General features: G+C 36.5%; 2 protein-coding genes across 2 annotated transcripts; both read left to right on the forward strand.

The window, feature by feature from the left end:
• Positions 1–13,428: 13,428 nt before the first annotated feature.
• On the forward strand, positions 13,429–33,936 carry DUSP19 (dual specificity phosphatase 19). Its single transcript, XM_047722376.1, has 4 exons — positions 13,429–13,853; positions 19,686–19,732; positions 25,853–26,005; positions 33,540–33,936. The coding sequence occupies exons 1-4, from the start codon at positions 13,628–13,630 to the stop codon at positions 33,777–33,779; spliced, it is 666 nt and encodes a 221-aa protein (XP_047578332.1). The 5' UTR covers positions 13,429–13,627; the 3' UTR covers positions 33,780–33,936.
• A 152-nt stretch (positions 33,937–34,088) lies between these two features.
• TIGD1 (tigger transposable element derived 1) lies at positions 34,089–38,320 on the forward strand. Its single transcript, XM_047722375.1, has 2 exons — positions 34,089–36,455; positions 38,252–38,320. Exons 1-2 carry the CDS (start codon positions 34,679–34,681, stop codon positions 38,263–38,265), a joined length of 1,791 nt encoding a protein of 596 aa, XP_047578331.1. The 5' UTR covers positions 34,089–34,678; the 3' UTR covers positions 38,266–38,320.
• Positions 38,321–51,543: the final 13,223 nt, after the last annotated feature.

Genomic DNA, 51,543 nt, shown 5'->3' on the forward strand with positions numbered 1-51,543 from the left:
GTTGGCACCTCCAACAGCAGGTGGGAAGGAGAACTGAAACCAGGAGACTCAAGTTATTTTGTTTTTCTTTCAGTTGAATACCTTGACTAAACAGTTTAGTGCAAGAAAAAGATGGAAACTGGTGTTTAGCAGTAAGTCTTTGAATTGTATGCAAGTTATCATTTGCCCTTTGTCCCTTTCTCCTATTGTTATATGTAGTACAGGGTTGGCTGCCTCCTTAATGAAATGTGCAGTGCTTTAAAGAGATCCCGTGGCTTCTGCACATTACATAAACCATAGTTAGTCGGCCTCAGAATGATTGCAGAAAAATTGTAAATTTAGTCTCAGAAACCTGCTGCTTAAAGCAGACTCAGCCAGCTTTTCAGTTTTCAAAACTGCTCTGTATAAAGTGGCACATTTGGAAATCTGTTGCTGATACACCCTATTCATACTCTATTCATAAGAATAAGACTTCACAAATCTCACTTGAGAAAGAAAAGGACATAGGATACATGAAAGGTTCACAAAAATGGAAGAAACAATGAATTCCAAGAAAATCCAGTATTGGTTGATTTTCAAATACTTGGACGTTAACATGACTTTGCATGAAATAATTCCTCTCTTGAATTCTATGCCAGGTGGCAAATTCCCAATCTACCAGCTTATAATTGGCCCTATGTTTCATGCTGCTAATGCTTTTCCAAGTAAGCAAAACGTAAATATAAGTAAATGCAACCACCACCACTACCAGCATCATTTAACATTAAATAACAGTTTGACACAAAGCAATGGACTTGACCACAATTATTGGAGTTAGGTAAGGTACCTCAAATTCTTTTATGTCATGTAAATATATAACCAAATATTAGGATTAAGGGATTTTTTTCCCTTTCCCTCCATGAAGAACAGATTAATTTAATTCATGTGAAAGATTTATTTTTCTTTTATGCCTCTTTTATTTCAGGAGATATTTCAAGAGGTACTTATTCAAAGGGAAGTTTTTTAAAATTTTAACTTATTACAAATGGTTGCAAACATAAAAAGAGTAGAGAAGGTATAATAACCTCCCATGTATCCATTACCCAGGTTTGACACAACATTTTCCAAAACTTAAATGTAAAGAGTTTTGTCTATAATCTAAACCAGAATTTTTTGATTTATGATAAATAATAAGTGATTATAATATAAATAATAAGTAACTAGGAACTCTTGAAGAGATCACTTTGAATTATTTCTTTTCTTTTTTTAAAAATTTCAATTCAATTTAATTAACATATAGTGCATTTTTAGTTTCAGAGGTAGAATTTAATGATTCATAAGTTGCATACAACACCCAGCGCTCGTTCCATCAAATGCCCTCTTTAATGCCCATCACCCAGTGACCCGATCCCCCCACTTTTTTTATTTTTTATTTTTTATAGATATAGATACAGATATAGATATAGAATAATTATAATTATTTTTAAAAAATAACTATTTAGGGGCATCTGGCTGGCTCAGGTGGTGGAGTATATGATTCTGATCTTGGGATTGTGAGTTCAAGGCCAGGTTGGGTGTAAAGATTACTTAATAATAAAATCTTCAAGCAGAGTAGCGTAGCGGAAGCATGCTGGGCCCATAAAATCTTAAAAAAAAAAAAAGACAAATAATTATTGTTTCTCAGGAAGTACCTGAATATAAACAGTATTCTCAAAATTCATGTTTTTTAGTGGTAATGTTTAGACAGATTTTTTTAAAAGATTTTATTTATTTATTTGACAGACAGAGATCATAAGTAGGCAGAGAGGCAGGCAAAAAGAGGAGGAAGCAGGCTCCCTGCTGAGCAGAGAGCCTGATGCGGGGCTCCATCCCAGGACCCTGGGATCATGACCTGAGCCAAAGGCAGAGTCTTTAACCCACTGAGCCACCCAGGCTCCCTGTTTAGACAGATTTTTAAAAGAGAAGACTGTGAAGATGAGTATCAAAGTGGCTTGCCTAGCAATAACCGAACCAAGGGGTAAAACTTGGCTAAGATCAGTTAAATTCGTATCTCTTTATCAAACTGAAGCTAAGCTAACAGCATGTGATATCACAGCTATTTGAGTAGTGCTCCCTACCTAAATCTTGGTTTAATCAGAAAAGCAAATAACAAATGCACCAAGTACATTCGTTGCGCTGAGTCACTGGGTTGGAAGAAAGATAAACCACCTACTGAACAATGACATATTTTCCTTCTAAGTGATTTACAAGTCTTTGAGGACCAGCAGGTCTAAAGCCTCCAGGTCTTGTGTTAATCTGTCCTGTCTACAATACTCACCCAGTGCTTGTTCTCAAATTTTGATCTCAGGCAACTTTGATTATGAGAATTTGCTTATGTAAAAAGCTCTCTGGCTGGTACGGAGGTGTAAGTAAAAAAAAAATTTTTTTTAAATCAGATAATATTCAGAATCATAGCAAAGTTTTTTGTTAATCAAAACCTTTTCAGGTTAATATTAAACATTTGCTGGTATTTACACTAATTGACAGGAAAATTACAAAATCATTTTGACTGATTCAGTCTAAGAACAGTTTCTCCTTTTTTCATCTCCAAAAAAATGATGGAATACCAATTTTGCTGGCAATATTGGCTGTAGCTTTAGGAAGTTTAACTTATTATATTGACAAGCTTGATAAAAATACTCCTCATTTATTTTTTGTCCAGTAAATTTTAAGTTAAGCCTAAGATTCATTGTAAGAAAAAGACCTATAACAAAATAGAGAAATATTAATCTTTATAATTTCATGTTATTGATGATATCAAATGCCTTTTCCTCTCTATAACACAAAAAAATCCAAACTGCATTTTCTTTATGAATTTACAATATGGGAAAAAAGGAAATCTCCAAAATTTAGAGCAGCAAGACTTCATACTTTGGAAAACAAGAAAAATTAAGTTTAAAAGTAAGTTGATTTTGCAGTAAAAAGGCCACTTTTATACAGTGCTATAACCCTTTTGGAGATCAGTTTGGACATATGTGTGAGAATCGTTTAAAATATCCAAGACTTTTAAATACAGATATATATAGATATATCTATATCTATATGTATCTATGTCTATATATAGAGACATATATATTCACAAATTGAATATTTGACTCTTGGAAATATTCCCTAAGAAAAAAAATCCAAAATAAAAAAAATTTTGTGTGTGAGGATACTATTTATAACTATATAGATTAGATACAACCTAAATTCTTACAGTTACAGGAATTATAGCATATTCATACCAAGAAATTTTTTTTTAAGATTTTATTTATTTATTTGTCAGAGAGGAAGAGAGAGAACAAGCAGGGAGAGTGGGAGGCAGAGGGAGAAACAGGCTCCCCACGGAGCAAGGAGTGTGCCCTGGTAAGAGAAGGGGGAAGTTTTCTCTCACTGAAGTATGGTGTTACAATTCTGCCCCAGGGTGCTCTGAGAGAAAGTTTAGGGAAACTCCCTCTTCCATATCCATACAAATCTTGGAAGACAGAGAATGTATGGGCTCTGGGGGTTGTTGGGGTTAGGGAGGAGGAGTGGTAGAGAAACTAAAACCCGAGGAATTAGCTCTTTATTTCCCAAGAACTGAAAGTGGGTTGGAATCAGCCCCGCTTTTCACCATTCTCTCCATTGACTTATATTCTGACCCAGCCCATCTGAGGGTCACAGAGACTTTCCCAGTCCCTCGGAGAATTCAGATATTGAAATGCCAACAGAGAAAATGGGAAGGAGTATGTGTGAAATAAGCATCTTTAAAACTATAGAAAGGATTTTCCCCAATGTAAGAACTTCATCAGCTTGACTACATTTTATTTAGAAAATTAAGATATTCTAATAACGGTTAAGAAAATGTAGACAACTTACATAGAAAAAAAAGACTAAAAATTTAGAATTTATAGGAGCAGCAATCCAGTCATTATGGTAACTAGTTTTTTTCTTTTAAAGATTTTATTTATTTGACAGAGAGAGAGAGATCTCAAGTAGGCAGAAAGGCAGGCAGAGAGAGAGGGGGAAGCTGGCTCCCCACTGAGCAGAGAGACCAATGCAGGGATCAATCCTAGGACCCTGAGATCATGACCTGAGCTGAAGGCAGAGGCTTAATCCACTGAGCCACCCAGGCACCCTTATGGTAAATAGTTTTAAAACTCTCTTTTAGAGGGGTTCCTGGCTGGCTCAGTCACTAGAACAGACAGCTCTTGATCTCAGGGTCATGAGTTCAAGCCCCATGTTGGGCATGGAACCTACTAAAAAAAAAAAAAAAGTATGAAAAGGTGCATTGCTAATAAAGAACACTCTTAAAAAATAAAACAAAACAAAAAACCCTCTTCTTTATCTAACCTAGGAAGGAGAAAAAATTGCCTGACTTGGATTTCAATTGTTTTTATTTTCCAAGCTGATGTTCTCATAATGTTTCAAGTTGAGTAGAGAAATCATAAAATCATAAAATCTTAGAGACCTGCAAGATTGATCATTTCTTCCTCTTCATTTTATAGCCAAGACAGTATATCCATATACCCAAAAAGGATATCCATATATCCAAAAAGAATATATGGCTAAAATGTAAGAAGCCAAAAAGTTGCAGGAGAAGCAATAAGTATAGATAATTCATAAAATGAAAATGAGACTGAACAAAATCTTGAATTTATTATAGAAATTGTTATTGCACTTAACCATAGTTTCTCCAAAGATTTGGATATATGTATGTTTTCTCTATTTTTGTTGGTTAAATGTTTTCTCTATTTTTGTTGGTTAAGGAATGGATCAAAATTTTTCAAAATTATTTTTTTGCTGTTACAATGGAAATCTACAAAAATGGGTAATAGACTATTTTGGGATCATTGTTCAGAAGTGCATTTATCTTAGAAATGGTTACCATGGAGATGAGCACATGTTGTATGACTCTACAGCTTGTGAGTTACAAGTCATCTATGCTACTAAGACATAAATAGCCATACACACACATACATGCACACCAGCCCATGCACACATGCACCATGAAGTCATACTGTTCCTCTCTTTTTGTAAAATAATAATAAAACTCCATGCAGTGCTGATCTCTGATGGTCAAAGGACCTGCAAACACTAGACATTTTAAAATGTTGTGTTGTATAAAGACATAAAATCACTTTTTAAAAACATTGTAAAAACCTGAATCAAGCATAAAGATTAATAACATACTTAACATATGAAACAAATAGTGAGGTCATACGTCCTAGATACCACTCCTCTTTAAAATAGAAATGCAAAAATAAGGAAGTACAATGTGGTGCCTGGCTGCCTCAATAATAGAATAGAATAGAATAGAAATAATAGAATAGAATAGAATATTCTAATATTCTATATAATAGAATAATATTCTATCTAATAGAAATAGAATAGAATCTGCCTCTAGTCAGATCCTAGATACATATGAGAAACAAGCCAAGGGGTTTTATTAGCAGGTTAATGTGGATGAGCTTAGGATAATTACAATTATTAGATATTCTATCTAATTACAAATATTAGATATTCTATCTAATAGATATATAGAATAGATATATAATATTACAAGGATTTTTGGCCTGAACAACTAATGAGAAGATTTGCCATTTACCACATATGGGGTGATGTGGAGATGAAAAGTTCAGTTTGGGACATGTTAATATGCCTATTAATCAACTAAATAGATATGTCAAGTGCACAGCTGCACATATGAACCTGGACTTCATAGAAAGAATCTCTGCCAGAGGTGTCAATTTTGGAGTAATCAGTCTAACGATGCCGTTTAAGCTATGAGACTAAATGTGATGATCTAGTAGTGAAAACTGATAAAGAAGCCCGATGTATGCCCTCATTCAGGGGTGAGGAAGATGAGGAAGATCCAGCAAAGGAGACCAAGAAGGAGCGGTCCAGAAGATAGGAGGGAAAAAGGAGGGAAAAGTCGGAGAGTACAAATGAAAAATGTGTTTCAAGGAGGACAGTGTGATAACTGTCACATGCTGCTGGTAGTGTGGATTAAGATGAAGACTGAGCACTGTTACTGGATTTAAAGGCCTCCTTAGCAGGAACAGATGCTATGTCCCAGCACTGTATGAATAATACCTGATTCAATCCTCATGACAACCCAATGAGGCAGATAATATCTAGCACATTTTTAAAGAAAGTTACAATTAATTTGGAACTTCAGGACCTAGCCTTGGGTCACAGAGTTAGGGTTTGTTTGTAAGATTCTAATAACAAGGATGAATACAATTCCACCTTTACACTAAAGCCCATGCTCTTGCACCACACCATTCTACAGAGGACGGGCAGAATTCTTGGTTACTCATTGATAGCTCCAGTCCCTGCTGATTATACTGTAATACTAACATGCCCGCAGTAGCATTGGACACTTAAGAACTGATTCTATTCACTGACTCTACCGAACTCAGCCCTTCTTTCTACAGAACAACAACCAAGGTCCAGAGAAGTAAACTGGTCTTTCTAATGGCACAGTGCTTGTGATCCCAGGTCTCTTGACTTAATAGTTAATGCTTGTTCCACTTCACTACGTGGTTTTTCAAAAAGTCCTTTAAAGGCAAATCTCATACTTAATGGCTCACATAGTTAGCCTGGATGCAGAGGAATTGAGAGAAACACCAATTTTTCAGGACTAGAGTATTGGCAGAAGACACAGAAGAGGCAAAAAGTTATGAGATCGAGTCCAGAGGGAGAACTCAGCAGCATTTCATCCATGGAGGAAGCATTGTCTTTACTGGGACATGACTGATAAAGAATTATCCTGAAAGAGGGGGCACATCCTTACAGGGGCTAAGGGGCCCTGGGCTGGGCAAAAAGGGAAGATGTGATGTGAATACACCCTGGAATGTTCCTGTGCCCCCTGTATAACTTCTTCTTCTAACAGATTTAGAGTATTTATACCAAGCGCTGTACTAGGCATTTTCCAAGTATTATCTCCAGTCTTCACAAAAATTCCATTTTTAGATAAAGTAATTGAAATGCAAAGAACTGGTAAGCAATGGATCTAGTATTCAATCTCAGATCTGTTGGATCCCAATGCCCACGTTCATCCCACTACATAACACATTCAGGCATTTTATATAATAAAATCATCATGGGAATATGCAATCTTAAGTAATTCAGATATGACTTACATGGGCAAAAACATCGGTAAATAATAAAAAAGCTACTTTGCATTACAGTGTGGGGCTTGAGTTAATTGTCTCAATTCTGCACTTTGCTGAGAATGTGCAGACATAAGCTGAAATAAATACAGAGAAAATCCAAACTTCTCTCGTGATTATGGCACTGTTCCCTGTGCAAGCTTTTTAAAGATATTTTTAAAAAAATCAGTTCAACTGAAACGAGTTTGAATGCAAATTTTCTTTACAGATACAATGCCTATTATATGAATTTGTTACTGGAGCATTTTGATTACATAAGATTTTTTGTTTATATATGCATGGCTATAGAGCTAATATAATAGTTAAGGATTTCACGTGGTCCAAAACAAGTGAGATCTTTTCAAAGCCTGGATAAAGAGAGTTTAGGATATAATTTAGAAATTTAGAGTTCAATTCTTTGTAATATACATTTTTTCTATCATCTTAAATTTATTTTTGCACATTTGTCATTGGTAATGACACAGATAGAAAGAATATCACATTTACACTTTTATAAATGTCTTTTCAGTACTTGAACTCTTCCTACATTATGCGGAAATAATCTGTCACTAATTTAATAACTTCTTTTTTAACTTAAATTCAATTAATTAACATATAGTGTATTATTTGTTTCAGTGGTACAGGTCTGTGATTCATCAATTTCTTTTTTCCCCTCAAAAAACATGGTTTTGTTTTAATTTTTGAAATCAGTAACATGGCAGGAATGTGGATTCTCATTATTGCACCACTTTTGTGGTTCAAAACCATATTACTAGGAAACAAATCAACCAACAAGTATTTATGGCATATCTGCAATGAGTCTAATATTACTGTATTAGGGCTGTAAAAGTAAAAAAATATAAGTAAATAAAAATAATAAAATAAGAATAAGAAAGGGAATAAAGGTTATATTAGATCTTTTGTTGATCTCAGTTTTGGATTTTGTTAATTTTTCAAATGAAGAATATACCCCAGCTCTAAGACTACATGATGCCTCAGTTTGAAAAGAGCAGCAATTGTGAGAAACTTTACATGACCATTTTTTATGGAAAGACTGTAAAAGATGATGTGCTTTTCCATAGTTGTACTATAGAACTTTTGCGTACTCTTTTAGCAAGTATAGAATATTTGTCTACTAATCGAATATGTTAAAATTGCTGTCTTGGGAAAAAAAGCAAAAATACATTTTGTTTTGTTTATTTAATGTATATTTCCTATGTTTCTATGAAACAAATCAAGGTTCATTTCTTCCTTTAAATACATATACACTAATTAGACTAAGAAATTTAACTATGCTGCATAAGAAAATATTCTTTTTACCCAAGAAAGCATCCAGGAGTGCCTAGGTGACTCATTTGGTTAGGCGTCTCTCTGCCTTCATCTCAGGTTGTGATCTCAGGGTCCTGGCATAAAGCCCCACATTGGGCTCCCTGTTCAGTGGGGATCCTGCTTCTCCCTCTCCTCTGCCCCCCTTCCTTGCTTGTGCTCTCTCCCATGCTCTCTCTCTTTTCCTGTTCAACAAATAAATAAAATCTTTACAAAAAAAAAAAAAAAAGAAAAGAATCCAGCAGTGCTTCAAAGCTAAATGTGGCTAAATCATCAGTGTATTCAATGTTTGAATGTTCAAGGAAGACTTATTATTCTAGTTCTAATCATTCTTACTTACACTACCAAATTTAGGATCTCATATTGTACCCTATTCATAAAGAGACCTTTGAAGTTTCCAAGAAAAGTGTAGAAAAATCAAATTATGGAGGATAATGTTTTCTTGTTGGCTAATGGAACTGATTTAAAATGATGGAGGAAGGAGGGTTATAAATAAAACAGAATTATCAGTGGTCAGTAAGTACTGAAGCTGGGTTTTGGTTATGTGCGAGAGAGGATAATTTCACTATCCTTTCTCCTGTTATTTGAAAATTGGAAAATATCCATTATTGAAAAGTAAACAAATAAATAAAATAAATAAAAACAAGTTAACTTCAACCAAAATATATACCTTTGTGGGGAGCTTGTGGCTTGTGGCTTAATTAGGTAAGCTTGTGGCTTAATCAGTTAAGTTTCTGAGTCTTGATTTTGACTGAGGTCATGATCTTGGGGTTGTGAGATTGAGCCCCATGTCAGGCTCCACAGTGGGCATGGAGCCTGCTTTAGATTTTGTCTCTCCCTCTCCCTTTGCCCCTACCCCACTTTCTCCTTTAAAAATAAGTAAATATTGGGACGCCTGGGTGGCTCAGTTGGTTAAGCAGCTGCCTTAGGCTCAGGTCATGATCCCAGCATCCTGGGATTGAGTCCCGCATCGGGCTCCTTGCTCAGCAGGAGCCTGCTTCTCCCTCTGCCTCTGCCTGCCATTCTGTCTGCCTGTGCTCGCTCTTTCTCCCTCTCTCTCTGACCAAAAAAAAAAAAAAAAAAACTTAAAAATAAGTAAATATATATAATATATATAACATATATAATATATAAGTATAATATATGATACATACTTTATATTTTATATAATGTATTATAATAAAAATTATATAATCATACACTATCATAATTATATATAATATATAATATATTTATCATATAAAATGTATTTATATATTATATATAATACATAATATCTTTATTATATATAAAATATACTATACATATAATATAAACTATTATATAATCTATATATGATCATATAATCATATAATTATATATGAATAGATATATGATTATATAATTATTATATACTATATGATCATATAATTATTTATTATTTAGACATTATATCTAATTATATCTATATATATCTAATAATTATATCAAATATCTAAATAATAAATAATAAATTTATTACTTAATATTTATTGTTATAATATAATGTTATATTGTTATATACAATACAGTATTATATATTATTATATTATATATTATAATATTATAACATTATATTAAAGTATAATAATTCATATTTAATATTTATTATTTAATATAAATAAATGTTATTTAATAAATAAATAAATATTTATAATTACATATTTATATATATATATATATATACCTTTGTGATCTCCAAAATTGGCCTGTTTCTTGGGAATTTAAGCATCTTAAAAATTGTATTTATTGAAGGAAAAGCAAAACCAAAAAAAGAGATGGAAACAAATGAAAAAAAAGAAAGAGAGGCAGAGAAAGACTAGCCAGAAAACTCTGCCCTAATATTATCACTATTATCAATAATTGTTATTACTATTAACAATATATTAATAAATTATTAATATCAAATGCTTTGGGACAATAGCTTTAATAAATTTTTAATAATATACTCTGGGGTTTTTTTACTTTCTTATTTAAAAAAAAAATATATATATATATATTTTTTTAAGTAAGCTCTACATCCAACATGGGGCTTGAATTCATGACCCCAAGAGTCATGTGCTCTACTTATTGAGGCAGCCAGGCACCACATTGTACTTCCTTATTTTTGCATTTCTATTCTATTCTATTCTATTATTCTATTCTATTCTATTATTTCTATTCTATTCTATATATCTATAATATATATTACAATATATATAATATACAATTACAATAGAATATTATTCTATTATATAGAATAATCTATAGATTCTATTCTAAACCCCTTGGCTTGTTTCTCATATGTATCTAGGATCTGACTACTGATACTTCTCCTTCTGCTGCCTCTCTAGCTCAAGCAACTGTTTTCTCCCACGTAGCCCCCTAACAAATCTCCCTGCCTCCCTTTTATCCCCTCTCCTCACAGCAGCCAGAAAGATCCTTCTGCAGCCTAAGAATAATTTCATGTCATTTGTCACCTATTGGGTTTCCCTGGAAGCGGATGGAGGTAGGGTTCTGGCATGCAGGACTTATTTAAGGATTGTCTTCGGTATTGACGTTTGTGGAAATGAAGGGAAGGATCAGGATTGGGCAGACAGAGAAGTCAAGAGGTTATGCATGACCAGTGACAGGCTTGGCCAACTGCATGTTGGACTTTAGAGCTACAGTGCCCTTCAGAGTTGTTTCAAATTGGGCGAGGATGGCCAGACCTTGATGCTTCCTCATCCATCAGTCACAGATATGGTCTATCCTGCAAAAGGCACAACCGAAGGTAAGGCAGCCCTCTGCGGTGGATGCAGACTAGAAAGGGACTGCGCTCCCAGACAACAGGCATTCACTAAAGGGGCATCCGGGCAGCACAACACAGGATCCACCTCTTCTCCACCCGTTTCCCCCAGGGACTTCCCATGTTACTTGGAATAAAACCAAAGTCTTTTATCATTTTTCTCTTGACCTCATCTTTTCCCTCTCTTCCCTTTACTCACCCCTAGAAGCCACATTAGCCACCTGTTAAGTTTCTTATGTATCTTCATCTCTTTCCTCCCACCAGTACAATTCAGTTTCAGCACTTGCCATTTCTTCCGTCTGCAAGGTTCTTCTCCCAGATGGCTGAGAGGGTCTGGCGCTTGAACTTTATTCAAATCTCTGCTCAAATTTCACTTTATCAGAGGGGCCTTCTCTCACTGGCCCATAACAAATAGCATATTGCCCTTTCACTTTGTTCCCTTATTTCACTCAGTTTTTCTTTTTAGCACTTAAATCATGACCTAACATGGTTATATTTTTATTTATTGTCTGTCCATCTGCTCCCTCCACTTGGATACAAGCTCTATAAAAGAGGAGACTTTTATTTTTTACTCAGTGCTATATCCCCAGTGACTATGACAGTGACTGGTACAAAGCAGATACTCAATATTCATTAGCTATAAATTTTGGGGAGTTGGGGCACTATTTCAAAGAAAATAAGAGCTAAGGCATTGGACTAAAACAAATCTAGGTTTTATTTGTAGTTACAAACTTAGGAGCTGTGAAGTATCAGATATATTATTTGCTCTCTCTGCGTCTGAATTTGCTGTTATAAAATGTAGATGATTATAATAGTATATTTGTAATAGACTTGTTGTGAGATCAAATGGGATAATGTGTAAAGCATCAATTAAGCACCTGATGGATAGCACTGAGAATCTGAAAACTGCCTGTAAGCACAGTTCCTGGCAAGTAGGAAGTGCTCAATAGTTGATAGTTTTTATTGTTGTATGATAAACATGTGGAATACTGTGTGGTTAGAATTGATTTTGATGAACCTGTGATTGTTTAAATGGTGCAAATCATTCTTCAGTTCTTCTTTTTTACCTTGTAGATAGCCTGGGCTTATATTTCACTGTCCACCAGGGAGAAATATGGTTTATTATTTTTTTTAAAAGATTTTATTTATTTGAGAAAGAGAGAGCGAGAGAGCGAGCTGGAGAGAGGATAGGTAAGAGGGAGAAGCAGATTCCCTGCTGTGCAGCCACGAGGATGTGGGACTTGAACCTGAAACTCCAGGATCATGACCTGAGTCAGAGGCAGTTCTGACCAACTGAGTCACCCAGGCACCTGAAATTTGGTTTAATCCTACATCAGAAAACTTCAGAACAACAAAAATTTTGAAATGTAGTGCAACTTCTTCACTTTATACATGTGTAAACATACATTATGTGTAAGACCATTTAAATTGCATTTCAAGTGGGGTAAGGAAAATTCCCATTTAATCTTGTGATTTCTTTTGCAAAACAAACCATTCTTTTGTAAACAGAATTATCATTCCGTAACTGATCTGTTTTATAAATGTTTATGTCTGCGTACCCGTTTCTCTGAAACTATGTGTGGAAGACTTGAAGAAACGCCTTACAATGGTCGTATGTTCACTGCACAAAGGACTCCACTGGTTGCGAAAACAGGCCAAAAGAAAAAATTAAACAGTTCCAAGCTTTCCTCAAACCGTATGTAAGAACTCAAAAAAATTAAGACGCGTTTTCGTGGATTTAACTCACAAACTCATACAACAAGCATTTACACAACAAACGCTCTTGCTAGAAATGGTAGCAAGAAAACGCATAAGGCTACTTTCGAAATCTACAGAACCCCCACAGGAATTCTATAAGCAACAAACCAAAAAAGCCCTGCGACACAATACGGCTCACGCTAACACTCGTCCTTATACTAAAAGCAGCAGCTGTACTTCCTTCAACCCGTTTGGTTATGGTCACAAGGTGACGCCAATCCAACATAGCCAGAAAATGACTGCATTTGAGAGCGAGGAAATACCAGTCGTCTCTCCAATTACGTCTTCTATTTTCCCTTGCATGAATAATAAAGCTAGATTTAGGCATCAACAATAACAAACTCTTTGCAGGTTGTTGGAGTCGGTGGAAATAATGCAGATTTTTGGCTGACCGGAAGAAGAAACGGCAGCCAATCGGGGCTCGTTTCTCAATGGCCAATTAAACTTCGCCTTACTTGATCGTGCTGAAGGGAAACGGACCTGGAAGTCTTTGTCTCCGGTGTGTGGCCGCGATCCCTTGGAGGGGATTGAACACCTGAGGCTCTATTTTTTTTAAATCTGAGGGTTAAGGGACAAGCAGTTCCGGCCTTTTCCAGTCTTGGCTGGATTTGCTTGTATTTTGTTCTTAGCCACTGCTCATGTAATGCACTCCCTTAACCAGGAAATTAAGGCGTTCTCCCGGAATAATCTCAGGAAGCAATGTACCCGGGTGACAACGCTAACTGGAAAGAAAATTATAGAAACATGGAAAGATGCCAGAATTCATGTTGTGGAAGAAGTAGAGCCGAGCAGTGGGGGTAGTTGTGGTTTTGTGCAGGATCTTAGCTTGGACCTGCATATTGGTGTTATTAAGCCATGGTTGCTCCTGGGTGAGTATATCGATTTGGCATTAACTCATTGATTCCTTTTAGCCACGTTACTTTCTCGTTTTTTTGTCGTCCCGCCCCCCAAATGTGTAATATTCTGTTCTATCAGCTATTCTGCTGAAAAGCTGAAATGTTTCCTTTTTTAGATTTGGAACTTCCATTAGCTGGCTAGTGATGTTTCTGCCTCACAATATATCCATAAGAAGCATGGATTCTAGTACCACATGGCTCCTGGCGTATGGATTTTAGAACTTCTTATCCTTTTTTTTTTTTTTTTAAACTTTTCTGGAGGATAGCTTGTTAATGTTGTATTTTCTTGGATTATAAATGGATATAGCCTTTAAAATCATCAAATTAGAAAGAATGCTTTTATTAGGCAAAACTGTAAATAGCAAGGGTTAAGGGTATAGAAAAGTTAGTACTTGAAATTGCCAAATGTTTGTTTGCTGCCTCTGCTGTTACAAATCATGGAATGCATGCCTCCTATAGCCACCTCTATCGAAGTATCTGTTTTTGTAGTGTTAAGGAGAAATTGTATTTTCATTTCATAGCTATGAATTTGATAGTTTTATGATTTCTTGTATTAGGAAGAATATTGTTTCCCTACATAAAGCACGGTTGGCAAATAGTAAATGAAGCAGTTATGAAAAGCTCAAACTTGTTAGCTTGGCAAGAATGTGGCATTGCATTCTTTAAAAAAAAATTAGTGTGTTCAAGAGGATTTGAATTATTTTTCATTTGTGAATAGAGAAATTAAGACTTGGAAAGATTAATGATTTGCCAGTATTTATGCAGTCAAGCCATTCTTGAGTAGAAAGAACACTGAACTGGGAGTCAGAAATATCCAGGTCCTGCTGTGAAGTGCACAGTAGCATCTCCTTTTAAAAAACTCTCCGAAGTAGAGATTATCAGCTCCATTTCACAGATGGGAGCTGAATTTAACAATAGTCAAATAATTTGCACAAGGTAACACACCTAGTAAATAACAGAGCTGGACGTCAAGCTCAAGTCTGATCCACTCCTGCTCTGCATTGTCATTTAGACTTCCTCAGGGAAGTGAATCCTCAGGGATTTTCAGTCCTGCTCTACCTCTTGGTAGATAAACTAGCACAAGTCATTTGTTCACTCTGGTCCTCCAAGAAACCACCTGTAAAACTAAAGTAAAGGTATCTGTTTCTCTCTTAGGTTTATCCTGAGGTTGTGAAAAGTTTTTGAAACAAATTAATTGCAAGTATGCATATGAGGTTTTTATTGTATTATGTTTTACAGGAATCACTACATGAGCTATCTTTCACTTCAAATAAATATTTCCAACAAGTTTCTGAAGCCCCATGAAAATCAAGGGATCATTTAATTCGTCTAAAGGTTCACCCAGGACTTGCACACCATTTCTAGGAAAGAAAATACGCCCAGGCACATTTTCAGTTATATGGCTTCCATTGTAGTAATAATGATTTAAAAAATTCTATTTTAGAATTTTAAAATATCATTTCACTCTCGTGAACTTTGTTTATGATTTTTTTTTATCTAGACTTAATCCAAAGTGAGCTGATCAAGGTAGTATTCTCATATTGGCATTGGAACCCTTTCCAGAATCCTGGGAGAGTTCTAGGAGAGATTTCTGAAACTAGACCTTATATGGCCTCCTTTCTGGACCAGGAAATGGGATTTTTATTAGGTACACCCTCCTTTCCTGTGAGAGGTAGATGGACCCTTTTCTGCCTAGTTACAAGTGCCTTATTCCTGAGGGACGCATGAATGATTACATCTTAAGTTCTTCCACATGAATGATGCAGGGGTTTTTTCTGACCAGACTGAGTTTCTCTCTGGAGATGGGGGGATTGTTCTAGGTTACTTCAAAGAGCTTCCTTTGTCTCTTCAAAGCAGCACAACTTCCACTTAGGACTATATAAAATTAATTTTTGTTTTCTGTAGGGAATAAAGAAAATGAAGCTGTAAAACTGTAACCTTTTTCAGTTAGCTCATAAATTCAGACCAGCTTCTGCATTTCAAAAATCTTATGTAGGCCCTTGAACTATCTAACAGGTTGACAAAAAGATCTTAGCATTTTTGTCCTAGGCTTTGAAGATTATATTTCTACAACAAAATAACTAGGACTTTTCTTAAAACCAACTCACTTTGTAAAAGTAGAAAATTTCATTTCTCTTGGGTAGTTCAAAGGTACATGTATTATTTGTCATATATATATATATATATATATATTCTGTTAGGAAGTCCCAACTGGTGATATTTGAGGTCCTCTCTTCAATTCTAAGTGAAAATCTTAGAATCTTTTATAAGGTTATGGAGAATTTTTGATGTCTAGGAAGCCCCATATTCTTGGGAGGTGATAATACATTAAATTTGTTTAGCTCTTTTATTTTGTGCAATTCTTCCGCAAATATTCTTTTACTTTATCCTTATAGTAATTTATGCTCCTGTTTTTATTCATTTATGAGTGTTCACTCCTACAAATTTTCTCAAATAAAACATTTCTCTTTTGAATATCATTTCTTTTCCATTGCAATAATGGTTTGTTTTTGTGATGATGGCAATAGTGATATATTAAAAAAAAAAAGAAAGAAAATAGTGATTTATAAATTAAGACATACTACATCAGAATTTATACAATAAATAGTACTTTCATAAAAAGAATCTCTTTTTTTAAAAAAATATTTTATTTATTTATTTGACAGAGAGATAGCACAAGTAGGCAGAGCTGGCAGGCAGAGGGAGAAGGAGAAGCAGGCTCTCCACTGAGCAGGGAGTCTGATGTGGGGCTCGATCCCAGGACTCTGGGATCATGACCTGAGCTGAAGGCAGAGGCTTAACTGACTGAGCCACCCAGGTGCCCCCATAAAAAGAATATCTTAAACAGAAACAGATGATACGTATATTATGATGGCAAAATACTATAAATACCTCTTTATATTTCCATAATAATCCTTGGCCAAATAATGAATATTAGTGGCATGTAAGTATAAATGTAAAAAACAAAACAAAACTGTAAATTGTTATTATTAGCCCTCTTTGTTTAATTATTTCCCTATTCATCAACTTTTTAATTATTTTCAAAACTATTCGTACAGTAAAGTACTTGGTATTTAGTTTTATGAGTTTTAACACAATTATTAATGTAGCACTGTTAAAACAGTAAAATTCTTAAAACTGATACTTGTTTTTCAATCTCAAGATAGTTTATAAAAGGATAACATTCTACTTTTTCAGGAAAAAAAAGGAACACACACAAAAATAACACATTGTCAGGACAGCTGGGTGGCTTAGTTGTTTAAGCATCTGCCTTTGGCACAGGTCATGATCCCAGGGTCCTGGGATTGAGCCCCACATCAGGCTTCCTGCTGTGTGGGGAGCCTGCTTCTCCCTCTCCCTCTGCTGCTTTCCCGCTTGTGCTTGTGTTCTCTCTGTCAAATAAATAAATAAAATCTTTTAAAGAACAAAAAAGAAATAACAAAAAATAATTGTCATGATATATGATTTATAGTATTTATTTTTTAATGTGTCTTTCCAATAAAAGTTTAACACAGGACTGTAACACAAAGCAGTCACTTAAAATTGGAGAAAAGCTGATGTTTATATCTAGAATTTAGAGAGAATTAACTTGAACTGTAATACTATCAAGCAATAAATGAAATGTACAAACCAATGACCTGAAATCCATTTATGCTGACTAAAATTGTTTCCCCACCTATTAACATTCATAATTTTCTTATTGTTTGAAAAGGCAGAGCATACAAGTTGCATTTATTTGACCTCAAGGATACTAATTCTCTTTCAATAGAGTTCATATTCTGGAAGTGAGTTTCAAAATGTAGCAGCCAATTCTGAAATGTAATCAACCTGTTGTGTTTGAGGTGTGCGTTTAATGGAAATGATCGAAGTATCCAGCTTTGATAAGTGTAATAATGGCAATCTAGTGTTAAAGAATTTCATTCATGCATGCTTCCTTTTTTTTTTCTCTTTTAAGAAACAGGCTGAGTAGAATTAATTATTATTTAAGAGATTATTTACATTTAATTTATTGGAAGCCATTTTCCCCCTGGAGATGGTTAGAACTTCCTGCATAAAATTGAAAAATTATTATTATTTTTTTTAAAGATTTTTATTTATTTATTCGACAGACAGAGATCACAAGTAGGCAGAGAGGCAGAAAGAGAGGGGGAAGCAGGCTCCCCGCTGTGCAGAGAGCCCGACAGATGGCTCGATGCCAGGACCCTGAGATCATGACCTGAGCCAAAGGCAGAGGCTTAACCCACTGAGCCACCCAGGCGCCCCCCAAAATTATTTTTTAATTATGAGGTATTTCAAAGGTATAGACAATTAAAGACAATAATATGACAACTACATATTCAGCATCCAGCTTTTAACAGATGTTAATATTTTCATAGACTAACATTTAGGAATAAAGTTAAATGTAGGCTCAGTAAGGAAACTGTGAGTTTCAGATTATGAGGAGACTATTGGCCAACCAGTGTACTTGCTGGCTTTTCAGCTACCTAAAATCACATAATAGAAGCTGGCAGATTCCTTAGGTAAGGTAAGAAAAACATTGTGTATGGAAATGGATCCTAACTTAGGAAAGAAATTCTTAAAATCTTTAAATAGTAAATGTCTTATTTTTTCAGTTTGTTTCAAATTGCTTAACTCACTTTAACTGGCTATCTCCTATTTGGACTTGCTTATTAGCTAGAGTCCTTTTCCGGTTTGGTAGATCTGGAGAGCCAACTTTGATAGGAAGAAATGGTAAAAGGGGGTAGCCCCATTGGTACACGGAATGTGGCTAGAATTCATAGACCAACAGTGTTTGCTCTAAGCTATTGGGTATTCCCAAACCAAATGGCATTAAGTTATTTTGTGGGTGGTTTTTTAAATATCCTTAAGTTACAAAAGAAATAGATATTTATTGTAAAAAATATAAATTAACATACAGAAAAAAAATCACCTGTAATCCCACTGTAAACATATGTTCTATGTTGTTCTATACTTCCTGTCCATTTTTTTTTTTTAAAGATTTTATTTATTTATTTGACAGACAGAGACCACAAGTAGGCAGAGAGGCAGGCAGAGAGAGAGAGAGGGAAGCAGGCTCCCTGCTGAGCAGAGAGCCCGATGCGGGACTCGATCCCAGGACCCTGAGATCATGACCTGAGCCGAAGGCAGCGGCTTAACCCACTGAGCCACCCAGGCGCCCCTTCCTGTCCATTTTAAGGCATATACGTATTGTTTATTTTTATGAAAATAGATTTTGTAACCTAATGGTATCACCACCTAATATATTGAGAATGTATTTCCATGCCATAGATACTCTTCTGCATTGTTTGTTTGTTTGTTTTAAGTAAACTCTACCACCAATGTGGGTCTTAAACCCATGACTCAGATCAAGAGTAACATGCCTTACCCACTGAGTCAGCCAGGTGCCTGTGCATTCTCATTTTTTATTTCTTCATTTTTTTTTTTAAAGATTTTATTTATTTGACACAGAGAGAGAGATCAGTCACAAGCAGGAGGAGTAGCAGAGGGAGAGGGAGAAGCAGGCTCCCCGCTGAACAAGAAGCTAGATGATGTGGGGCTCTATCCCAGAACCCCAGGGTCATGACCTGAGATGAAGGCAGACACTTAACTGACTGAGCCATCCAGGCGCCCCACAAGATGAACATTTTTTAGTGAATATTTCTAAATTGCCTTTTAGAAGGTTGGATTGAGGTCCTTTCAAGTTGCATTTTTTAAGTAAATAACTAATAGAATTGCTGCAAAAATTAGTTAAAAAAGTTAGAATGATTGTTTTTATGTTCAAGATGATATGTTTATTTCTTATAGGGTCACAAGATGCTGCTCATGATCTGGATACCCTGAAAAAGTACAAGGTAAAAAAAAATGCTTCAGATCTGGCACGATGTATAGGAAGTATTTTAATTGTTACACTTATTTAGGAAACTGTTAGTCAATATCAGACTTGGGTTTTTTTTAGATTTATTTATTTATTTTTAGAGAGGGAGAGCACAGGGAGGGGCAGAGGGACAGGGAGAGAAACTTAAGCAGACTCCTCACTGAGCTTGGATGTGGGGCTTGATCTCAAGACTCTGAGATTGTGACCTGAGCTAAAACCCGGGAGTTGGATGCTTCATTGACTGCACCACCCGGGGCCCCCATTTAAGAGTTTAATTGATAACATTTTTGGCTGTCATTTTAATAAAGTTGCAACAATTATTGTACCTAATTAAAATAAGTGGATTTATAATGTCTTTCCAATTTTATATTCTCTCTGTCTCCCTTCATGTATTCTTATGAACCTGATTTTGAAGCATGTTTTCTTACCTCTGTTTGTGTAGTTCCTTTATGTAGGATAGACTTTCGTCTTCTTTTCTTGTCCAAGACCTACCCATGCCCGAGTCCCAACTCACATATCACTTCTTCCCCAATGCCATCTTCTCCCACTCTCAACTATGTAATTTATTACTTATTTTGGAATTTACTAAAACAATTTCAGCCATCTATTTTGTCAAACAGTATTTCAGCATCATGGAATTGCTATGGTTTGTAGAATGCAAGAGGTTTTTAGTTACATGAAGCTTATGATTTGAGGGGCATAGAGGGGAGAAAGACAAATAAGCAGCTTTAGTCCAGTGTATTTTGTGCTTTAATGGGGAAATGCAAATGCTGTTGCAGAGCATATGAGATGATGCCCTTTGCCCATGTTTGTTTGGTTTGGGTTGAGGATTGTAAGATCAGGGAAATCTTCCTGGAGGGAATGATACTGAAGTTTGCTCAGAACGGGATGGGGAGGGAGCAGACAGAAAAGTGTTCAGTTAGGAGAAATGCTTTGTGTGAAGGTCCAGAAGAGAAAGGTCAGTGCTTTCAGAGACAGGGAAAAAAAAAGAAGTTCAGGGGCACCTGGGTGACTCAGTTGTTAAGCGGCTGCCTTTGGCTCAGGTCTTGATCTTAGGGTCTTGGGATCAAGCCCCATGTCAGGCTCCCTGCTCAGCAGGAAGCCTTCCTCTCTCTCTCACCCCCCTGCTTGTATTGCCTCTCTCCCTATCTCGCTCTCTTTCTGTCAAATAAATAAAATCTTTTAAAAAAATTAAAAAAAAAAAAAAAAAAAGTTCAGTAACCCAGGAATTAGAGAGTGAGAAAGAAGGATACCAAGAAACAAGGCCAGACACGTAAGCAAGAGTAAGACCATTAAAGTCCACGTAAACCAGAGTAAATGCTTTGGACTTTTCCAGAAGTCTTTGAAATTCCTTACCCAGGGGAGTAATAGGATCAAATTTGCAGTTTGAAAGATTCTTGTCAGAGGCATTGTGGAAAATAAATTGGAGTGTTGCAGAAATTAGTGTGGGGAAACTAAGTTAGGGGGCAGTTGTAGTAACTGTTATGACTGCCTGACATTAGAGATAATGGCCTGGAATTGCATATGGTTATGAGAATTACTGTATCTCCTAATAGAATCCATCTTAGATTAATATTTTAACATAAGTAGAATAAGTTTCAAAGTCTTGCTTACACTAATAAGTTAATATTTCTCAAGGAAAAAAAAATAGAAAAACTAATAAATTCATTCATTGGCAAGTGTTTTGTGATCTATCCCCTCTTAGGGTACACCAATTCAAATTTGCTTTCACCCTGGTGATGTGAATCAAGCAGCTGTTTAAAAGATCCCTCTGGGGGCACCTGTTGGTTGATTGCTCTGTTGGCTCACTTGGTTAAGCAGCTGCCTTTGGTTCAGGCTGTGATCCCAAAGTCCTGAGATTGAGCCCCATGTTGGGCTCCCTGCTCAGCAGAGAGCCTGGTTCTTCATTTCCTTCTGTTTGCTGCTCTGCCTGCTTGTGCTATCTATCTCTCTGTCAAACAAATAAATAAATAACAATTTTAAAAATTAAATAAAAGATCCCTCTGTCTCTGTACACGTGACCCTGTTAGAGGCCTAAAAGAAGCAGAGGTAAACTGAGCACCTAAGTAGAGGGTTTATTGAAAAATTTAGTGATTTGGCAAAACTAGATTATTCATTTAAATGCATGGCACATTTCAAAGGGATATTCTAGGACTTAAGTAAAGTGCTATAATTAATAGAAATTCTCTTGTGGAGGATCATTTCAGAAATTTCATTTTAATGTTTGGGTATAGTAATAGTAGTTGTTTTATTGGTAAGGTATCCAAGTGCCTGGTGTGTGCCCTATAAAGTACTGTGAAAGATGGAAAGCTGAGTATAACATAAAATGTTCCAAGTTACTTATGGCTGCATCGTTCATAATAGCAAATCATTGGAAACAACCTACGTGTTCATTCATAGTGAACTGTTTAAATAAACAATAGTGTACTCACACCCTAGAATACAGTATAGCTATATAAAAGAACATCAGGAGAAGGCTCTGTGAATACTGATATGAAAAAATCTCCAGGATAAATTTAAGTGAGAGGGGAACCCAAGGTGTTGCCTTTGTGTAAGAAAGGGAATAAATTCTTTGCCTAAAGATGCTCTAAAAGATATACAGAAAACCAACAAAGGTGGTTACCATTAAGGTGGGAGATAATGGAGTAGATTGGGACGTGGTGAGAGCAAGATTTCTTTATGTTTCTTTTTTATAATGTTCTGATTTTTTAATCATTTTCAATATATGAGATTTATTAAAATTGGAAGTAAGAATACCTAAATGTGAGGATTAAGTGAGATAACTTACATGCCTGGCACATATTAGGTTCTCGATAAGGGGCTATAACTATCCCTATTGCAGAAGGCTTCCCAAGAGCAATCATTGTTAGGACCTCTGTAACTACATTTTGGAAGTGTGCTTAGAAGGGGTTTTAGACTGGGGCACCTGGGTGGCTCAGTGGGTTAAGCCTCTGCCTTCAGCTCGGGTCGTGATCTCAGGGTCCTGGGATCGAGTCCCATATCAGGCTGTCTGCTTGGTGGGGAGCCTGCTTCCCCTCTCTCTCTGCCTGTCTCTCTGCCTACTTGTGATCTCTCTCTGTCAAAAAAAAAAAAAAAAAAAAAAAATCTTAAAAAAAAAGAAAGAAAGGGTTTTAGACTGGATGCCTATCACCACCACCACCTGTGACTCAGTACAATTCTTTTTAATCAGAACTAATCAATACACATGTAAACTGCATTTCCCAGCAGCTAAACTCCCCAGGTATTGGTAATCCACAATATTTGTAAAGCACTTTTACTTTTCAGCAGGTTTTCCCAAGATTGTCATTTTGTTTTCTCCATAATCCTGTGAAGATCTATAGATAGTGAGAGATGTATGTGTTTGCGCTTGTGCATATATATATATATAATATATATATATATATGTATGCATATGAATACATCCACATATAAAATTCCTCATTCCTGGTTTTTTGGGAATGTACAATACAGTTGTAAAGACAAGGCCAACACATCAATAATGTAAAACATTGGAAGCTGTTATATAATTAAGGGCAGAATCATAATATGCTGGTGGTCAGAAGTATACTGGCTGTGAGTGACTTGACATAGATAGGACTTCACTGTGGAAAACAGAAAGACATTTCAGACTTTATCTTCTAAAAATATTTTTACCTTTCTTTCTAGTTTCTCCTTCTTATTTAAGAGTCTTTCTTGGGGCGCCTGGGTGGCTCAGTGGGTTAAGCCTCTGCCTTCGGCTCAGGTCATGGTCTCAGGGTCCTGGGATCGAGTCCCACATCGGGCTCTCTGCTAGGCAGGGAGCCTGCTTCCTCTTCTCTCTCTCTCTCTCTCTCTCTGCCTGCCTCTCTGCCTACTTGTGATCTCTCTCTGTCAAATAAATAAAATCTTTAAAAAAAAAAAAAAAGAGTCTTTCTTGAATAGACAAATGAGATGTCTTCTGTTTTTCTTCCACAAGGCAGTTAGGTCAGTAAATGGCCTATGGCCTGTTTTCATAAGCCTAAATCCTGGGTTGGGAAGCACAGAAACCTGAGTAAGGAAAGAGAATGTGTATAATGATTTAGGGGGATCTCTGGAATCTGAGGGCAGAAAGTAGCTGTACTGGAGAATAGAATGCCATGCAAGATGGTGCTTCTCTCCCACAGGCATCATGGCCCCTCTCTGCAAATCTACTCTATTATTATTTGGGAGCAAAAAATTTTCAGCTTCTTTGAGCACTTAAAAGAAAGTGGCTGTCTTACAGCTATCAAATTTGGGGATCATACTAGCAGTCTTGTACACCTATTTTGAAAACTTCTAAAGATAATTTGATTAGTCTTGTTTAAGTTGGGTGTCTGCCTGAATGCAGTCAGCTGTATAGGGGGAGGAGTAGGGCACTGTCAGAGCCATATCTATGAGGGTAGTAGGGGCAAAAGAGGCAGAGCTGGACACATAGTCTAAAATATGTGTGAAGTACATGAAAACACGAAGATCAGGCAAAACCTAACACCCACGTTAAGAGAGAGAATAAGAACAGTGAGGCATGTCATAACAAGAAACAGTGCCTTATTTTCCTGATCCATTTTACTTTTGGAATCTTTTAACTGACTTTCCACATGGCTCCTTCCATATGCTTGGTAGGCTGTAGGAAAGGAACTCAAATGCACAGATGGAGTAGAAGTTTGCTTTTGTGTACCATTGGAAAGAAAATCTTTCATGACCATCCTTTCAACCAGACTCATTCACTGGAAGCTCTGGGTTTGAGGCCCTATGGCATTGACATCTTTTAAAAGCACACTGAGTGATTCAAATGTGTAGCCACTCTTTTTTTTTTTTTTTAATTAACATATAATGTATTATTTGTCTCAGGGGTGCAGGTATGTGAATCATCAGGCTTCACAGCACTCACCATAGCACAGATCCTCTCCAATGTCCATAACCCAGTCACCCTATCCCTACCTTCCCACCCCTCAGCAACCCTCAGTTTGTTTCTTGAGATTAAGAGTCTCTTACGGTTTGTCTCCCTCCCGATCCCATCTTGTTTCATTTTTTCCTTCCCTACCCCCACTACTCCCCACCCTGCCTCTCAAATTCCTCATATCAGAGAGATCACATGATAATTGTCTTTCTCTGATTAACTTATTTCGCTTAGCATAATACCCTCTAGTTCCATCCACATCATTGCAAATGGCAAGATTTCATTTCTTTTGATGGCTGCATAGTCTGTATATACCATATCTTCTTTATCCAGTTCATCTGTTGATGGACATCTAGGTTCTTTCCATGGTTTGGCTATTGTGGACATTGTTACTATAAACATTCAGGTGCACGTGCCCCTTCAGATAAATACCCAGTAGTGCAATTGCTGGGTCTTAGGGTAGCTCTATTTTCAACTTTTTGAGGAACCTCCATACTGTTTTCCGGTGCCGCCACTCTTGAGAACCATCGTATTTATAATGAATGTGAAGGGAAATTGGGAAATAGTTACTGAAAGGGAAGTTTGTGTTATTGATATACTTCCCTTATTCAAGATTTTTATATGGATAGTCATTGATTTTTCCAACAAATATTTTAGGTGCTTTCTGTGCTCAGGTCACTGCTCACTCACAGTGCTTACTTTTTTTTTTTTTTTTTTTTGACTCAGAGACAGAGAGATCACAAGTAGGCAGAGAGGCAGGCAGAGAGAGAGGGGCAAGCAGGCTCCCCACCGAGCAGGGAGCCTGATGCGGGGCTTGATCCCAGGACTCTGGGATCATGACCTGAGCCAAAGGCAGAGGCTCAACCCACTGAGCCACCCAGGTGCCCCTCACAGTGCTTACCTCTATAACAGTGAATAAACCAAACATGGTCCCTACCCTCTTGGAGTTTCTAGTACCATCAGGGAGACAGATAATCTCAAAGTGGGGAGAGCTATAATTAGGGCAGGTAGAGGGTGCTATGGGAATACAGAGAATTAGCACTTTTGGTGAGGGAGGTATCAGAGGCGGCTTCCTGCACATATTATTCAAGTGACTTATGCTTAAGTTGTTTATTCTTGTTACAAATCTCAACATCCCATTCTCTTGCCAAATATTAATTCATAGCTAAGTTTTAAAAATAATCTTTTTTTTTTCTCTTGAAGGTGACTCATATTCTCAATGTTGCATATGGAGTTGAAAATGCTTTCCTCGGTGACTTTATATATAAGAGCATTTCTATATTGGATCTGCCTGAAACCAATATCCTGTCTTATTTTCCAGAATGTTTTGAATTTATTGAACAAGTGAAAATGAAGGTAAGTTTTGTTTTGATCCACAGTTCTTCAAAGGCAGAAATTTTAAAATACAAGTCCATTATTCAATCTTTATTCTCTTTGTAATGAATACATAGAGAATCACTATGAAATTTCCCCCCAACAGTCTTTCATGAACTTCTACAACTATTTAGTTGTCCAGTTTTTTTCCTCTCAATGAGATATGTACTTTTTTTTTTTTTTTAATAATTTCTGTGCCCTATGTGGGGCTCAAACTCACAACCCTGAGATCAAAATTTGCACGCTCTATTGACTAAGCCAGCCAGGTGCCTCTTTATGAGATACTTTTATTTATTTATTTATTTATTTATTTTTAAAAAGATTTTATTTATTTATTTGACAGACAGAGATCACAAGTAGGCAGAGAGGCAGGCAGAGAGAGAGGAAGGGAAGCAAGCTCCCTGCCAAGCAGAGAGCCCGATGCGGGGCTCCATCCCAGGACCCCTGGGATCATGACCTGAGCCGAAGGCAGAGGCTTTAACCCACTGAGCCACCCAGGCACCCCGAGATACTTACTTTTAACATTAATTTCTCATCTTCCTATAGCTTCCTCAGAAATGGTAGGAGATAAAATTCTCCACTTACTGAATTTTTCTGTGTTTATATGTACTTAGATTTCCTTCGATGGTTTATAACCACCTGCCCTCTGACCACTTTGCAAGATAATCAGATGGAGTATGGGATGGATGCTGCTGTAGTCCTTTCAATGTATTTATGAAGATTAATTTGCATTTTTATGGCTGTGGTAGGGATAGTGAATTTACGCATTTTTAATAATAGAAAATTATAGGGTGCTCTAAAGACTAAATGTGTATTGCTTTATTGAGATTGTATGAAAATGCTGATCAGAAGCTGTGCATTGGTTCTCTGATTTTAAAAGACCAACAGATAATGTCCTACTTCAACTTTGGTAATAGATCCAAGTTAACACTGGGGTTCTAGGTTGGCTGTTACCAGTAATTATACCTTGAAATGATGTCACTTTTAGTTAGTATATAATTCTTGCAAAGTTTATGTGACATAAGTAGATGGGAATGTAGAAGCATTTACAGAGAAAAGTTAACTGTCCTGGGGCACCTAACAATTAATGACACTTAACATCAGAATCCAGCTTAGTTGAATCTGGGTAATGATTTCTCTTTTACCTTTTCTCCTTTCCTTTTTTTCTTCCCTCGCCCCTCCTTCTTTATATTTAGTAAAATTTACTGGATGCTTTACATGTCCAGCACTGTTCTAGGTGCTTTCCTTTAGATTATCTGGAAAATATAAATCTATTCAACTCTGCCATTCAGCTTTATTTAATAGCGGATATTTAGATAAAAGAAGAGGAGGAGGGTTTCTAATTCAAGGCCTAATATTGGCCAGTGTTTTCTCTTATGAAAACCTTTATAAGGTCTAGATTATAACATTCCAGTGTGTCAGGTGTGATAGTGTTAAAAATAAACATGATCGGGCGCCTGGGTGGCTCAGTGGGTTAAGCCGCTGCCTTCGGCTCAGGTCATGATCTCAGGGTCCTGGGATCGAGGCCCGCATCGGGCTCTCTGCTCAGCAGGGAGCCTGCTTCCCTCTCTCTCTCTCTCTCTCTCTCTCTCTCTCTCTCTGCCTGCCTCTCTGTCTACTTGTGATCTCTCTCTGTCAAATAAATAAATAAAATCTTTAAAAAAAAAAAAAAAACATGATCATGTTTCTCTATTAGCTGCTTCTCTAAGGAGATGTGGAATATGCCTTAAATGGTAAAAGAAAAACGTAGGCATCATCCATATGCATATTCCTATTTGAAGACATGTACATGTTGCAAGTAAAATGTGGAAAGAGTAATAATTAATTAAAAGTTTCCTTTTCTTGGGTTTCCTAAAAAACAGAACCCGAGACAAAGATTAAGAGCTGGTGCTTCATTTGAAAGATGGAATCCATGGGCAATGAGAGTGGGAAGAAAGGGAGGTGACTCAGGAAAGGATGGGAAGCTGCGAAAGGATGATGCATTTCCCTTGCTCAGCACAACTGCACAGGGAGCTGCCGGTGAAATAGTTGGGTACTCAGCAGGTGTACCTCCTTTGCTACTGAAGTCATTCCGGCAGGGAGGACAAAGAAACTGCGCCACTGTACAGACTTTGGGAGGGAGAGAAGAGAGAATTCATCTGGCTCTCTGTCAGCTCCTGTTCTACACGATCAAACTTTGCCCACAGGGAGGTAACTAATACCACAATTCCAAGTTACAACAATCCACTCCTTTAGCAGCTGCCTTGAAGCCAAACTCAGTAGTCTGTGGTCTGACTTTTCATTCACATCAGAAGCAGCAGGAGAGTCCAGAATTCAGGGCCTACTTGTTTATGCAGTGACCACCACGGGGGAAGAGCCAGGCCTTCTTAGGCAAGCAAAACTCATCAGGCCTAAGGGGAGCAGTTGGCCAAGAAGTGGAGGCAGAGGTGGAGAAGCTTAGGGCCCATGACGTGATGGCACCAAGAGAATCTGAGGAGGTACCTAAAACGTTTCTGCTATAAGATGTATTAGAATTCCATAATCTGTTCTAATTTTCTCAAGCATTATGTTTTATACTGCAATCCTAATCTCAGCCAATATTTCCTTGCCCTGAAAACTCTTTGCTGTTCAGAGTAATACATACTTAGTTTTAGCAATAGAATTCTTGAATTTTTTCCACTTTTTTCTAGAAGAAATCCTTTCATAACTTTCTCTGTTGTATGTACAGGTTTTATTAAATGTGATTACTCAGTGAATTGAGTGTCTTAAAACTACCTTTCTAGCCCTATACTTACTTGTTTTATCTTTTCATGTTCAGCTGCCAAAAGGATTCTCTTCTCTTTTCCCATGTCTTTTCTCATTGTTTTCTGTACTTGTAAAACCCTATTGTTTGGTTTCTCTGCCTTTCCTCTATCTCTGCCTCACGCATTATTTGTTAGGTTTTTGCATTAAGAGACAGAAATACACATGAGAGGAAAGTAGTAGGGTAACCTCTATAGCCTTAACAGTTCTTTTATGAAAATTTACTTGACTCCCTATTTTTATGTGCAGAAGGTTTTGTTAATATGAAAAGGTGTATTTGATATTCCATGTTTACTCTATTACTCATTTTATGTGATGTGATTTTAAAAACATGATGTAAGTAAACAATGTCATTGTAGAAAAATTAAAAAACACAGATAAGTAAAAATTTACTGTCCTTACACTGTTTAGACATAACTACTGGTAACATTTTGATATATATATATATATATATTTTAACATTTGATATCAAAAGACTCATTTAAAAAAGACCTAAACTTGGCTCAGTTTATCTGTCAACAAATATTAATTACTTATTCTGAGAAGATATGAGGGAAACATACATACTACTGCCCTCACAGAGCTTGCAATCTAGTTGAAAAGTTATTCACAACAGCATGAGAACAAAGAATGCTTGATAAACTAGAAATACTTTAACATGATTTCTATCTGCCCAGAGCAAAATGATGATTCAAATTTTTTTTTAATTTTTTATTTTTTCAGCATAACAGTATTCATTATTTTTGCACCACACCCAGTGCTCCATGCAATCTGTGCCCTCTACAATACCCACCACCTGGTGACCCCAACCTCCCACCCCCCACCCCTTCAAAATTCTCAGATCGTTTTTTCCGAGTCCATAGTCTCTCATGGTTCACCTCCCCTTCCAATTTCCCTCAACTCCCTTCTCCTCTCCATCTCCCCTTGTCCTCCATGCTATTTGTTATGCTCCACAAATAAGTGAAACCATATGATAATTGACTCTCTCTGCTTGCCTTATTTCACTCAGCATAATCTCTTCCAATCCCATCCATGTTGCTACAAAACTTGGGTATTCATCCTTTCTTTCTTTCTTTTTTTTTTTTTTTTTTTACAGCTTTATAAACATATATTTTTATCCCCAGGGGTACAGGTCTGCGAATCGCCAGGTTTACACACTTCACAACACTCACCATAGCACATACCCTCCCCAATATCCATAACCCCAGCCCCTCTCCCAACCCCCTCCCCCCATCAACCCTCAGTTTGTTTTGTGAGATTAAGAGTCACTTATGGTTTGTCTCCCTCCCAATCCCATCTTGTTTCATTTACTCTTCTCCTACCCCCTCAACCCCCCATGTTGCATCTCCTCTCCCTCATATCAGGGAGATCATATGATAGTTGTCTTTCTCCGATTGACTTATTTCGCTAAGCATGATACCCTCTAGTTCCATCCACGTCGTCGCAAATGGCAAGATTTCATTTCTTTTGATGGCTGCATAGTATTCCATTGTGTATATATACCACATCTTCTTTATCCATTCGTCTGTAGATGGACATCTAGGTTCTTTCCATAGTTTGGCTATTGTAGACATTGCTGCTATAAACATTCGGGTGCATGTGCCCCTTCGGATCACTATGTTTGTATCTTTAGGGTAAATACCCAGCAGTGCAATTGCAGGGTCATAGGGTAGTTCTATTTTCAACATTTTGAGGAACCTCCATGCTGTTTTCCAGAGTGGTTGCACCAGCTTGCATTCCCACCAACAGTGTAGGAGGGTTCCCCTTTCTCCGCATCCTCGCCAGCATCTGTCATTTCCTGACTTGTTAATTTTAGTCATTCTGACTGGTGTGAGGTGATATCTCACACCAGTGGTTTTGATTTGTATTTCCCTGATGCCGAGTGATATGGAGCACTTTTTCATGTGTCTGTTGGCCATCTGGATGTCTTCTTTGCAGAAATGTCTGTTCATGTCCTCTGCCCATTTCTTGATTGGATTATTTGTTCTTTGGGTGTTGAGTTTGCTAAGTTCTTTATAGATTTTGGACACTAGCCCTTTATCTGATATGTCATTTGCAAATATCTTCTCCCATTCTGTCAGTTGTCTTTTGGTTTTGTTCACTGTTTCCTTTGCTGTGCAAAAGCTTTTGATCTTGATAAAATCCCAAAAGTTCATTTTTGCCCTTGCTTCCCTTGCCTTTGGTGATGTTCCTAGGAAGATGTTGCTGCGGCTGACGTCGAAGAGGTTGCTGCCTGTGTTCTCCTCGAGGATTTTGATGGATTCCTTTCTCACATTGAGATCCTTCATCCATTTTGAGTCTATTTTCGTGTGTGGTGTAAGGAAATGATCCAATTTCATTTTTCTGCATGTGGCTGTCCAATTTTCCCAACACCATTTATTGAAGAGGCTGTCTTTTTTCCATTGGACATTCTTTCCTGCTTTGTCGAAGATGAGTTGACCATAGAGTTGAGGGTCCATTTCTGGGCTCTCTATTCTGTTCCATTGGTCCATGTGTCTGTTTTTGTGCCAGTACCATGCTGTCTTGATGATGACAGCTTTGTAATAGAGCTTGAAGTCCGGAATTGTGATGCCAGCAACTTTGGCTTTCTTTTTCAATATTCCTTTGGCTATTCGAGGTCTTTTCTGGTTCCATATAAATTTTAGGATTATTTGTTCCATTTCTTTGAAAAAAATGGATGGTACTTTGATAGGAATTGCATTAAATGTGTAGATTGCTTTAGGTAGCATAGACATTTTCACAATATTTATTCTTCCAATCCAGGAGCATGGAACATTTTTCCATTTCTTTGTGTCTTCCTCAATTTTGATGATTCAAATTTTTAAGAGAACACTTTCTTTTTGGAAATGGAAAACAAAATTAATTTATTTGCTTGGCAAACATTTATGGAATATCTACTATGTGCCTAAAACTGCACTAAGGACACAGCATACAAAGATGGCTAAGATATTCCCCTGACCCCATCTCACTCAGAAAGAGACAGACTACTTAGAATAGAACCCTGTATTAGCTAGACCAAGAAGTGGAGCAGAGGCCTTCTAGGCAGAGGACAATAGCTGGTGCAAAAGAAAAAGTTTCTTTATAAATTTTTAAATTATTACTATTTTGAGTTCTAGAAAGGGGATAAAAAGCCAATAACTTTCCTGAGAATACTTAGGTCAGATACTTAACCCACTGAGCCACCCAGGAATACTTAACATTATTAAACATGAGCCGACCATGGATACATAGTATGTAAGGCTGAAAATAAAGCTTGTTTCATTTGCAAAGACATATTATGTCTCAAAACTGATAACTAGTATGTAGTCAGGAAATATTAAAAATGACATTGAATGATATCTCTTATTTAGCTTACAATTTTAGGTTTCTTTTGAACAACTGATTTGTTTTGAGATAAAAGAAGTTCCTTACCAGTTTTCATAATTTACTGTAATATGATTTTTAAGTGCCTTTAATCTCATAAAAATGAGCTATTATACAAAGTAAGAAAGTTGCATGTATGTATAGTGAGTATTGGTGTTAGCCCATCCTGTACAGAAACAGTTAAAATTTGGAAATAATCATATATATAAGAAAACAATTGAAAGTGTCTTTTTGATATGAGGATTTTCAAAAGATTAACTAATTTTATTGTGAATCATTTGGTTTTCTTGAAATGAGAAGCATTTGTAAATTTATTGCAATAGATTAGGAAAGGAATTTTCAACAGATTTTTAATTGTGAAAAAACTACCTTGCAAAAGTGAAATGATCCAATGAGTTATAAATATGGTATTGTTAATATATGCTTTGGGTAGAGACTTAGTTTAGGTTTTATTTTTTCCCCCTTACCCTGTTCCAATCTTTCTTTTGTGTTGTACCAAAGAAGAATCAGGAAATAAAGTAACTAAAATGTCTAATTCTGTAAGGTGTGCTTCCAGTTCAGTTCATTTTGCTTAGATAATTAACTTTTTAAAAGCCTGAGACAAGGCAGCCTGATCAGTGCTTTTCCGTCAGCTCCATCATTTCATTATTAATGCAGTATTACCCCCATCAGCATTGGTCTTGCACCGTGTCCCTTTTCACTTGTAAAGTATCATTTGCAAGTTATCTGAGACATTTTTCATTTATTGACCTGATGCTAAAGTATCTAATTGCCTTTTCTACTTCACATTGTCATGAGCTGTTTGTGTCATCATTTTACTACCTCATAAATTTAACTTTTTTAAAGTTACTCCCTTCTAGAATAAAGTATATCTGAGGGTAGAAAATTTTTTCCTTTCTGGTCATTTTACACATAGATTACCAAGCCAGTGACACTGGTTTCTTTGTAGGAACACTGTGTGCCTGTGATGTTTCGGTCTTTCTGTTTAGTGTTATGACTATGGTTTTATTTATTTCTATATGTATATTACCTGTGATTTTTCTCTTATTTATAGATGTGTATCTCCTAACACAGGCTTTTAGATATACTTTACTAGATACTTCAGTTTGATAAAAGATACTTTTTCAAAATTCCAAATACATTATCAAAGCATTTCAATCCCTGGGGGGTAGAAAGAGAAGTTTTTTGATGGATTAATTGATTTTTTTCCATTCATTGCTTATAAGGAATTGTATTTTGGTAATTGAATACATTGAATCAAACAAATTGATAAAATGAGTATTTTTATAATTTCAAGTAGCATAAGAATGTACAAGTGATTTAATAAACTTTCTAAGTGAATAATGGAGATTTTTGATTGGTTTTATTGCAGGATGGAGTGCTTCTTGTTCATTGTAATGCAGGAGTTTCCAGGGCTGCTGCAATTGTAATAGGTTTCCTGATGAATTCTGAAGAAATTTCATTTACAAGTGCTTTCTCTTTGGTGAAAAATGCAAGGCCTTCCATATGTCCAAATGCTGGCTTCATGGAGCAGCTTCGTACATACCAAGAGGGCAAAGAAAGCAATAAGGGTGACAACATACAGGAATTAGAAAGGGGTGACAGTTCATGAGTTACATTCCGGCAGATAAAGGACAACTGTAATTTCTGAATTAGCCCCTATAGCCACCTGTCCCCTTTTTTGAAGAGTGGACTGAAAAACTTCCTTTTGTCTTGTGTTTTTTAAGTGGAAACGGAGGTTAATTGATTGTCTTGAGCTGGTGTATAAACACATTTTTAAATTATATCATGTTTTCTTTGGTATTAAATATGTGATTCAACAGTTCTTTAATTTGCTAAGAGAAGAAGATATATTACCAATAATTGATTTCTGTAGGAGAAAAAGATTTACATTCAAAATCTTTATTAGAGCATGAAAAGATTTTTCTATTCCAGCAACTGTTTCCATGAAGGAAAAAACTTGAAGTACTACCTGACTTACTATTTCAGAGGGAGGTAAATTTCTTTGTAAAGAATTTGAGATTAAAAATTAATACCTTAAACCTCCCAAAAGAAATAACCCAAATCTGAAGGTTAATACAGTATAGGTATACCTATACAGATACAGTATACCTTGTTTTATTGCACTTTACTTCATTGTGCTTCGCAGATGTGTGTTTTACAAATCAAAGGTGGTACTTCTGCATTGAGGAAGTCTATTGGCACCATTTTTAACGAGAGCATTTGCTCACTTAGTGTCTCTGTCACATTTTGGTAATTTTCAGTCTTTTAAACTTGTTCATTCTAGTTGTATTTGTTATGGTGATCTGTGATCAGTGATCTTTGATGTTACTATTGTAATTATTTTGGGGTGCCATGAACCAGACCCATTAACAGTGAACGTAATTGATAAATACTGCATGTGTTGTGACTGTTCTACCAGTTGGCCCTTCCTCCATCCCTCCCTCTCCTCGGGCCTCTCTACTCCCTGAGACACAACAATATTGAAATTAGGCCAATTAATAATCCACAATGGCCTCTAAGTGTGCAAGTGAAAGGAAGAGTCGCATGTCTCTCACTTTAAATCAAAAGCTAGAGATGATTAAGCTTAGTGAGGAAGGCATGTCAAAAGCAGAGATAGGTCGGAAGCTAGGCCTCTTGCGTCAAACAGTCAGCCAAGTTGTAAATGCAAAGGATAAGTTCTTGAAGGAAATTAAAAGTGGTACTCCAGTGAACACACGAATGATAAGAAAGCGAAACAGCCTTATTGCTGATATGGAGAAAGTTTTAGTGGTTTGGATAGAAGATCAAACCAGCCACAACATTCCCTTGAGCCAAAGCCTAATCCAGAGCAAGGCCCTAACTCTCTTCAATTCTATGAAGGCTGAGAGAGGTGAGGAGGCTGCAGAAGAAAAGTTTGAAGCTAGCAGAGGTTGGTTCATGAGGTTTAAGGAAAGAAGCCGTCTCTATAACATAAAAGTGCAGGGTGAAGTAGCAAGTGCTGATGTAGAAGCTGCAGCAAGTTATCCGGAAGATCTAGCTAGGATAATTAATGAAGGTGGCTACACTAAGCAACAGATTTTCAATGTAGATGAAACAGCCTTATATTGGAAAAAGATGCCATCTAGGACTTTCATAGCTAGAGAGGAGAGGTCAATGCCTGGCTTCAAAGCTTCAAAGGACAGGCTGACTCTCTTGTTAGGAGCTAATGCAGCTGGTGACTTTAAGTTGAAGCCAATGCTCATTTACCATTCTGAAAATCCTAGGGCTCTTAAGAATTATGCTAAATCTACTCTGCCTGTACTCTATAAATGGAATAACAGAGCCTGCATGACAGCACATCTGTTTACAACATGGTTTACTGAATATTTTAAGCCCACAGTTGAGACCTACTGCTCAGAAAAAAAAATTGCTTTCAAAATATTACTGCTCATTGACAATGCCCCTGGTCATCCAGGAGCTCTGATGGAGATGTACAATGAGATTAATGTTGTTTTCATACCTGCTAACTCATCGTCTGTTCTGCAACCCATGGACCAAGGAGTCATTTCAACCTTCAAGTCTTACTATTTAAGAAATACATTTCGTAAGGCTATAGCTGCCGTAGATAGTGATTCCTCTGATGGATCTGGGCAAAGTAAACTGAAAGCCTTTTGGAAAAGATTCACTATTTTAGATGCCATTAAGAACATTCGTGATTCATGGGAAGAGGTCAAAATGTCAACATTAACTGGAGTTTGGAAGAAGTTGATTCCAGCCCTCATGGTTGACTTTGAGGGGTTCAAGACTTCAGTGGAGGAAGTAACTGCAGATGTGGTAAAAATAGCAAAAGAATTAGAATTAGATGTGGAGCCTGAAGATGTGACTGAATTGCTGCGATCTCATGATAAAACTACAACGGAGGAGGAATTGCTTCCCATGGGTGAGCAGAGAAAGTGGTTTCTTGAAATGGGATCTACTCCTGGTGAAGATGATGTAAAGATTGTTGAGATGACAACAAAGGATTTAGAATACTACATAAACTTAGTTGATAAAGCAGCAGCAGGGTTTGAGAGGATTGACTCTAATTTTGAAAGAAGTTCTTCTGTGGGTAAAATGCTGTCAAACAGTATCTCATGCTACAGAGAAATTGTTCGTGAAAGGAAGAGTCCATCAATGAGGCAAATTTCATTACTGTCTTATTTTAAGAAATGGCCACAACCACCCCAACCTTCAGCAACCACCATCTTGATCGGTCAGCAACCATCAACATCAAGGCAAGACCCTCCACCAGCAAAAAAATTAAGGCTTGCTGAAAGCTCGGATGATGGTTAGCATTTTTTAGCAATAAAAATTTTTTAAATTAATTTAAATTAATTTAAATATCTTAAAATTGAGATATAGACATTGTTTCTTTAAAATATAATGCTATTGTACACTTAATAGACTACTGTGTAATATAAATGTAATTTTTATATGTACTGGGAAGCCACAAAATTCATTTGACTCACTGTTGCAATATTTGCTTTATTGTAGTGGTCTGGAACTGAACCCACAATATCTCTGGTGTAGGCCTGTATTTATATAGTGGTTACAGTATTCACAAAGTTTTTATGTCCTTTCATGAAAATGTACTGACTTTTCACTTTTAACTTAATTCTATGGCCTGTATTTATTTTTTATTTTTAAAACTTTTGTATAGATGTTCTGTCTTATGTGATTGTGAGCTTATGCTTCTTTTGCTGATCTGGTCTCTTATGTTTTTCATATCCTGGGTCCCTAGGCTTCTGTTTTTGGGTTATATGTCATAGTTTTTGGTCTCCTTGGATCTGTGGGAAAATATTTTACACTGAAAGATCATGCTTTAGGTATGATTTATTCAGATCTCTTTTCTAGTTTGGTATTCTACTAGAGAATATATTTTTAAGGAAAGAAGAATTATGGTTTTGTATGAAAATTTAAGTACTTTGTTAAAAAGCCTAAAATGATTTACAATTTTATCTCTGGCTAGAGGCTTTGAATAGTTTTCTTTTCTTTCTCTTTTTTTAAATTAAGTTTCCATATTGGCAAGGCTAAACTCTGTACATTATAAATTTGCTTAAAGATATTATTTGAATTATTCAGAATAAGGTGTACTTAAAATTACAGTAATTAAGATAGAATTTATTTAATAGCTTTCAGATAGTCTTTCATGACTTAGAAAATTTCATTGCCATCTACATTTTATTAAGAAAGTCTTGAGCTCTTCTTAAATACACATTATAGAAAGCAAGCATATTCCTATGTGTAAGTTGGAAAGTGCACATTGGGTACCTCTGTGTATTTGAGACATCCTGTCATCCTGTCAAGGATGCCATCACATGCAAAGCTATGAACTTTGCTTCTCTTGAGAAGCAGCATAAATGTATGTAATCAACCTATAGTGAGCTCTCTGAAGCAGACCAAGGAGATAGAATCTTAAGGAAGAGGCTGATGTGTAATGTTGTCTTTATGGTCAGTATTGCTGAGGATTTGCTAAGTGAACCTTTTTGATTCACATGAAAGCATTTATTTCTTCTGCTAGGTGCTCTTTAGTTTTTAGCCATTAAGTATGATATGAAGCCTGACTAGAACTTGTTCATAATGAATAGTATATTATTTATGTTTCTGGTTTGTGTGCTTAGTTGTTGCCTGTAGTTATCTGGTTATGGGGCAAACACTTATCTTCCGTATTATCTACTTTATTATCTACAGAAGTACTTTGAACATCAGTATTGTTTTATCTTAAATGATAGTAATTGCTGTATCTAAAATAATAGATATAGATAAGTGAATTTAATGCAGTCTTTTAAATTAGGGGTACTATATAAGGCAATGGTGTGTCATATATATATATATATATACACACATATGTATATATATATGTATAAAAATTACACACACAGTATTTTTCTTGTGTGTCCCATGGATATGTCACTCTGTCAGACTTAGTTATAAAAAGAAAATTGTTTCATTATGATCCTCTGTCTCCCATTTTAAAAATGTAAAAAAATATATACCAAGTATAGGTCTGTTTTGAGGTGAGGAAAAATGTTTCAAGGAGCTTTTGCCTCTATTTTAAAATAGATTTTTCTACTATTTTTAAAGGGAAGAGGAAATGAAAATATCAGTTGCTTTTAAACATTGAAAAGAAATCTAGAGTCTTCTTAGCAAGCTGAAAAAAGTGAGTAGAACAAAGGTACTATAACATAAGATCAAATTATATTTATTTGAGGTTAATTTTTTTTAATATTTTGCTAACTTTGTGCTTTATTATAGGTTTGTAATTACATATAATTTGAGTTGAAAACCCAAGAAGTATTTAAATTTTTGGAAGACTGAAGAAATATTTTTCTTAGTTTTTTTTTTGGGCAAAATTTAGACCATTATACTAACTCAAAGACAAAAATTTCAGGGAAAATGGAGTATGGTATTTAAAATTGTTATTACAGTTTTACTTTTGCATCCCTTCCTCCCTTTTGAACCTGATTGAAATATATGGATATAGAACTTGGAAGGTATTTTTGCATGTGACATAGGGAATCTACTGTGATTCTGATGGATAATTTCAGTGTTGGTGGGGAAATTTTCTGAATTTGTCAATGTGATTATTAGTAACTCAAATGGTTCAATTATATAAAGTCCCCCTCAAAAGTAATTTCTCCAAATATTCAAAATGTAGCAAATACAAGTCAGAGTATTGTTTTACAGTATTACTCTGAATTAATGAATTAACACCTTTATAAGCAAAATTTAAAACAACAGAAATACAGCATAATGAATTACAGGTTAGGGGCATCAACTCCCCACATAGTCAAAACTCCATGTATAACTTTTGACTCCTCCAGACTCCCCCAAAAATCCATGTATAACTTTTGACTCCCCCAAAATCGATGTATAACTTTTGACTCCCCCAAAACTTAACTACTAATAGCCTACAGTCGACCGGAAGCTGTATTACCAATAAGGTAAACAGGTGATACGTTATGTACTGTATTCTAACAATAAATTAATCTAGAGAAAAAATATTAAAATCATAGTGAAGAGAAAATAAATTTATGGTACTGGACTGCAAAAAAGTCTGCATGTAAGAGGGCCCATGTAGTTGAAACTTATTTTTTTCAAAGGTCAACTGTATTTGGTTTGCTAGGTGAGTCTAAATAATTTTTGTGCCCAAAAGATCCTGAACATATTTAGTCACTCTGTAATTATTTAAGAACTTAAACAAGAAGATTTTAAAGTTGTATATTCCTACAATACATATAGTGGCATTTAAAGTTAACAAATTTATGTTTTTTTCCATTGATATACTTTTAAGAATAACTTAAAAAGTTTTCTATTTCAAGTGACTCTTTGACCTACTTATTTTGTATCTGTATTTATAATTTCTTGTTTATTGTTTATTGTTTCTAGGTATTGATATACTTTAATAAAAAATAATATATTTACTATTTTCTGCTATTAATATATGTATTTCTTTGAGGTTATTTTAAAAGATTTACTACCTATTTGTTGTCAAATTCTAGGTTAAACCTGTTGGCAAGACACAAAATCATACATTTTGGAATATAAGTTAGTTAAAGGCCTACGGAGATTTGTTGTGGCAGCTGCTTCAAGAATTGAAAAAGTAAAGTAAGATTTTTTTTTTAAAGATTTTATTTATTTATTTGACAGACAGAGATCACAAGTAGGCAGAGAGGCAGGCAGAGAGAGAGGGAGGGGGAAGCAGGCTCCCTGCCGAGCAGAGAGCCCGATGCGGGGCTCGATCCCAGGACCCTGGGATCATGACCCGAGCCGAAGGCAGAGGCTTCAACCCACTGAGCCACCCAGGCGCCCAGTAAAGTAAGATTTTATAATTGACATTACTGTGGATGAAATGGCAGTGAGAATCCAATAAAACATTCTAGTATTTTAAATCAAGAGAATATGCTAAATTACTCTTAAACTACTGAATATTCTAGACAGCATTGAGATTATATGGACACAGTCTGGCTCCTACTTCCCATGTTCACACATTATTACTTCTCTGACCTCATTGCTGCTTTCTCTGTAACTCTGCTTCAACCACACCAGCCTCTGCTGTTGCTTGAAAATGCATAATCAAGACTCCACAACATTACCAGCATTTCCCTCTACCTATAATACTTTTCCCCCCAGAAACATCAGACCTGTGCTTGTGTTAACTCTTACTAAGCCTTCTCTGACCACCTTACTCAAAATTGTCCCCATCCTTAATATTTTTATCTCCCTTTCCTGTTTTATTTACTGCATGCCCTAATTATAACCAACATTCTATATATTTTACTTTGTTGTTTTTCCCATCAAAACTTGGGCTCCTGAGCAGGGCAGAGATTTTTACTATGTTGTTTATACCAGTGTGTATTCCACTGTAGTCTTTCAAAAATTGCCTGTTGGAAGAAAGGGCGGGAGGAAGGAAGGGGGGAATGTGATGCATGTTGTTGTGGCAGTTTAATACTAGCCACTGCAGGTTTCAAGTCAAAGTCTGGCAAATGGGCCACACTGTGCATCGGTAGCCACATCTGATAGTGCATGAGGGTGACAATTTGGAATGATAGGTCTGAAACATGATCCATGTAGGACTCTGAGCAGCAGCAAATGTGAGTGCCTTTTACCTAAGGTAAAGTCTTCTCCCAAAATGATTTCGAAATCAAGTCATCAGCAAGCGTATTCAATATATGGTATTTTGCATTCACTCATGATACGAAAACAATGGCTTATGTGCCAGTTATCAAATCAACGGTCTCTCAGCTCTAAACCCACCCTTCATTGCTTCTGCAAAAAGGAGGATGGGCCACTGAAGGATTCTTTTTTTTCCTTTGACAACTGGTATGATGCTGAGTTTTGTCAGTGGAAGGCACTGTGTTGGAGAGACCTTTCAGGAGGAAGGTCTGGTCTGCTCCCAGGGTAGCCTCTTGCATTCCAGACCATTCTCTGGGAGTACAGGGAGGCTCCTATGGTGCTTGAAGTTTCTCCGTCTGGTATAGTGCGGGTGGCTTCTTCAGCGCTTGGCTCCTGTAACACCCGGTGGCCAGGAGCCTTCCCACGTAATTCCCTGTGGTGGTTTTGTAGTAGTGCATGTGGTGAGACATCTCCCTGTCAACAGCTTTACCTGGCATCCTAGAGGGTGACCTCCCAGCAAGTTCTACCAGTCAACATCACAGCACTATCTCCACCATCCAATGAGCCATGGCTTCACTCTGCAACAAGATTCAGATTGCAACCCTGAGAGTGTTCTTCCTTGAACTCTCAGCCCCAGGGGTGGTTACCGCTCTTTATATCTGCTATTCCTATGTTGTGTAGACTTCTTTCTAAACAATCCCTCATTACTCCAATCCTGTTTTAGTTAATAAACCTTTATTAAACTTTCCCTGTTGAAATTAGTGTGTGGTTTATCTCTACTGATTGGATCCAGGCTGATTCAGCCTATAGTGTGCAGTAAATTATTTTAGTAATGGTTCTTGTGGAGTATTTTAATAGCAGTTCAGGTTATGTTACAATCATGCAGATTATCATAATAATTACAATATCAAATTTAATTAATGTTGGAATATTTTTGAGGGTTTAATTCTATCAATATAAATGGTGTCCAATGTAAGAATATATAGCCCGATTTTGTTAATGCTTATTATCTACAGAATGATGAATTCTTTGGTTAAAGTACATAAGGGCACCTGGGTGGCTCAGTGGGTTAAAGCCTCTGCCTTCAGCTCAGGTCATGATCCCGGGTCCTGGGATTGAGCCCCGCATTGGGCTCTCTGCTCAGCGGGGAGCCTGCTTCCTCCTCTCTCTCTCTCTGCCTACTTATGATCTCTGTCAAATAGATAAAGAAAATCTTAAAAAACCATAAATAGGGGCGCCTGGGTGGCTCAGTGGGTTAAGCCGCTGCCTTCGGCTCAGGTCATGATCTCAGGGTCCTGGGATCGAGTCCCGCATCGGGCTCTCTGCTCAGCGGGGAGCCTGCTTCCCTCTCTCTCTCTCTCTCTCTGCCTGCCTCTCCGTCTACTTGTGATCTCTCTCTGTCAAATAAATAAATAAAATCTTTAAAAAAAAAAACAAAACCATAAATAATACAATCTGCTTTTATTCCTGTTTTTTTTACCCACTCTTCCACTTGCATGTCAGCAGGGCAGGAAATGTGTCCCATTGCTTGCACTCTCTAAGCTCCCATTCTCTTTCAGTAGTTCAATTCTCATAAATTTGTGAATTACTTAATAATCATTGTAATTATTGCTGTGCAACTTCATGAACTCTGAGGGGTAAATGAAAACAGATAATGTCTTGCCACTAGAGATTTGTGTATATATATTTTCTGTAAAAGCAAATGTATTTTTTTCTGAAATAAGAGCCTGAGCTCTGAAGTCAGATTGTCTTAATTTGAATTTCTACTCCATTGCTTACATGGGTAAGTTAACATCTCCAGTCCTCTTCATTAAGTTGTTTCAAAGATGGAGATAATATAAGCTAATCTTTTAGCACAGTACCTGGCACATTGTTCTCAATAAGTATTAGTTACTATTATTAAAGTAGTAAAAGTATAGTAGTTACTGGGGTTGGATCCAGGTGGCAGCCTCATCTGATAAACCTACTCCCTTAGAATTGACTAGAAAGATAGATAAATACATAAGTCTTCAAGAGCACAGGAAAGCAAGAAACACCAGTGGAGTAGAAATTTTGAGCAATTTCTGAGTAAGGATAAAAGGAACCACAAATCATGTATACTTAGGTCTTCTATGGAGATGGAATCATTCCAGAATTGCTCCAAGCTGAGACTATGGATGGTATTTTCTGGGGAGAGTGTTTTGGTATGGGCTGGGAGGTGAGTTGGGGATTTGGCATTTGGCCATCCCTACTTTTGCTAAAGAATAGCAGTGGAGGGGCGCCTGGGTGGCTCAATGGGTTAAGGCCTCTGCCTTCGGCTCAGGTCATGATCCCAGGGTCCTGGGATCGAGCCCCACATCGGGCTCTCTGCTCGGTGGGGAGCCTGCTTCCTCCTCTCTCTCTGTCTGCCTCTCTGCCTACTTGTGATCTCTGTCAAATAAATAAATCTTTAAAAAAAAAAAAAAAGAATAGCAGTGGAGGCCTTTAGCCACTAGTTAAAACAGGGATGTAAGTGCTTTGCCTGGTGAAGCAGATAGCTACTGAGAATACAGGAGCATTTCCTCTACCCCTATCATTAAAAACAAACTCTCCAAATGCCCCCCTGTAGTAATTAGCATCATTCAATAGTGTGATTTTCACACAAAAAAAGACAAATAGGTCAGTGGCACAGAGTAGATTACAGAACAGCAGACCGAGGTGTATGTGAGTATGACTTTTCTTGTTTTGGTCACCGATAGATGCACTAGGGCAACTCAAAGTTAAATGCTTATCAGGAGCCTTATTACATTACTTGGAGTCTCATATTGCACCTGTAATTATAATTTTTTTGATCCTGCTTTTTTTTCATATCTCCATCTTGCATGTTTTTGGCCCCCCACCCCCACCCCAAGTAGAATTTAAAACTTGGGTGGGGGGAGATGGCTTACTCAAAAAGGAATTAAAGATAATTTAATAAAGGGTCAATTTACAAAGGTTTGGACAGAAGGAACATTCAGGAGATGGAAAAACAACTTGAATCTAGCAATAGTAGACAGCCATTGCAATCTCTTGGACAGAAAGTGGAGTGGGTAAGAGCAGTTACCAGAACATTGGAAAACTTGTAGCCATGGAGAGTTACTGCTGAATAGGAGGGAGCAGTGGCCTTAGGTAGAGGCGCACAGCCATTGTCAAACTGGCCTGATGGGGAGGGAGCCCTGGAAATGCATACTGCACTTTTCTTTCCTCCCCTCCTCTGATTCCTTTCCTGTGACTTCAATTGGCCAGCCTCAGCTGGAAGCAGGAAGTCACTGGAACCCAAGATGTTACAGTCTTTATATATAGATCTTCTGAGGTACAGAACAGAAAAACATAAAAAATCTGTAGGATTCAAGAGAGAATATCTACATATTAAACACTGCAAATCATTTGGGATCCTGATTCTGCCACCCACCATATTGTTATTTTTGGTTTCATAAAATCTGTGAACTTGGTAAGAATGCCATGTCTGTCTGTATTCAGGTTATTTACAAAAAGGGTTGGATTGCCTAGGATAGAGCAATTATTCATATTACTACCTATCATTAGACATAGCTCTCTCAGTTGAATTTTCTTTTTAAGTTAATTATTTAAACAACTGTAATCCATCCCCTAAGTAAATTCTTTTGTATGGTGTACAAGGCTAGTATGTTTGTTTGTTTTTTTTCTCCGATGCCTAATGTTTCTCCATCCAACAACCTGATAATTCCATCACTGAAAGAAGTAGCTCTTTATCAGCCATGACTTCGTAAACGAAAGCTTTCTCTGGTGTATCCTTTTAATAAGTGCTCAGAGCAAAAAGATTTCTAAATTTTTCCCAGGATTCAAAAATGTATGATTTCCCATAATAATAGCTTTTTATGTATAATTTACAACATTCTCCTTTAACTTAAAAAAAAAAAAAACCTGATATGATAGAGGTGCCTGGCTGGTGCAGTTAAGCCTCCAAGTCTTGGTTTCAGTTCATGTTGTGATCTCAGGGTCTTGAGATAGAGTCCTGAGTCAGGCTCCAGACTCAGCAGGTATCTGCTTGGAATTCTCCCTCCTCTTCCTTTGCCTTCCTCCACCCCCTCATCTAAACTAACCAATTAACTAACTAACTAAATAAATAAGTAAATAAATAAACTGAGATAATAATTGACTATCTTCAGCTGTATGGCACTCTCACAGCATGCCTCAAATATGACTGATCTGACTTTGGGGACATCATTAGCAGTTTTTCTCAGTACTTTTTCAACATGTAAAAAGAACTCATTTCATATTAGAGGCTCCCCTGTAGACTCTATTTTTTCATGGAACAAATATTTATTGGTAATCTATCATGCATCAGACACTGTTCAAGGCACTGGGGATACAATTGTGAGCAAAACACAAAAATTCCTGCCACTGTGGAGCTTGCAATCAAAGTAATATCATTAAGTAATAATCAGATATCTACATTGATCTCTTAGCCTTCGCTGGTGAGGTTGTTTCCTATTTTAAAATGCCTTGGGACGCCTGGGTGGCTCAGTTGGTTAAGCAGCTGCCTTCGGCTCGGGTCATGATCCCAGCGTCCTGGGATTGAGTCCCACATCGGGCTCCTTGCTCATCAGGGAGCCTGCTTCTCCCTCTGCCTCTGCCTGCCATTCTGTCTGCCTGTGCTTGCTCTCTCTCCCTCTCTCTCTCTGACAAATAAATAAATAAAAAATTAAAAAAAAAATGCCTGAACCATGGAGCCCTTTTTCTTAGAAGTAGACAAACTGTCAAAAGTCTTGGCCTGAAAGGGCAGGATTTTCTAAGGATCTGAGAACACAATTACTCCTGGTCCTATTGAAGTAAATAGCAGCCTTAAGAAGACGTATAAAAAACTCCTCCTTACCAGCATCTTCTTACAATGGTAACATCAATTAACAATGAAAAAGTTTAAAGAAAGCAATTTCCTGGTAATCATCACCAGGAAAAATTTTGTCTACAGGCACCAATTGTGTATTCTTTTCATTGTAAGAAAAGGTCCCTAAAAGTCATAGTTTTGTTTGTTTCAAGTTTTAATTTAAATTCTATTTAGTTAACATAGAGCGTAATATTAGTTTCAGGAGTAGAATTTAGTGATTCATCACTTACATATAACACCCTGTGCTCATCACAAGTGTCCTCCTTAATCCCATTGCCCATCTAGCCCATCCCACACTCACCACCCCTCCAGCAACCCTCAGTTTGTTCTCTACAGTCAAGAGTCTGTTATATAGCTTGCCTCTCTTTTTTCCCGTGTTCATCTGTTTCATTTCTTAAATTCCACATATGAGTGAAATCATATAGTATTTGTCTTTCTCTGACTTACTTTGCTTAGTGTAATAGACTCTAACCCCATCCATGTCATTGCAAATGGCAAGATTTCATTTCTTTTTATGGCTGAGTAATATTCCATTGTGTGTGTGTGTGTGTGTGTGTGTGTGTGTGTGTGTGTGTGTGTAGCACATCTTCATCTATTCATCAGTCAATGGATATTTGTGTCTTTCCATAATTTGACTGTTGATAATGCTGCTATAAACATCAGGATGCATATGTGCCTTTGAGTCAGTATTTATTTATCCTTTGGGTAAATACCTAGTAGTGCAATTGCTGGGTTGTAGGGTAGTTCTATTTTTAACTTTCTGCAGAACCTCCATACCCAGAGGGGCTGCACCACTTTGCATTCCCACCAACAGTGCAAGAAGGTTCCCCTTTCTCTACATCCTTGACAACACCTATTGTTTCCTGTTGCATTAATTTTAGCCATTCTGCCAGGGGCGAGATGATATCTCATTGTGGTTTTGATTTGTATTTTCCCGGTGATGAGTGATGTTGAGCATCTTTCAATGTGTCTGTTAGTGATCTCTATGTCTTCTTTGGGAAAAAATGCCTGTTCATGTCTTCTGCCCATTTCTTACCTGGGTTGTTTTTTGGGTCTTGAGTTTCATAAGTTCTTTACAGATCTTGGATACTAACCCTTTAACAGATATGTCATTTGTAAATATCTTCTCCCATTCTGAAGGTTGCCTTTTAGTTTTGTTGATAGTTTCCTTCGCTGTACAGAAGGTTTTTATTTTGAAAAAGTCCCAATAGTTCATTTTTGCTTTTGTTTCCCTTGCCTTTGGAGATGTGTCTAGTAAGAAGTTGCTATGTCTGATGTCAAAGAGGTTGCTGCAAAAATCATAGCTTTAAAACTTCCTTCCCCAATCTGCAGCTTATTTTATTATGATTTTCAAAAAGAACCTTATTCCTTTAAAATATTAATTAAGGGCGCCTGGGTGGCTCAGTTGGTTAAGCGACTGCCTTCGGCTCAGGTCATGATCCTGGAGTCCCGGGATCGAGTCCCGCATCAGGCTCCCAGCTCCATAGGGAGTCTGCTTCTCCCTCTGACCTTCTCCTCGCTCATGCTCTCTCTCACTGTCTCTCTCTCAAATAAATAAATAAAATGTTTAAAAAAAATAAAAATAAAATAAAATATTAATTAAAAATATTAATGAAGCCCAATATCTAAAGAAAAACAGTGTTGATATTTTCTATTCCATGAAGGAATGGATCCCTTGGATGACTGTTAATTAACTGTCCTCACAAGAAAGTTGAGAGAATTAACAATTGAATGTTAAACTTTTGTTTCTTGGTTGAAAGATGTTGCAATTATTATCACAATAGGATTCAGTAAAATTATTGAAGAAGTTATAATGATAGCACCTAACTTAACAGTAGGCACTTAAATGAAAAAAATTAGATTTTCATATGATTAGTAGCCTAGGAGTGAAAATTCTCACTATACAGTCCATCTCCTTAAAATAGGCTAAGCACTTACTTAGATGTCAAGAAGACTCTTTTTTTTTTAAAGTATTAATATACCCTACAATTCTTATCTCTAATAGACAAAAAAAGCAGTCATAAAACTTTTACTTAAGAAGTAAATTGCCATTTCAGCAGAGTTAAGAAAATGGGAAATTACTAGAATTCAAGTTTTTAGTCTTTTCCTATTTAGCAAGGATGGACAGCTATGGACCTTGTTCATAAATAATACCCCAAACTGACAACATGCCACAAGTGTATGGCTTCTTGACATTGCAGACTCTTGGTTCAGTTGAGGCTCAACTCCATTCATACCAGCCGATGACTGTCTACCTTTTGCAATACTTTGGTCAGAACAAATTAGGCATCAAGTCATTGTCTTTTGTTATATGTTAATTAGATAATCATCTTTCCTAATCAATGGCTGTATACTTAAATTGTATGAAAAACTATATTTAAGCTATAAAGTACTATACTAATATTATTATTTTCTTACTCTGAATTGGTCAGGAGAAACCTTTTAGTCATTTTGGACTTTTTAAAGAAACTTCACTTGTTTTCTGCTTTTGTGAAATATATGTTCACATCACAGGATAACACAATCTGATGTGCTTCTAACACAGAGTGTACTAGCTTTCCCTTATTCTGTAACACAGTATACTAGTCCTTCCCTAGTCCATAGCACAGAATATACCAGTCCTCTCCCAGTCAATAGCATGAGATATGCTAGTCTTGCCCCATCCATACGATAGTTGCTTGAATTATTTTTACTCTAAATGATAAAATGTTAATTGCACAATATAATTCATTAGTTAAGTGAACACACAGGTATTCCAAACAAAAAAAGTTTCTTGTTATTAATGTTAGAACTTGATTTTCTCTTATAATTTATAGAACCTCATTGGAGCACCTGATTGGCTCAGTTGGTTAAGCATCTGACTTGATTTTGGCTCAGGTTATGATCTGTGCCATGAGATCAAGCCCCCCATAGGGTTCTGCATTCAGTGCAGATTCTGCTTAAGATTCTCTCTGTCCCTCTCTTCTCTGCCCCTCCTCTGCGCTTGCCCTCTCACTCTCTCTCTCTAAATAAATAAAACCTTAAAAAAAAAAAGAACCTCATGTATTGTAATCTAATGTAAGCATAGAAATAATGCTCTTAACAAATGCTCTTAATAAGTATTGGTTTCTTAGTACTCCTGGGGTATGCTTAGTACTACATATATAAATACTGTTCAAAGCTCAGAACATGTCTAAAGACACTTCTCATGTTTGTAAGTGCATTTTGTGGGGGAAAGAGTTCAGTATAACTGTAGGCAATATATGAAAATAATGAAAAGACCTGAAGCTGTTGGGAAGTTGCTGGATAAGAGACAGGTTTAGGAATTAAGTCAGAATGACAGGTGACAGACAATAGAAGCCACTCAAGAAGAGCAAAGTTACCATATGTTCCAGTGAAGGTGCAGGGTGCAAGAAGCTGAAAAGCTGTAAGAAGGAAAATCTATATAATGGGAGAAATTTTGAGGCTCTCTTCTAAAATTCATCAATAATTAAGTTATGATCATGAAGATAATATTAACTACTATTTATGGAACATTTGACATAGATTTTAAAGCAGTCATGATAATAGTGTTTCAGAGAACAATTATAAACATAATTGAAACAAATGAAAAAACTTAGAATGCCTCAGCAAAGAAATAGAAAGTGTCATCAGAAAAATAGAAGGTATAAATAATAACTAAATGGAAATTTTAGAACTGAGATATATGCACAATAAAAATCTCAGGAGATGAGCTCAGCAGTATAATGGAGGCAACAGAAGAACCAGTGAGCTGGAAGACAGAATGATAAACTCTGAGCACATAGAAAATAAATTGAAAAAAAAAAAAAAAAAAAAAAGAACAGAGTCCATACAATGACAACAGAAATTTAATACTATTGTTACTAGAGTCCTAGAAGGACAGGTGAAAGAGCAAGCCTGAAAAAGTACTTGAAGAAAGAATGGCTGAACATGTCACAAATGTGGACAAAGAAATAAACTGACAGATTAATCAGACCAACAAGACATAGCACTCCTAAACGTGTATGTACCAAATAACACAGATGCAAAATATGTAAAAAAAAAACTTATAGAAATGAAAGAGTAAATAGACAAATCTATACTCATACTCAGACATTTTACTCCTTTCTTACCAATCGATAGGACAGCTGTACAAAAAATCAGCAAGGATGTAGAAGAACTCAATACCATCAACCAGCAGGATCAAGTTGACATTTATAGAATACTCCACCAAACTGCAGGACAATATTCATTTTTTAAAGTGTCCACAGAACATGTAAAGATAGACCATATCCTGGGCTATAAACCAAACCCCAACAGATGGAAAGGAATTGAAATAATTTGGAATGTATTTTCTTGACCACACTGCAATGATACTACAAATCAGTAATATGAAACACCAAGAAAATCTCCAAACACTTGGAATTTAATAAGTAGCACACTTCAAAATAATCCATTGGGCAAATAAGGCAAATATTTCAGAGAAACCAAAAAATACACTGAACTGAATGAAAATAAAAATAATCATAGAAAAATGTGAGACATAACTAAAACAGTGCTGAAAGGGAAATTTATAGGAGAAATGAAGTGCATACGTTAGAGAAAAGGAAAAGCCGCAAATCAATAATCTAAGCCCTTACCTCAAGAACCTAGAAAAAGAAAAGCAGAATAAGTGCAAGTAACAGAAGGATGAAAGAAAAGAAATCAATGAAATTGAAAACAAACATAATAGAGAAAATCAATGATTTAAAAGACTGATAAAATTAACAAACCACTTATAAAGACTGACAAAGAAAAAAGAGAGAAGATACAAATTACCAATATCAGGAGTTAAATGGAATATCAAACTGCAGACACCAAAAGGACAAGAGATACTATGAACAACTCTACACATATAAACTTGGCAACTTAGACAAAATCGACCGCCTCCTTGAAAAGCACAAACTACCACAACTCCCCCAACATGACTAGATCATTTGAGTAAGTCTATATAAACCATTAGGGAAATTGAATTAGCAATTTATTTTTTTTTAAGATTTTATTTATTTGTCAGAAAGAGAGAGAGAGTGAGCACAGGCAGAGGCAGAGGGAGAAGCAGGCTCCCCACAGAACAAGGAGCCCGATGTGGGACTTGATCCCAGGACGCTGGGATCATGACCTGAGCCAAAGGCAGCTGCTTAACCAACTGAGCCACCCAGGCGTCCCTTGAATTAGCAATTTAAAAGCTGCTGAAAAGAGGTCTCCAAGACCAGATTTTTTTTTTTTTAATATTTTTAAATTTATTTTTGTGAGAGAGAAAGAGAGAGAGTGTGCGAGAGAAAGAGTGCAAGCGGGGGGAAGGGCCGAGGGAGAAGCAGACTCCTTGGGCTGAGGGAGAAGCATTGAGCCTGATGCAAGACCCTTCCAGACTTGATCCCAGGACTCTGGGATCACGACCTGAGCCAAAGGCAGATGCTTAACCAATTGAGCCACCCAGATGCCCCCCCCCCAAGATCAGATTTTCTTATAAAACTTCACTGGAGAATTCTACCGAGTATTTAAAAAGGAATAACAATAACTCTACACAATTTCCTCCAGAAAATAGAAGAGGAGAGAACACTTCCCAATTCATCTTATGGGGCTAGTATTAGTCCCATACCAAAACCAGATAAGGACAGTGGACAAAAAAGAAAGAAAACTATAGCCAATATCACTCCTGAAATATAAATCCAAAAATCCTTGACAAAATATTAGCAAATAGAATTCAGCTATATAAAAAATAAATTATTTACCATGATGGAGTAGGGTTTATTTCAGGTATGCAAACCTGGTTGAACATTTGGGAGTCAATCAGTATATTCCACCAGATTACCAGGCAAAGAAGAAAAATCACATGATCATGTCAGTCAGTGCAGAAAAAGTATTTGACAAACTTCCA

Source organism: Lutra lutra, chromosome 3 (genome assembly GCF_902655055.1).
Source record: "Lutra lutra chromosome 3, mLutLut1.2, whole genome shotgun sequence".
Lineage (NCBI taxonomy): Eukaryota > Metazoa > Chordata > Mammalia > Carnivora > Mustelidae > Lutra > Lutra lutra.

Coding starts and splice junctions, on each gene's coding strand:
- TIGD1 (XM_047722375.1), top strand. CDS start 34,679: ATGGCCTCTAAGTGTGCAAGTGAAAGGAAGAGTCGCATGTCTCTCACT.
- DUSP19 (XM_047722376.1), top strand. CDS start 13,628: ATGCACTCCCTTAACCAGGAAATTAAGGCGTTCTCCCGGAATAATCTC. Junction 13,854..19,685: donor TAAGCCATGGTTGCTCCTGG/GTGAGTATATCG, acceptor TATTTCTTATAG/GGTCACAAGATGCTGCTCAT. Junction 19,733..25,852: donor ATACCCTGAAAAAGTACAAG/GTAAAAAAAAAT, acceptor TTTCTCTTGAAG/GTGACTCATATTCTCAATGT.